This window comes from Prosopis cineraria, unplaced genomic scaffold (genome assembly GCF_029017545.1).
Source record: "Prosopis cineraria cultivar Desert tree isolate PC_DT_omini unplaced genomic scaffold, ASM2901754v1 PC8, whole genome shotgun sequence".
Classification (NCBI taxonomy): domain Eukaryota; kingdom Viridiplantae; phylum Streptophyta; class Magnoliopsida; order Fabales; family Fabaceae; genus Prosopis; species Prosopis cineraria.
Genome location: NW_026555339.1, coordinates 9,068,718 through 9,140,806, shown reverse-complemented (window position 1 = coordinate 9,140,806; position 72,089 = coordinate 9,068,718). Strand labels below are relative to the sequence as shown.

The 72,089-nt window shown below is 30.9% G+C and overlaps 6 protein-coding genes across 9 annotated transcripts; 4 read left to right on the top strand and 2 right to left on the bottom strand.

Annotated features, from left to right (window-relative positions):
- The first annotated feature begins 8,110 nt into the window (after positions 1–8,110).
- Positions 8,111–15,907, top strand: LOC129317195 (transcription factor JUNGBRUNNEN 1-like). Of its 2 annotated transcripts, none has more exons than XM_054961563.1 (3): positions 8,111–8,392; positions 10,127–10,434; positions 14,746–15,907. In XM_054961563.1, exons 1-3 carry the CDS (start codon positions 8,146–8,148, stop codon positions 15,235–15,237), a joined length of 1,047 nt encoding a protein of 348 aa, XP_054817538.1. In that variant the 5' UTR covers positions 8,111–8,145; the 3' UTR covers positions 15,238–15,907. The 2 variants fall into 2 exon arrangements, with proteins under 2 accessions (XP_054817538.1, XP_054817537.1); XM_054961562.1 differs by having other exon boundaries at positions 10,124–10,434.
- A 565-nt stretch (positions 15,908–16,472) lies between these two features.
- On the bottom strand, positions 16,473–21,519 carry LOC129317008 (uncharacterized). 2 transcript variants are annotated; one of them, XM_054961309.1, is made up of 10 exons: positions 21,392–21,519; positions 21,195–21,302; positions 20,561–20,622; positions 20,385–20,468; positions 20,234–20,265; positions 20,042–20,123; positions 18,630–18,858; positions 18,224–18,451; positions 17,777–18,069; positions 16,473–17,135 (listed from the first exon to the last, which is right to left on the bottom strand). In XM_054961309.1, exons 1-10 carry the CDS (start codon positions 21,413–21,415, stop codon positions 16,880–16,882), a joined length of 1,398 nt encoding a protein of 465 aa, XP_054817284.1. In that variant the 5' UTR covers positions 21,416–21,519; the 3' UTR covers positions 16,473–16,879. The 2 variants fall into 2 exon arrangements, with proteins under 2 accessions (XP_054817284.1, XP_054817285.1); XM_054961310.1 differs by lacking the exon at positions 21,392–21,519 and having other exon boundaries at positions 21,160–21,231.
- A 6,353-nt stretch (positions 21,520–27,872) lies between these two features.
- Positions 27,873–39,682, top strand: LOC129318789 (anaphase-promoting complex subunit 5). The gene is made up of 20 exons (XM_054963740.1): positions 27,873–28,252; positions 28,703–28,862; positions 29,013–29,134; positions 29,330–29,579; positions 30,225–30,408; positions 30,513–30,591; positions 30,678–30,763; positions 33,115–33,241; positions 33,355–33,387; positions 34,391–34,639; positions 34,805–34,882; positions 34,982–35,244; positions 35,391–35,450; positions 35,580–35,647; positions 35,974–36,079; positions 36,171–36,312; positions 36,618–36,716; positions 36,969–37,233; positions 37,944–38,011; positions 39,202–39,682. The coding sequence occupies exons 1-20, from the start codon at positions 28,082–28,084 to the stop codon at positions 39,355–39,357; spliced, it is 2,766 nt and encodes a 921-aa protein (XP_054819715.1). The 5' UTR covers positions 27,873–28,081; the 3' UTR covers positions 39,358–39,682.
- Positions 39,683–49,779: 10,097 nt separating this feature from the next.
- LOC129318513 (aspartyl protease family protein 2-like) lies at positions 49,780–51,977 on the top strand. The gene has a single exon (XM_054963335.1). The coding sequence runs from the start codon at positions 50,166–50,168 to the stop codon at positions 51,807–51,809; it is 1,644 nt and encodes a 547-aa protein (XP_054819310.1). The 5' UTR covers positions 49,780–50,165; the 3' UTR covers positions 51,810–51,977.
- Positions 51,978–63,832: 11,855 nt separating this feature from the next.
- On the top strand, positions 63,833–66,603 carry LOC129318675 (cytochrome b561 domain-containing protein At2g30890-like). Of its 2 annotated transcripts, none has more exons than XM_054963573.1 (4): positions 63,833–64,601; positions 64,800–64,961; positions 65,685–65,836; positions 66,095–66,603. In XM_054963573.1, exons 1-4 carry the CDS (start codon positions 64,464–64,466, stop codon positions 66,405–66,407), a joined length of 765 nt encoding a protein of 254 aa, XP_054819548.1. In that variant the 5' UTR covers positions 63,833–64,463; the 3' UTR covers positions 66,408–66,603. The 2 variants fall into 2 exon arrangements, with proteins under 2 accessions (XP_054819548.1, XP_054819550.1); XM_054963575.1 differs by having other exon boundaries at positions 63,835–64,601; positions 65,688–65,836.
- Positions 66,604–68,305: 1,702 nt separating this feature from the next.
- On the bottom strand, positions 68,306–70,563 carry LOC129318805 (uncharacterized). The gene is made up of 3 exons (XM_054963765.1): positions 70,262–70,563; positions 69,650–69,721; positions 68,306–68,651 (listed from the first exon to the last, which is right to left on the bottom strand). The coding sequence occupies exons 1-3, from the start codon at positions 70,440–70,442 to the stop codon at positions 68,356–68,358; spliced, it is 549 nt and encodes a 182-aa protein (XP_054819740.1). The 5' UTR covers positions 70,443–70,563; the 3' UTR covers positions 68,306–68,355.
- Positions 70,564–72,089: the final 1,526 nt, after the last annotated feature.

Below are 72,089 nucleotides of genomic sequence, written 5' to 3'. Positions count from 1 at the left end.
TTAAAAAAATTATGTATTAAAATTTTAATTATTATTATCAAGGCTCCTATATAGAGTATATAATGAGGGTATGATTAGAAAGATGTAAATTTTTTAAGAAATCAAGGTTTCAACTATTATTTTTGGAGAACTAAGAATTAGTTATTAATACTTTTTATTTTACTTAAATTAATGATCGTAATAATATTATCCCTAAAATAATTAAAACAAAAAAATTTTACTCATTGACATTATAAACATTAACCCTTAAATATGATGTGAGTGAAGATAATTTGACTTTTAGTTGCAAACGTGGCATGCCATGTGGATCTCTCTCTCTCTCTCTCTCTCTCTCTCTCTCTCTCTCTCTCTCTCTCTCTCTCTCTCACATCATGGGGAGTGAGTGTCTCCATTTTCCTCAATTTTACTGTTAGATCAAAATTTTAACCGTTTAGATAGAAGTTTAGATAAGTTATTATTTTATTTTATACAAAGATATATAAATAAATTTAATTATTAAAGTTTAATCTAAATCATTTAAAACTATAATATTTTATTTATATATTTTACATAAAATTAAAATAATAATTTTATTAAAAATTAAATATAAATTATTAAAAAGTTTTAATTTAAGGATGATGAAAAAGAAATGGAGGAAAATGGAGAGACTCTCCTCCTCACATTCATATCTCATTTTCATTTGTCCATTCATTTCTTCTCCGCATCCGTTCCCTATTCCCCTCCACCTCACATACTCGCTGGCCACTGGTTCGTCTTCAAGGGTGGACCCACATTGTAGTTGGGAGGGGCCTTAGCCACCCTAATCTCACTCATCCCTTCATATAGTATTAAAGGAGAAATCACAGTAATCAATCAGCATACATGAGAGAGAGAGAGAGAGAGAGAGAGAGAGAGAGACTTTAAGGGAGGAAGAAGATGAAGATGAGATGGAGAGAGAGGGAGGGAGGGGCAGTTATGAAGTTCAGTACTTTACTATTGAGATAAGAGAAAGAAATTGAGATTGATTATTTTATCTGTTATTGAATATGAATCACTATTGCATTAATGGAATTTAGTAGCGTGTATTTTGTAGCAATGAAACATGAAACACCACTAATACTAAAGTTAATATAGAGAAGTGGCATTTTTTATATCAAATGACATAGCTTACTAATTTTGTCCCGTATCCCGTCCCATCCCGGAAGCTGTCCCGTCCCAAAAAGAGTCGGGACGAGACCGGGACGTCTCGAATCAACGAAATTATTACAATCTTTCAACTTATTACTTGACAAGAAAAAGTATCATAATAGATTTAAAACCTCATATTAAATATTCAAATAGATTTAAAAGAGATCAGTCTGACATAGTAAGCACGATAAATCATCAAAACTTTCAACAAATTGGTAGAGAGATATAATCCATTAAATCTCACAGCAAACAAAAAAAAAGTAAGCAATTAATATATTGTTGTAGCACTATTTTCAGCAAGCATAACAAAAGCAAAATTAAAATATCACCTTCCTGGAAAGAAGATGAAATTAAATGATATTAACACATTTCCTAACCAATATTTATTTTTCTTAAACACAAGAATAAATAGAATGGGCATATAAACATATCACCGAGATAACAGATTTACCTCTTTGTAATTTAGAACAATTGTCTTACGAAAGTTTGCTATAGTATTATTTATAAATTATAAATATTATAGTATAGAACTCTGACTTTTATGATTTATAAATTAGAATGTATGGAAGGAGTGAGATTTATTAGTTAGATAGATTCCAAAACTCACGTGGGTTCTTTTTGGTTAGTGTATTTATTATGAAGTAGTGCAAGTCCATTCTAAGCAATAGTATATTTGTTTTAGTAGAACTTGGCAAGAGTACAGTTTGGATCTATTTCTTTACAAATTGAGAAATGAAGGGTGGGCACATGGGTGAGTTAGCCAACATGAAATTGAGAATTTGTCAAATCTAAATGACCATGTGCGCTAGACGGTGTGTGCCCCATGAAACAACTTTGATTCAATCGTCCATAAGCAAACCTCAAGGGATTAAATTAAAATCACTCATCATTCTGTGATGCTTTAATATTAAATTTTATTTAATCAAAGGTTAACTTTTTGTGATTGGGTAACAGTATATCTAAAAGGCCTTTCTCAACTAAAATGCACCAACATGAAATCTTTTCCTAATCGGGTAACAATATTGAACCGTTCTTTAAACATGATTGTAAAGACATATCTAAATAATTAAAAGGATTTTTTTTAATATGCCTATTTACTTAGATTAAATTTAAGCATTGTCAGGCTTACCTAAGGGTAACTCTTTCACATATGTTTTGTATATTTATACTGATTCAAGCATGAAATCTCATGTCCTTTTCATTGAGATTAACCTTTGTTAATTAAAAAAAATATTTTAAAAACTGAAAAGTCATACAAGTAACTATTTAAACCACTAAGAGGTACTATTTTCATACTGCTCAAACATATCAATCTCAACCATAAAGGAAGCCCAATTTCCTTTACCCTCTTTAAACATCCAACTGCATAATAGAAGTGAAATTTCCTCCCCTCACCCACGACATTACGGTGTTCCAAGAACAATAAGGAACAAATGAGTCTCACAATCAGATGCAATGCCATATCTAGAAGAGAATTACGAATCCTTACCTCTAACCAATCACGATTAAGCAAGTAGAAAAATTTGAAACTCCCTCAAACAGAATAGCATCGAAGAGCAGGGGAAGGAGACAATGGCAAAGTGTAGCATCAAAGGAATGAGTTGGGTGTTTGATGGAGACTCCTACGTCTTTGAAAGACGGCAACTCATTTCATGGGAGGAAGAGATTACTAGCGCACCCTTGTAGCTGCTCAAACGGAGGAGAAAGATGAAACTTCAGCCATGTGAGGCAGGGGAGGACCAAAACCACAAACTTGATGGTGCAGCCGATAGAAATATGAGGCAATGTTGGGAGCCTGGGATGGAGATTTGGGTTGAGGCAACAAATACCTTGCACTATAGCTCGAGACTGAGGCGTGGAGGTGGAGATAGAGGTGTGGTCCAGGTCGCGAAGGCAGAGGCGTCAGCTTTAGTCTTTGTGTGTCAAAACTCGAGTAGAAAGATGTAACTGAAGGATCGAAGGTATGCTACTCTGCTTTGTCTCTGTGGCTGGGCGACTGATCTGCGGCGGAGGGATCTTTGGAGTTGGAGTTGGAGGCTTGGAGCTTTGGAATGGAAGGAAAGATGGAAACTGAACTGAGCTTTGGAATGGCGGAGGCGGAGGGATCTGGATCTGGAAACTGGAAAGGGAAAAGGAACTTCAAAAATCAAAATGGTCTCTCTGCTGCCGTGCCGCGTGTCTGTCTCAGAAAAGCTAAAAATAACATTAAAAATCAAATAATCAATTTAATTAAAATAAATAAATATAGTTAAATTTAAAATATATATATATATATACACTAAATAAACGGGACGGGACGTCCCGATGGATGGCCCGTGTCCCGTCCCGTCCTATCCTTATTTTTTCCCTATCCTGAAAAAGTCTCGTCCTAAATTTTTTCAGGCTGGGACAGACTCGTCCTAATATGATCGGGACGAGCACGAGCCGGTACGGGTCAGTCGGACCGGGTACATCTTGAACACTCCTACTGTCAACTTTGATTGTGATCCGATGGTTGGTGCCAACAAGGACCAAACTACTAGTAATGACGAGGACTGGACCTTTGGTGATGTCTAAGACTGGACTGCCAACTTTAATCAAGACAAGTCAGCCAATGCTGACAAGGACCAAACCACCTTGGATGATCAAGACAAGACAACCAGCACGTACTAGGATTAAATGACTGGTTTTGATTAAGACTAGATTACCAGTGATGATTGAGATTGGACCGTCGATGATAATTGGGATCGAATCATCTACAACAATTGGAATTGAGAACATTCTTGTGTTGTCATCTAATTCTAATTTGCAACCCTTAGACTATTGTAATTGTCCCGTGCTAATCCTCAGGTGTTGTCTAGGTTTAGACAACCAATGTTGACTAGGACCAAATTGTCAATGTTGATCGAGATTGAACCACTGACATCATGTAGGTTTGGATGGTTGGAGTTGATTGAGATTGGGTTGCCACCCCTAATCAAGACTGGACAATCAATATTGTTTGAATTGCCTTTAAATTCAAACATAAAATTTAAATTTTAAAAATTTATTTAAAATCCAAATGAAGTATTTTAATATTATAATTTAAAATTTTTTATTCATCCAAATAAAGAATTTAAAATTTATGAATGTTAAATGTGAGATTTTAAATCTAAATTCTCAATCTAAATTCATCTATCCAAGTGCAATGTAAGTGTAAAAATGCATATTAAGAGCCCATATAAAATTATACATATTTCTCGCATATTACATGAAATTTGAACAATAGATTTTTCTATTTATGGTTTACATATTCGCTTCTTACATTTTGTGTAAATCATAGGACTTATTCTAGTTTTGAATTTGATTATGAAAAACTAAACTGAGATAAATTACCTAGAAGACATCAAATTAAAATTACACTTACATAATTGAGAGGGGCCCAAAAAAATTTACTCAAAAAAAGGGATAATTATATGTATCATTTTTCCACAAATATTACACATGGTGGAGAACTTATCTTTTTTTATGAAAAAAGTCACCATATAGTTTGGTGACTGGTGAGGACCTCTGAGAGAGGAAAAAAAAATTATTTGCGAAAATCTCTCCAAAGTTCCCACAACAATTGAAGTTACCCTAAAGTCCCACGAATTGCCCAAATGCCTGGGGAATGACCAAAAAGCCGTGAAGAACAAGACGGAGAAATGATGCAGTAGGAGATCTCTCCGGCACCTGATGATGATGATGATGACGACTGCCATCCACGAAGATAGAACCATAGAACTGGCTGTAAACCATCGCAATGTCGGCTGCTAGTGAAGGAGGAGTTTGATCGATGGACTTGTCCTTGAGAAAACCATCATGGAGAAGCTCGGAGGGGATGGAAGGCTAGCGGCGGTGATCAAAGATGGGAGCGTTCAGGGAAACATTAGAGGGAAAGAGTGGAGGATCAGAGTAATGTTTACAGTAATGGAAGCCTTTCCAAAGTGAAATGATCTCCTTCTTCATGGCCGTCGGAAATGTGCTTTTGCGAGGATCAGATTCTTCTCGTTCTTCATGGCTTTTCGGTCATTTTACAGAATAATTAATTACACCTAAGTGCCCCAGGGATCTATAAGCATTTGTACAATTGGTTGGACTTTAGGATAATTAAAATTGTTGTGAGGGCCTTTGGAGAGCTTTTCCCTAATTTTTTTTGTTTTTTGGTTTTTATGATAAACCGTCAGGGGTTTGAAATTTGTGTGGGCATAACTCATAGCAGAAGCATTGAAATAAAAAGATAATGAGGGAAGAAAGAAGTTAACGTGAGAAGTGTATAACGTAACGTTTTAGATTCGTAATTCACATCAGATATATAAATATTCTCACTTAAATAAGAAGTGTATAGAACCACGGTGATGAGGATGACGATGATTTGTCATTATGATTTCTCAATTCTTTATTATAAATTTTATTAACAGATAATAAAAAGTTTTTTTTATCCTATCACTCGATATCTTAAGAAACCTGAAAATATCATGTGAATGTTTTTTTTATATTTATTTAATGAGAGTGCATATTTTGAAATTTAAATTTAAAATACTAAAATAATTAAATTGATTCAACCCTGCACTATTTGCAAGTAATCAACATAATGTGTGTTTGGTTTCTAATTTATTAAAAGTTTATTTGTTCAAAGTTTCTTGATAAAAGTCAATTGTTGTAATGAAATTTATATTTGAATATATTTTTTTAAGAGTCAATTTAATAAACTAAAAATTATTTAGATTAATAATTATTTGTGCTTTTAAAATATACTTTTAAATATATAATGATAAAAAATGATATTAATTTATAATAATTTATAATTTGTTATACAAATATAATATATTAAAAATGTTTAAAAAATTTAAAATAATTAAAATAATATAAAATTTAATATGTTAAATAATAAGAATAAAAAATATAAAGTAATAATTCAACATTCATTAATATTGAATAATCACATGATTGATGATTTAATCTACAATGTACAATCTAATTTCTAATAGAATCATGAATCCTATTTATATCTCTATTAGAAGTTATACTTGAAATTGTATTTAGAATTGATAATGGAAATGCATGCTTGCTAATATCATTATGAGTGTTAATCATATTCTCATATTCAAAGCACTTAAAGTGAGAATCAATTACAGATTTTCTTCTAATAAAATTATGTACAACCATTATTGCCCCAACTATATAAACTTGCATCACAAATGGAAAACTAGTAGAGCACCATAAGATTGTGAACTTGTTTTTTAAAACCTTGAAAGTCCTTTCCATTTGTCATCCTTAAACTTAAATGATAATAATTAAAAATTTTATTATTGTTTGCAAATTAGAATGAACGTTTGAAATCTGGGATAGCAAGGGCAGCATGGTCAATTAAAAAAAGTAGGTACAAATTTTATTCTCCTCATAAATGCTCCCAACTCCCATTTATAATTTGAAATTCACTTAAAAATAAAGTTGGCAAATTCACTTTTAAACTTCATCTCAACTCACATTTAAAAAGTTATTTTACTCACTTAAAAATCACTCAAATAACATTTGACATCTGAAAAGTTCTTGTTGTTTACCCAAACGTAGCCTACCATTTTATTTCTTATAAACGGGACACGCGGATATATGCTAGTTATCATATAATTCAATATATATTAATAAAATGGTATGGTGTAAAATTGGAAGCACGACAATTGGGTTCAAATTAACCAGTCAGTCAATGACACACACAGAGGTCTTTGATAATTTTTTTTATAAAAATTAGTTACAAATTAACTATTAATCTAAACAACTATAAATTTGAAAGTCTAAACTATAAATAAGATATTTAAATTTTAAATGCAACTCTCAATTTATAAAATTCCTCTCTGCAACTTTCCATTTGATTTTTGCAACTATTTCTTAAGAAAAATTTATTTCTTAAGAAAAATTTATTAGAAATATGATTAGCTTTTTTAAGATTTAACTTTAATTTCATTCTTTGTATAAAATCATAATGAACAAAAGATTAGGCCAACAAATCGCTCAACTAAAGATGTGACAATCAACCTACTCAAAATAGTATGAATAGCACAATCTCTTGTATTCGGATTGGAGTTTGATTTCTTTGTTTCTTTCTTTCATTCTTTTTAAATAGAGCAAGTTTAGTTAGAATCAATGTTTTTAAATGTAGATCAACCTAAACAATCAAACTGTTGCCTAAAGAAGAAAGGAGTTTGGTTCAACCATTTATCTTGTTTTGGCAACTGACTCGAATTGGCCTGCTTTGACTTAAATGATTTTTGAAGCCGAAAAAAAAAACTCAAGACTTGAAACAATTAGACTGTTTTAACATATTTTTTTATTTAAATACTCTTACGGTCCTCTTTATAAGTTATTTTTATCAATTTTATTAATACTAATATAAAAAAATGCAAGGAATAAAAGTATATAGAATTCTAAATATACTTTTATATAACAAATTTAAAATGTGATGTCATGTTATTTTTTCTCTTTCATGAAGGATAATTTTAAAAATATTTTTTAAATATTGCTTAAAAACTTATATCATGACTTATAGATTAGACCACATAAATCTTTTAAAATATGACTTATAAATGAAATAAAAAAATATTATTTATATTTAATTATTATGCTATCCATTTAATCACTCTTCTAGTTTGTTAAATTAAAAAAACCTATAACCCACTGTTTTTCAGTTCATTGTCTGGTACAGCTTTTAAAACAGTGGTTGGGAGTACTCTGCCGGTACTCCTGGTCCCTGAGGGATAAATTCGTCTTTGCGGTCATCGCAAGCAATGTGGGTCCCAGCAAAACGAAAATGTCACAATGGAAATGTTTGACTTGACTGAAGGTGAAGAAGGAGCTGCCAGAAGTCAAGGAGTGACGCGCAGATATATTTTAAATTTCAATTTATATATAAAGTTTTCGAGTGAAGTGGGCTTTAAAGAGGAGAGAACATATGAGAATCAGACCGATCACAGAGAAAAAAAAATGGAGGAGGAAAGTAACAACAACAAGAGTATTATTGATAAGGCAACAACAATGAATGAAAACAAGAGTTCATCATCACCAGAAGATGACGACGGCGAGGGAGGGATGCTTCCAGGTTTCAGATTCCATCCAACAGACGAAGAACTGGTAGGGTTTTATCTCAGAAGGAAAGTGGAGAAGAAGACTCTTCGAATCCAAGTCATCAAACACATTGATATCTACAAATACGATCCCTGGGATCTTCCAAGTAATTAACTTCTTCTTCTTCGTCTTCTTCTTCTTTCTGTTTCTGTGTGTGAATCTGCAGAAACCTTATATTTAAATCTTCTCTCAACTGTCTCTCTATCTCCCTCTAATCTTGGAAATAATTATATCTCCACCATAAATCCATACAACTACTCCAATTTTTTTAAGTTCTGCGTGCGTGTTCATGTGTGTACGTGTGTGTGTGTGTGTGTGTGTGTAGAGAGAGGGAGAGAGAGAGAGAGAGAGAGATCTGCATGAAATCCTTAGAAAGTTAGAACTTGAAACTCTTTAGTTTCTGATAATTACAAATACGAGATCCCTGGGATCTTCCTGGTAACATCTCTTTCTTCGATTATTTTGTATTTGTGTGTGTGTGTGTGTGTGAATTTTCAGAAGTGAACAGATTAATACAGAAGTACAGAACCTTTGATCAAATTCTTATAATAGAGAACTCCGAACTTTTTGAAGATCTGTCACCACCATCAAGTTTTCTCACATGCATGAAATTCTAATTTAGTTTTTCCCAATCGTTTACTTTACCTCTACACTAAAGTAATATTTTTTCCTATAAGATCAATTCTCATATAATTTTTTTGGGAGAATCATATTTAAGGACTTACTGAAAGAGTTATTTGCAAAAAGGACTAATAACAAGTCCCCACGAAAAAAACCAAGTCTATCTTTCCGTTTTAACAATAATATATTTTATACTAATCTTGCTAGATCCTTAAATGTAATTCTCCCTAATTTTTTTTAAAAGGTATACATATAAACTGATTAATTAGAAGCCCTAGGTAACTCAATATCATCGCCTGATTCATAGTGTTTGAGTGTTTTCCAGTATATTGAGTTAATAATAATTACGTCTCTAACAAAATTTTATGAAAAGTGAGGTGAAAATGTTAGTTTAAATGATTATAAATTCAAAAATTTTAATTGTAGAGATAAAATATCAAATCTAACCCTCATATTATATCAGTGATTTTATATTTATAATTATGAACTGATATTTATAACTTATTTTTTAAAATATTTTATATTTAACTATGTCATTATTAATTTAATGCTTTGAAACGAATCATTCTCCCTTTCCCTTAAACATAGACGGTGGTGTGTGTATTCTCCCTTCCTTTATTACAAAGCATTTATTTTGAAATATCATTTAAAAAATATATATAAGACACTTTGAATCTTTCATGAACAATAAATTTTTTAAAAAAATGAACTTAATTAGAAGTATAATTAATAAGATACACTATACTAAATAGGGATAGACATTAAAAGACTGCACCTTCTATTTAAAAATATAAAATATTTTTTGAGGAATTAGATGTTCAAAAATGTAAAGTATTTTTAGTCTTTCGAGATATAATCATTACTTTTTTTTTAAGTGTCTCTATTGATAATGAATTTATATTTATTGTAAGGTGTTTAATAGGGGTAAATATGAAAAGATAAGATTAGTTAGAAAGTATGTAACTACTTTATTGAGAAGTGAAATTCAATTAAAAATACCTTATATTTTTTAACAGAGAGAGTATATAATAACTTTAAAGAAAATTAATTAATTTATTAAAAGATATAATTCAATTAAAAATATTTTATAATATTAAATATATTGGAGACATATATATAAAACTGAGAATTGATATGAGAAGTTTGAAAAGTAGTAACTAATGTGATGTTAATTAATGGGCTTGTTTGGGTGGTTGGATACGGTGTGACGGAAAAGAAGAAGCGAGCGGGAGCCTGGGAGAGAAGGAATGGTATTTCTTCTGCAAGAGGGGAAGGAAGTACAGGAACAGCATCAGGCCAAACAGGGTTACGGGGTCAGGATTCTGGAAGGCCACTGGAATTGACAAATCCATTTACAATAATGCCCTCACCCACTGCATTGGCCTCAAGAAGTCCCTCGTCTACTACAGGGGCAGTGCTGGCAAAGGCACCAAGACTGATTGGATGATGCACGAGTTTCGTCTCCCTCCTACTACTAACCCTTCCACCACCACCACCACCAATCAAAACAATCGTCTTCAAGAAGCTGTAAGTTTTCCCCTATCCTCTCTTCTGTCAGGAATTAATAATTGGCTTACTATTTTGTGTCTATCTCTGATCTCCTCTTTAATTTTCTCTTAAAATAACTTTGATGATATAGATTGTCATCTATTTTGCCTTGCTTATATATATATATATATATATATACATAATCATATTCAAGAAATTAAATGCCCCATACGTTCATCACATAGCCAGATGTAATTTAAGACTTCCGTTCAATGCATGGCAGCCAAGATTTAGTTATGCTTTGAGTTATAATCCTTTTAATGAGTGAGAGAGGGAGAGAACCAAGAGGAGTTGCGTCTAACGGTAAGAGTTAGTCTCTCATAACATGACAAATCAATATTTGAATCACTCGAGGAATATGTCTATTTTTAATATTTAATTGTACTTTAAATAAGATTGCTTTTAATAGGAGGATACCTACAAACAATAAAAAAAAAAAAGAAAAGAACAAGGATTATATACTTCATCCTTGTGAGATGCACTAGCATCCTAGTGTGTGTGTTTTTTCAGACATAAATTTTCTCTATAAGTAGATCTAGAAAGAAAGGAGAAATGTATATGATTTCTACCTTTTTTCCTCTTTTACTAAGTAATAACCAACACTTTCATGCACCCAAAGCCTTGTTTGGTATATGGAGATGTTCTATTGATATAATTGAAATAAGAATTGAAATCGGAATCATATTTAGAATGGAATTGGGATATAAATTAAAATATGTTTTGGTATGACATGAAATCCTATATTTTTTTTAATTTTGTAAATGCATTTATAATATAAATAGACTAAAATATCCCCAACGAATTTTAAGAATAGCAACTTTGTCAGTCGGTGGGGAGGACAATTCCCTAGAATCAACTCAATTCTATTATGAGAATGATGGAATTGGATTTTAGGTATTTTGATTGAATTGGATATTCCATGAGAAATTCAAATTAATGGTTACCAAACTATTCAAAACTTGATTCCAATTCCATTTTTATTTCTTTGGGTTCAAATTAAAGTCCAATATACCAAATAGGGTCAATCTAAGGAAAATTCTCTCCAATCTATCTCCCCTTCCTTCATCTTTGATTCTCTTAAAATGTATTCAAAGTTTAGGACCTTTCAGAAGAAAAGAAATATGAGAGGTTTGGTGGCTTCATCAAACCAAAACCTCTTTATCTATCTCTCTCCATCTAGAGAGACAAATGGAAGTCTTCATTTAAAGTACCAGAGACAATTTTTGTTTTTTTGTTTTTACTAGCATTTCTCTAGTTTTCCTTCTTACTCACAATAGTAAGAAACTCTAGGTCAATCTATCTGGTTGAACTAATAAATTATTAAAATAATATCCTAACTAGTTTATTAAAATATTTTATTTATGATTGATTTGATCATGATTTGATTATAATTTTGACTATTAATTCTAAAATCAGTAACTGGTACAGCTTTCATTACCTTGCTCATTCAACCTTTTAGCATTTGTATCATTAAGCTTAAAATTAATTAAAACCGTGTGTGTGTGTGTGTGTAAGTAAAAGGGGAGAGAGAGGAGGAAATAAATTGTGATGGGAGTGAGAGTCAACTCTCTTTTCACTTCAGCTAAAATAGCACTGTAGTGAATCATGAATAATTTATATATATATATATATATATATACACGGCTACATTAGAAAATTAATATTAAATATGTGTGTTTGCCTGCAATGTATGACCTGTTAGAGTGGTTTGAATTGAGTAATTTATACATGCGTGTTTCGACACATATCAGTACTTTCAGGTGAAATCCCTTGAATAATTTATATTTATATTCATGCATTCTTATATTAAAAGAAAGATGAAAAAATATAGTTGTGTGTAAAAAAAGCTATATATCATTCTTGATCTATTTTTTTTAATAGCAAGTAAACAAACAAATGAAAAAAAAAAAAAAACTAACTAACCAGAAGCCTTCTAAATAGGCAAGTCTCTATTTAAACACAAACGTATTTTCTTTCTATATCATATATTTCATCAATTTGTTTTGTATTGGAATATATATTCGTATGACTGTAGAAAAGCCGATGTCAAGAATGCCTTGTCACTGAGTTTTGAAGAAAATTAAATTCCTTATTTGAACGATATTTGTGTGTTTGAAAATCTATATAAAATAACTGAAAGTAAGCCCATCTAGAACCATTTATATGGCAAAAATAAAAGTCACGACAATTGGTAAGATTCTGGGTAAGAAACACGTTATATTCAAGTGACTTTACTGTAGGAACTAGGAAGTATTGTGTGTGTGTATTCTCTCTTTTATTGAAATATATGTGTGTGTGTATATATATATATATTCTCCTCAATCTTTAATATATTGCAAATTTTAAAAACATTTTTTATCTTTAATACAATAAAAGGTAAAGTTAACATAACTAATTTTTTATTCCAATTTTATTACTTATTTTTTTTACTTATTATGGTTTGAGATTCCAGAAAGAAATTTATTATTATAGTTTAACAAAATTAGAAAATTATATATTTTTTAACAATAATTAGGATATATCTATCATTTCTCTCTCTCTCTTTTTATAAACATTTAACTATATTTTTTAATATACGTGAAATTAGATAAATTTGTCTTACATTTACAAGCAGAGGGAGTGTGTGTGTGTTTTGAAGTGCACATAACAATATGTATGTGACACAGTCTTCATTAGAATTTTGAATTTGATTTTTTTTTTTCATAGCTTCTAGAGATATCGAATTGAATAGTCTTCAATTTCCTTGTCGGTGCTTACCTACCAGTTTTGATTTTATAGTTTAAAACGCAATAAATTTCGCCGAGATAATGATGATTTTTGGGGCTTATAATTTATTGCAGTTCAAATTAATTGAAGTCACTAGTGTTTGTTTTTCAGTACTGTCCCACCCACTTTGAGCATTTCTGGCTTTGTGTCACCAAGTCAACTCTGTTGAATGCTCACATTGACCCATTCTAAGCGGATTTTGGTGTGGATGTAACTTTCAAGCACACATAGAGTCATCACCCTTTTATTTCTTTGAATGGTCCAATCCCTTAAATATATACTTTATAAAGGCATATTAAAAAATTTTATTTCTTCAGTCTTATGAAAAATGGAATTATTTGTTCAGCTTCGTTTTCATCCACAACTAACACTTGTAATTTTCATATATAATTCCCAAGAGCATATTAACTAACATACAGGTAAAAATGAAAATATGTTTTTTTCTTAAATTACAAAATGTCTTACATTTTGGATGAAGAATAGCCTATAAAAAATGTTTTATATTATGAACCAGAGAGCATATGTTGATGATCTCATTTATTGTATGGAATTCAAAGAAGGGCAAAAGAAATTAACTGGGATTGTATATTAGCCTTTGATTCTTCCCCCCCCTCTATTTCTAATTAATATTAACTTAATTATTTTTAAGAGTGTGGTTAAGGCTATGTATTGTTTACAAGCTGAGAAATTCATCTATGGATCAACATATCATGTTATTTGAATGCTTTTCAATAAAATTGCATTAGTTTAATCAAATAAAATTTTATGTGTCATTATTTTTAATAACTTTATTTTTAAAATAGAGTGTCTCTTTAATTTCTTTTTTTCTCTTTCTCTACCATCACCAATGACAATCAATTTATATTTACAATTATATGATGTGGCATGTTTTTTATTGGATAATATACAAATAACATGGTATATCAGGTCCATGAAAGAATTTTTCTTATAAGCTTGAATATTGTAGATGCAGAGAGCCTACTTTTGTTTATAGTGGTTTTTCCATCAAGTTTTGTGAAAATTATGGTAATCTCGTCATTTTTTAAATTTACACAATTTATTTAATTAATCATATAAAACTAAAACTATTACGTAGGATTTTGTTACTGTTTTCCAAATCTATACAAACGTTTTTTCTAAATAAAGAATAATATGATCAAGTGTGAGTGTTAAATTCTTTACATTAAGTATGTTTTAGGATAATCTGTTTTACTAAAATAGTTTAAGCCATTTAATTAGATACATCCCAATCTTTATATATTTATGAATTATTTTTTTTAATTTTTAGATGTGACATTTCTTTTATTTCTAGTAGTGAGTGAACTTGAACTGATATAGCAAATCCCACATTGAATAAGTCAAGTTTAACAACTAATACAATAAAAATGAAGTATCCATAAATTTAAGCTTTAAGGTTTTGAACTGAGTTGTGGTGTCTTCCCCTTATTTTTGTCCACTCGTTTACTCTATAAACAAATAATCATTTTAGAGTATGAACATTTATTTTTGGTTATTGTTTTGCAGGAAGTGTGGACACTTTGTAGAATATTCAAACGAATCCCATCGTACAGAAAATACACACCAACTTCCAAAGATACAGCCACAGCAGGATCCGCCACTAGAAAAAATTATCACCACTCAACAGATACAGATTCAAGCAATTCTAAAACATTAGAATTTGACAAATACAACATCACCAAGCCATATAGCTCCACTTGTTTCAGGTCACCATCATCATCATCAGACTCTATCATTATTCCTCATCATCATCGTGAAACAAAATTACCATCATCAGTTCTTGATGAAGAAAGAAGCCACTTTTTTCTGGGTCAGTTTGCTGGCCATCATCATCATCATCAAGCTCCATCATCATCAATGGTGAATAATAGTTATAATTATAATCACAGCTTTTTGAATCATCAGAATGTGGAAGATGTGCTTGCCAATGGTAACTGGGATGAACTCAGATCTGTTGTTCAGTTTGCTGCTGATCATAATCATTCCACTGTTTTATGATTGTACAAGATCTGATGTGGATTTAGTGTAGTCTCTATGGTCTGGTTTTTAGTTCAATCCTGTTGAGAAAATCTTGATCTTTTATTTGTTTTGATAATGTCACATGTTATATGTTATGTCATCTGATTTAAGGCTTCAGAATTATGAGATGGCATGACATATGACAATCGGCAGCGAATCAAAATAATGAATAGTCAAAAATCTTTTTTCCAACAAGACTCTACTGAAAACCTATAGATTGCACTAAATTCATACCTAGACACAAAAGATCTGTGTTACAATCTTTTGAGTAAATTACTGTTTTTGCTCTTGAAATATTATTAGTTTTTCACTCTGATCCTCTGAAGTCTGGAGTGTAACCCTTTTAAGAAGATAATATATACCTTAGAGGATCATTTGGAAAGGTTAATCGGGATCATGGTAATTTAGTCAACACACACACACACATTAGCAGAACTTACCTTTGACATATTTATCTCTTTTAGTACGTAACTTGATCTGTTCATTTTTTTTAACATTTAAACCATTACACCAGATATAGAAATATGCATGCCTGTATCTCCTACCCTACTTTTCTAGGGTTGAAGTGAGAAACTCTGACAGAATGTATTGTAGTAATTATTCTCAGGCTTATTGTTTTGGCATTATTACTTATTATTTGTGTCTTTCACTATCTGACTGTTCTTTTTCATATATGTTTAATGCATGTCTTCGGTTTTTTTTTTTTTTCCCTTTTAATTCCTCTTCGTTGATACTCAATTTAGGGAGGTTGTACATGACCATAAACAGGAACTGCGGGAAACACGAATCCACATCCACGTATACGTTCAGATGCAAGTTATGATTTTAAGTAATATAATGACAGTTTTTAAAGCTTCTATAACTTTTAAATTTCAATGTTAATCTCCAAAAATATTTATTTTTTTAATCTTTTTATTTAAAATTTACCCTATAAAGGGATTGAACACTCACAACACAGTAAACTAAAATTTGAATTCTCACTAAAAAAAAAATACTCACATTTAATGTCTAATTATGTCTCTTGAACAATATTGATTATTTCTAATATGAGGACACCAGCAGTCAAAAAAAGTGATAAAAACTCATTTTCAATAGGTTTCCAAACATAACCCGTGTTTTCAAAACAAAATCCACATGTAATGCTGCAATTCCCAATAATCCTGCATACACAAACCCTAGCGCACAAAACAAATGCTTTTATATTTGAGTCACCCTTACAATGACCAAGTTTTTTCTTCCTTTTATTGCCACTAATCAAACATTACATCCAATCACACATCATGATAATTGATTATTTAGTTCCCCGCAAGCCTCTAGAAATGAACTTGCTCTGAGTTGGATCAAACTTTACACATCTCTAGTTTACAACTGGCCAGCTCATTGTATAGCAGAAAAGATACCCTTCATCAGGGCAGGCCATAACACAGATTTGATTAAGGAACAAGTAAAATGAAATCAAATTAGCTTACATTCATAAAAAAAAATGGTATAATTACATTCCCCGCTGGAGAAAAATTCTACATGGCTAAGACTCGTGATCAGGGCTGACGGAAAGAGTTTGACCCTTGATCATGATGATCAGAGCGGGGTTGGCTAACCACCGGAATATCCAGGCTGTTTCCTATGGCTTCAGATGATACTTCCCTACATCGGCTACCCTCGCCTCGGTTGCCTGAATATCACTCCATTCATTGCCTCCGACTGGTCGGACATTCACCTGATCTGTTGCCATGTGGACTACACTCTCTGCAGGGCCAGGAACTGCTCTTGAAACGCTTAAGCATGCTTTATCCACATTCTCCTGTGTCTGGTCAACATGCTTCATATCCGAGCAAGACTCTGTCTTCTCAAAAACTTGAGTCGTATCAATGTGTTGTCTGTTAACAACAAAAATTATCTGCTAAATTAGCATTAGGCACAACAACCAGAATTCTCCCTATTTTCAAGACAATTCTGCATTTCTCAGCTGATATGCATAGATTAGATACCCTAACTCAATGAATCTACAGATGACAGTATGACAAAATAAATAAAAATTCTATCTAGGGTCCCAGTTTTACTCAGGCCATTTGGTATGTTGCAGGAAAATGAATCTTCATATTCATTATATTCTCATGATAATTATCTGACAATGTTTATCCATTTGGTCAATAATATACCAAATGGTTTGGTTGTTAATAAATCACAATAACATTGTGTAATCCATGTAGCTGACCCTCAACTAGGGAAATAAGACTTCTTGTTGTTTATCCTCTTTTTTTTTTTAACAACTTTTCATAAACAAAGATATTTGTTTTCTATCCTTAATATTATTTTTTCATTTCATTACTTATTTATTCTTGTTTTTATGTACCAAATGGGCTCTCATTGTAAGCTTGACATACAGTTTCCACTTCAAGTTTGGATAATTAACTCACCTCAGAAAGGGTAGTAGTAGCCCATAGCTGTAATTCACGAGCCAAACTAAACCTAGCTAAGGAAAGTACAAGCAAGTGCCAAAGACTATAAGATATCGAACCTTTGAAGTTGTGCTTTTAACATGTTCACATATGCAAGAAGCTCCTGCTTTTCTTTTAAGGCTTCTGATTCTCTCTGCACAGCCTCCTTTATCCTAGCTTCGGCATTTGACTCTGCAACCCGAACCTTCTCTTCTGCCCTTACAACAGAAGCTTCTAAGATCACATCATGCTCTCGAGCTTTCGCCAGCTCAGAGCGCCACATGTTGGCTTCCTGAATAGCAGCATCTCTCTGTTTGATTAATTGCTCTTTTTCTTTACTTAAGCTCATAATCTTTTCTTCAGACTCTTTCAGCTACAAAAAGAATTGAAGACAAAATGAACACATAAGACTATGTCACTGCAAGTTATACCCAAAGCTACAGCTTGGATTTCATGGTTCATCTTTCAAACTTTTTTTTTTTTTTGGCCAATATTCATCCTTCAATCGCTTCAGAATAGTGACATACCTTCTGTGCAGACAACTCCTGCTGCTTCTCTGAATCCTTTTTCAAGCGCTCAATTTCAGCATATGTAATTCTCCGTTGTTCATCCATAGTATAAGCAGCTGATGCTGCTGCCTCGGCAGCTTCAGCAGTCTCAGACAGTTTCTCCGCTATATCATTAATTGTTGAATCACGAGCACGAAGGTCTCGAGCCAAATTCTGTAGCTCCTCATCCTTAACTCTCAGTGTTTCCTGGATAAAAGGTTCCACTATCAGAACCAAATCCGGTATGATAGACAACCATAAAAGGCAAGAGAAGTGCAGAGGCTAGAAATCGGGGCATGAGTGGGAATATAGTTTGAGAAAGCATCCTGAATGCTAAACGATCCATCAGAACACAGAGATAGAAGATAACAGGACTAGATTGTACCTTCATAATTGTTATATCATCCAAAGGACCATCAGGAGTCTTGTTTGCTATCATTCCCAGAGCATTTCGCAGGGAAACCTGCATTGCTGCTTCAATTTCTTTAGAACTCTCCACGGCTGTTGAATTGGCTGCAGCAACAACTGTTGCAACAGTTCCTAATTTTGCAGAACCATTGCCACTTAAGGAATTCACAGCCTCCTTATGGGCTTTTAGAACCAACTGAGTTGCACTAGTTGTCCAATGGTGAAATATATAAGAGTTAGATCAATGTATAATTACAGCAAGTTATACAACAAAACCTAGGACAGGTGTAAACCTTAAGATAATACAAGTCAATCCATTATATCAAAATGCTAGATCACCGAATAGAAAAAGAAGAACAATGAAACAAACATTGCAGATTAATTATCGCTTTTACCAGAAAAAAGAGACAAAAAACATCACATTGCTTTAGCTCCCCCCTCCCCTAAAAAAAGAAAAGAAAAAAGGAGGAGGAGGAGGAAAACAAACCATTGACAAGATTTCTACTACATAAACTCAGAGGCTGAGAGGGAAGGATGACCCAAGACATCCTCCCCAAAGCAAAAACTCCCAGTCCACTCAAGCTTAGCTCCCAATGGACATTTCTAAACATTTCAATGTCAGTTTAACATTACTACCCCTTCATGCGGTCTGTGCCACTTTCATGACCACTTAAATCTCTTCAAATTTACAATTAAGGACTGTCGTCTAAAAACTTGTTAGATGCCTGAATCTATCACCAATATCATTGCCAAAAGAGACTTCATTAAACCATTATTTTCTTAATTTCAATGCAATTTAGATAAGAGGAGAGCAAAATGCCTTCAGATAAGTACATGATAACAACAACAAAAAGTAGGCGCGGCAAAGATGAGTGTTAAGATGGATGCATGGTAATATAAGAAATGAAAAGACCCAAAATGATTATAAAAAAAACAACAAGCCTTCATCCCACTACGTGGGACCCAAAATGATTATATAAGAGGAAAAATTGGCATAACACTTGTTGAAAAGAAAATAGTAGAAAATTGATAAAGGTTGTGTAGACGTGTAAAAAAAGTTGCTAGAGGCACCAACGAGGAGTTGAGCAAATGGACTTTAGTCTCATGAAAAAATGTAGAGAGAGACTAACAAGAACACTTCAGGAAGTTATAGAACAAGGTCTCATGATAAATGATATTTCTGAACAATTAATTCTTGATAGAACCCAATGACATCACACAATCTATGTCGCTAATTTTACTTAGTGAGATAATGCTTGTTGTTGTTTAAAACAACTAAACATTAGACTCAATTATTATTATATTCAATAGATGTTAATATTGGTTTGCGGCCCAAAAAGCAATATGAGAAAAAGGGAAAACAAAAGCAAGTGGAGCTAGCAAACTTACTGTAAAGTTGAAACCCAAGCTCTGGCCGCACCAGGGGTCTCCGCACAAAGGAAGTAATCATTTTTCTGCGGTGTCCCAATATCTAAAGAAGAAAGTTAAGATAAATGCAAGCAGAATAGTCTTCAATAGAACCTACAAATTAATGAATCAAAAGTGCTAAAAATAAGGGGGGAAATAGACAAGCTAGGATACAAATACAGCATCCATCATACTTTGGCAGTCCACTGAAATACATAGAAAGATGGCAATTCAATTATAATGAACATAACGATCAGCTTCATTTATTGGAAATTTGTAAAAGGAAATTAATCATAACAGGCTTTCTTGGCAACACCATTCTTACTGGAAATTAACAGGAGATACAGTAATTGTGCTATTTGCATCAAATATTATTGTCCCCTTTATAGTTGCTTCATTCCTCCTTGTTCTACATGAAGAAAAATAACAGAAGATTATCAGCCAAAGTGTCTCCCCAACAAAATGAGAACTCAAAAGGAATAACCGATATAGATAGCATACTTATACTCCATCCTCCCTGTTGTTGGGTCCAAGATTATCCAACGCTCATTCCATTTTCTCAGCTGTAAACACAAATAATTTTTATGAAATAACAGAAAAGAATTTAAATAAAGAGGAAAAAGCTTGCCATTATATAATAGCCTCTAACATATTAAGGGTTTAAGATATGCTATCCAAAATATAATCAACCCCTTGCCAGGTGATAAAAGAATTTGTCTGGGTGGGGGGCAGAAATGGGATACTAATAAAATTGGAGAAATTGCATAAACTTGTAATAAAGCAAGTCTTGATCTTTTGCCTTGAATGAAAAGATGAAATTGTGTTAAAAGTAGCACCAAGAGGCTGCTTCCTTTATCCAAAATCCTTTCAGGTCAACGCCTAATTGGGATGGAAATGCAGATAAATTTAACAGATAGTTTTTTTAGAAAAATTTTAGTTCCGAATTTCATGACGTTCCTTCATATCTTAACGACTCATTGAATGTACTGATTTTATAATTTGAATAGTGAGGGGGAGATTTCCCCCAGAAAATCAAATAAATCTCAAGTCAAAAATTAATAACTCGATCAGCCAATTAATAAAACTCAAATAAAAGATACCCATAAACGCAAAGTCAACATGAGAATCAAATTACTGTTTCAGATCGCTTGAGAAGTGGCCCCTGCAGCAAAGTTCTCCCAGAACCGGAAGCTAGCTGCCTCTTGATCTTCTCCAAGCTCTTCTCTGTATCCGCGGCCACTCTCTAAAACATTGCAATTCAGCAGAAATATTAAAACATGCCAAGCAAACACGCACGCTCGCTCGCAAAGAGATGAGAAATGGATGACTAACCTGAGAAGCACCATTGGAAGCCATGTGAGTGGATCCAGAGCTGTTGTAAACTGAAGCAAAAGGGTTTTGGGTGATATTTGTGAAGGCATGTTCTTTTGTCCTTCTTCTCTCTATTTCTTTTTTTTTTTTTTTTTTTTTGGCCAACTGTCCTTCTTTTCTCTATTGATATTGAAGAAGAATCAAATTAAAATAAATTAATTGATAAATAAGCAAACGGGACCAGTAGGTACGCTGGACTTTCAGTTATATCAACATGTGAACAAAAATAAACCTTTTTGGCGCTAAAACAAGATCCTTTTTTTTTTAAGGAAAATTGCTAGAAAAAACCTCACAACCAAATTAATTGCTAAAAAAAAGCTGGGGACTTTTTGAATAATGAGGTTCTTTGCTAGCATTAATTGATAAAAGATAAATGACATAAATGTCCTTCTTATAAAAAAAGACAAAAGCAAAATAAGATTTTTCATTGTCAATATTTTACATAAAATCATATGTTGTTAATATATCACAAGATCTTTTACTGTCAATGATTTTATATCAACACTTAATACAAGATCCTTTAGTATCAATATGTTGAAGAAAGTCATGCAATGGTTTTCTGTCATATACAGTGATCCTTTCACTATTTGTATTTGAACTTTCATTATGTGCAACAAAACCTCCATTTATTTGAATAATATCTTTTGATATTTTGAAAATTTTAACTTAAAAGTATTTTAGAATACTAGAAGCAGAGGTCTTTCAGTTATATACAGCAATTCTTCCACCACATACATTTGAATTTCAATTATATACAAGAAAACTTTCATTTATTCAAGTAACATTTTTACATATTCAAATTTCACTCGTTAATATCCCTTATGAATAGTTTTGGAAATTTATGCAATATTTTTTTCTTTATATGAGGTCAATCTTTAATGAAATACAAATTTTTTTCACATATTCAAATAACACTTTATGAATATTTTAAAAACATATGCAATATTTGTTTCTCAATAAGCGATTGGTCTTCAATGAAATACAAATTTCTCCCACAAATTTGAATAATACTTTTGCATATTCAAATATCACTCATTAATTTTCCTTATAAATATTTTTAAAAGTATATGCAATCTTTCTTCCTTAACATGCGACTGATCTTTAATGAAATGTAAATTTCTTCCACTTATTTAAATAACATTTTTACATATTTGAATATCAATCATTAGTTTTTCTTATGGATATTTTAGAAGCACATGCAATTTTTCTTCCCTGGTAAGCAACCAATCTTTAATTAAATGTCAATTTTTTCACATATTCAAATAATAATTTTGTATATTAGAATAAATGGAAGCCTATTTACAATTCCTTGAAGTGATATTTGAATTTTCAAAATGGTTATTCAAACAAATGAAAAAAATTACATTTTCAGAATATCCAAAATGCGTATTCAAATATGGTTTAGAACTTTGGCTTTGTTTGGTACGTGGGACTGTAAGCTTGGACTTGGGATTTTGATTGAGTAATCCTAATGCCAATGCCACTTGGATGGAATTTTTCAATACTACCACCTTCGGTGGTATTGAAAAATTAGTCTTGGGATTAAATATTTTGACCTAATTACCCTTCATTCCTCTCTCGCGTCTCTCCCAACACCGACAATGGTAAAGAAGGCTTCCAGTAGTGATGATGCAATCCTAGCCGAAACTGTTGTCGTTACCATCTCTAGACAAAGCATCAACAAATTAATAATAGATCAAGAAATCAAGGAGCCCATGAAATCCAAATCAAGGGTTTTTTCTTTTAGGTGAGAAGCAACAATGAGGACATGACAATGCTTCAATCTATTATTGTTTGATTTTTGGAGTGCATTTCTAGGCTTCAGGCAACCACCAGCGTTCCTTTATTTTAGGGCAAGGGAGAGAAGGAGGAAAGGGGGAGATACTTTGCTGATACAACTTCTTGAAATTATATGAGGAGGAGGAACATGATGAAGATAGCAGGAAAAAGGAAGAAGATCAAATCTAGTTTTTTGTGGAGTCGCCAGACAATCACAAGGATGAGAAAAAGATGAGGATAATTATGTCTTTTGGTCTTCTTTTTGTTTGATTAGAGCTTAATTTTTTTATTCCCATTTGTGCACCAAACATAATTTTAAAAAGCTATTCCCACTTCCAATCTCATTACCATTCCTTTAAAATTCCATGCCTCATACCAAATAGCACCTGTGGGTTTAAATATTGCATCAATATTATGTTTTCAAAATATCACAAATGCATATTTTAAAAATATAAATAGATATTCTAAAAACATATATTGATATTCTGAAAATGTAAATGAATATTTTGAAAACATATATAGATATTTTGAAAACATAAATGAATATTTTGAAAATTAGTTCATTTTTCATAAAAAACACTAAAGGATATTCTTAATTGTCACTATTGTCATATGTAAAGTTCAATCACATCAACTTAAAATATAAAAAACAACAATTAAACACTAACAAATTACATTTATCATTAAATAATAATGCGTTTTTACATCCCTTGATAGCATAAACTACATTACATTGCGGTAAGATAATACAAGAATTTGGATATTGTTTTCCAAACACCTTTAAGTGCAAGTGCAACATTCTCATGAAAACACATTCATTTATCATATTATGTAATTCATACAATAAGACTCACAAAAAGTAGACTTCTATATCCTAAAATATGTATATATCTAATCACGTGTGCTTTATAAATGGAAATAATTTCATAGACATAATATTTACAAATAACTCATTCTAGCGATATTCATAATATATTCATTCTAGCCTCCTTCTGCATTGAATTAGTACAAACTTTTACATCTCATATGGATTTTGCAGCAATTACATTTTATCAGTCCCAATCTCAAAGCAGCAAAGCAAAATATAAGTTGCCCTCGAAGTTTGGATTATAGATACATAATAAAAGTAAGGAGGTCTAATGGAGCTATTCTACTCTCTTTTTACATTACATTACAACAAGCCTCTCTATTACTTTTTATAGCTACTTTACTTTCTTTTTTTCTTTCCTTACAATCAAGCAATCCTTATGTTGATGCCATCTTCTTTGAATTGTTGTGATTATCTGATGGTGATTTGAGGTTTTTCAATGATTTTGCCAAGATAAGAAAGCACGCATGCAAAAGTTTGGCACTGCTTATACGTACCACTTAGAATTATCAAAAGCCTTTTGACCATTACATTTCCCTAATTTTATGAGCTATCTCAAAACTTGTGGGTGTTAACATCTTAGGCATGCCAAGATTGCCCTTAGGCCCCTTGCCCCTAATCACAGCCACTTTCACCTGAAAAGATAATATATCACAAGAAAAAATGAGATATTGTATAGGGCAGTTAGAAGATATCAACTTGAAAAAAATGCAGAATAGATATAACTCCCTAAAGTAATTATCAAGACTACTGCAAGTACAAGATTTTACAATGCATAAGGTGACAGCTATAATAGTTAAAATTCTGTAAGTACTTGACATGACTAGATGAAAGTCAAAGTGATTAAACCTCGTTAATTTAATAAAATGGATTCTAAAGTTGGATTCATTATAAGGTAATAATTATAAAACTTTAATTTCAAGACTTGCACACAAAGCATAGAATTCAGATAGCTCAGCAAATTGTTTAGAGGATTTGACATATGCTTTGAAGGGAATGGCACATGCCTTATATGGTAGCTAAAAGAAGCTACCTAAGATCATAGAAAGCCCATCATAAATGTCCCTGTACAGATCAAGCTATCTAAGATCACCAAAAATTTAGAAAGATTAACTTTATTTTTTTAGTTAGTCCCAAAAAAATCCAGTTTCAGTAAATGCTACTTACCTTACATAACTTCATTTTCTTCAATCTCCATAACTCACTCAACTATCACCATTTCTTTTATCGATACAAACCAGACCACATATAGCAAGATTAACTTAAACTCAAACATTTAGTAAGATTTGAAGCACATAATACGGGATTTCCAATATTTAAGGAGAGACGAAAAACAAATGTAAACTTACTATTGCATAATTGTAATAGCAACCAAATGGTATCGTGACAAATTCAAACCATATGAATTAGTTATACTGCTAAATCGCAGAATCAAATAATTGAAATAAAATGGGAGAATTTCCTTAGACAATCCATATTTAAGCAATGAGCCCCTTTAGTTCCATCACTTAGCAGCAAGCTAAAATCATATGGTGCTAAATATTATCGTTTGTGATTCAAATATTTTGGTGAAGAATCAAAATCATGTCTATCATTATGCCAATATTGTACTCAATACCAAACTAAAAGAATGATTAAAGTTCATAGTCAAGTGGTAAAATAGCAAACTCAAAAGCCAACTTTGATAGGAAGCATTCCACCACCAAATTTGGTACCACCATTGTTGTGAAACTCCATCCAGGCCCTATTCTTAGAGAAGCACGAGACGTTCATCTTCTCAACACTGGTACGACACGCAAGAGGGTTTGTCCAAAAATTAGAGAAAATGTGGCCATGCAAACATGAATCCTGTCATCAATTGAAGAGAGTAAGGACAAAGGAGTAAGGACAAACAGGAGGAGGAAGGACAAAGAAATAAGGAGAATTTGGGAGTCGCTTGATATGGCAATGGGTGTTAGAATCTGGAGGGGAGATGAGAGACGATTTGATGGGGTATTTTGGTCAATTTAAAGTTATGAATTAATGCCACCTAAGGATCTCAATTTGTAATATATTGCAAGTCCTTCTTAGCAAAATAAATTTGGTCAGGTTTTTATGAGCAATTTTTCCCTTTTCCCCCCATTTTGTTTTCTTCTATGTAGTGAAACTTAAATAAGGTGCACATAAGGCATAATGGGCTGAATCGGGTTTGAACGCGCTCTGATGTTCGATATGCTTTTAGATTTAGTTGGAAGACCCGTAGGCAAATCAATTCACTTGCCTTGAGAAACCATTAAGCAGTAGTGGATATTCTAAGCTTACCTCATATCAAGTTACGAAGACCTAATGAGGGCAAAATTAAATTTGGATCGAGCTGGATAAATTCTTTTAGGTGGCAAATTCTACCACAGAATTTCAATATTGTTACATTTCCAAGGCTCAAACTTAAATCCTACACATAAGTTGAAACAATCCTTTAGTAGTTGATCCAAACTGTGGATGATTAAAAAAACTAGACTTTAGGACTCGTTTCATGGTGCATGAGGAACTTTGATCTCTTTATATAAGATTAGAAATCTTCTTTGAATTTTTAGACTGAAAAAACTTACACTGAAATATAAATCATTTTGTTTGTGACTTAAATAATACAAGTTGTCCTAGATTTTTATCTCACACACACACATATTAAACTATTCATGATCATTTTTGTGTTAAAAAAAGTTTTAATAAATTAGGTTTCAAAACTCAACAAGTGAGTGCATGCTTTCGAACTCTAAGAGAGAGCTGCACTTAATCCCTCACTAGCAAGGTCTCATGTATTAATGATAATATTAATTTACTTGAGATTTTAAATTTTTTTAATTTGTAATACTTGAAAATATTTATTGATAAATACTTATCAAATTGAAAATGAAAATTTTAAAAAAAATTAATTATTTAGTCCTTGTAGTTTTAACCTAATCATAACTCAGTTTTTAAAGTTTTAACTTGATTGTAAATTAGTCCCTAAACTTTATTTCTTACAATTTAGTCTTTAAAGTTTTAGCCTCTTAAATATTGATTCCTATATTTTAAAAAATAAAATTATAAAGATTAAAAATATTTTAAAATTTATTACTAATATCTTAAATTACTAAACCCTTTTAATATTTATAAATATTAAAAGTTTAAAATATTTTTAATTTTTTAATTTTATTTTTTAAAATATAGGAATCAATATTTAAGATATTGAAACTTCAAGAACTAAATTGTAAGAGAAAAAATTTAAGGACTGATTTACAAGTCAAAACTTTAGAAATTGAATTAGAACAAGTCAAAGTTCAAAAATTGAGTTACAATTAGATTAAAACTATAGGGACCGAATGATTAACTTTTTCTTAAAAAAATCTCAATATCCTATAATATATTAGAAATTTTTTATACTATTTAATCATTTATTATTATAAATACACAGGTTATATTTACTCATTTATTCACGGTAGAATTCTCTTGGTACGATTTTTTCATTTATTAACTAAATCTAATGAAAAATAACCATACTATTTGCAACTCAAAATTGATAATGATATAACTTTGTGCTCTTTGTGTAATATTTATTGATAGGCATTACTGCATGGGGGTAATTCTGAATTTTCAATTCTAATTATAATTAATGCATATAAAAATAAAATAAAAATGTGACACTTGATTTATTTATTTTTTAATTGAGCCCAATTAAATTGAAATAACAAGGAAATGATAATAAACTACTCTGAGCAAAAATAAGAAATTAAGAAACTTTAAACCAAAAACAAAAGCCCGGCATCTGGGCAAATAGCTCATTTTACTTCGCTACCAATTTCAAAAGAGAAAACCTCACTGCTCAGTTCCGGTCATGCCGGAGCCGGATGAACTTAGCCAACCAGAGCACTAGAAAGAACGCCGGACGAAGTTGTATTGGTCGAAGTCCAATCGACTAAACATTTTTGCATACAGATAGCGAGCACGAGATATATGGTAATAGATAGTAGAAGTTTTAACTGATAATGGCTGGCATTTTCAAACAGCCGGGTGCGTTTGCAATCACACCGCACAAAGTTTCAGTTTGCATAATCCTCAAGATATACGCTCCACCAGGGCAAATATCGGTCCCCTTTCCTTTCTCTTCCGTTGCTCAGCACAACCGGCTTGGGTTGTTCTTGTTGGCCCTCACCAAGGTACGTCGTACATTAAAAAAAAATCATTTTTCTTCAGTTCGAGTTATTGGAAAGTGTTGAAAGGGGTAATGCTGTTGAATTTGGACATATTGAGCTGCAGTTTTAATAGGGGTTAAAGGGTGGTTTCAGTGTAACAAAAGAAATTCCCGAAATTCTCATGCTCTGGGGGGAGAAGTATAGGTTTTGGTTGGTAAAAATGTTAGTTTTGGCTTCTTATGGCCCTGCATCCCCCCCTCCGTTGGTTACCCTGAAATATCCAAGGTGGGATACTGAAGATAGGATTGTTATTAATGGTTTAAACAGTTTGTTAAACATTATGAGCTATCTTGGGAGACAGTGAAATGAAATGGGTGTCTAATAAAAAGCTTTGTTGGATTGTAAATTGCCTTAATTTTTACCAGTCAAATATTTTATCTATGCTTGTTGCTTCAAAGTATTGTTACAATGCAGTCCTGCGATGATATCTTGGAGCCGAAACTGGATGAACTCATTAATCAATTGAGGGTGGTTGGTGGCTTCTCAAATCATTGGTTTATTGATCATTTGACGAGCAGACTATCATCTTTGTTATCACCTGATGATTTGTTTAACTTCTTTACAGAAATGCGAGGTTTGTTGATTTGCATAATTGTTGCCAGTCTTCACCTTCTTCACACTTTTTTATTCTGCTCGCTCCTTTGATGTTGTTATTTTACTTGTGTACCTGTAATTATTGCTCATTTGATAGCTTGGCTTTTTAATTTAATTTATCTCTGTTCAGGAATACTTGCAGGTCCTGATTCAGGTGTTGTGGAGGATGATCAGGTGATGTTGGACCTAAACAGTAATCTGGGGATATTTCTTCGACGTTGTGTACTGGCATTCAATTTGCTATCATTTGAGGTTTGATATTTTCATACTTCCTGTGGGTTGAAGCAATAGTGGTTGGTTGGTTTGAATGTTCACTTCAAGTTGCCTTGAAGAAAGTTTTAATCTTCCATAATTTGTGCCTCCTTAACCTTGATGTCCCTAAATAAAACTTTCTTACAAATGACTTCTCTTCTTTTGTGCTTGTTTATTTTGGTTTTGAATATGCAGGGTGTATGTCATCTTTTAACAAGCATAGAAATATATCGTAAAGAAGCACCCTCAAGTTCTCCTTATGAGCAACCTTGTTTGGATGACTCTAGTAGCAATCTTGAGACATGTTCAGAATATGAGAACATGGACCTGGAGAACTTTGTGTATGAAAAGGTTTCAGAAGAAATTGAGGCAAGAAAGGAGGAGGCTAGTGAAAAAATTCCATTTCATCTTCATGCACCAAAAACACTTTTGGGTTTAGTTGATGGTACAGGCATCTGACTTCATTCTCCTGTTGATGTTTTATATTATTGCCCTTTTGTTTAAGAAATATGACAGCTCTAAGACTTGTAGGATGAGATTGTGAATATCTCAGAAAATTAAATTGGGAATCCCTTGGGACTTTGAACCTAGAAGAAAGCAATCTATGATTGAGTTTAATAATTAATAAAGATAATTAATTACTCTGTTCATTCTCTGATCTATGTTCATGGTGCTAATTTAGAAGCTAACCCATTCAAATTGCTTCAAATGTTATTTCTGCAAAATCAATTTCTTGATTCTGTAACCTTTGACCATGCTACTGACTTAGATACTTAATATAAGGTCAAAATTGTGTCAAATCCTTAGGCTCATGCTAAATAAAGGTTTGACTTGGCAGTTGGCAACTTGATGTTGTCAACATCTGTAAGACTCTGGTGGTCAATGAAACCTTCTATGGTTCCTCCTTTGGTATAGGATACTAGAATTTTATCATCTAAGGAAATTCAGTCTGACTTCTCTTTTGGGTTGCTTGCCTTGTGCCTTCACTTTCAGATCCCTATTTAACACATCAGTGTAACTGGAATTGTATTAATGTCTGGTGCTTTTCTGCTCCATAAAATTGATAATGATGTTTTGAGCTCACATGCAGATATTGATGTCCCTGCTGATATGGTGTCCAAACATAGTGAGAAAGGAAGAGAAGCTGGTTCTTATGGAGATCCTACAACTACAAGTAACATGCTACCAGATATTGATCTCAGCAGCGGGATATTTCTGCGAACAAACTGGCAAGTACAAGGATACTTACAAGAGCAAGCTGATACCATTGAAAAGTATGCATCTTACAGATCTGGAACTTTACTTCATCTATTGGTTCATAAGCTTATCTTAGAGCACATGTCTATTAACTGCGGGTTATATTATTGTCCTGTTGCAGGGATGGTAGCTCTGTCTCTTTGAATGGGTTCGAAATTATCCTCCTGCAGCTACAGAAGATGGCACCTGAACTACATAGGGCATGTTCAATTGATTAACTATATTCATTCTACAAGTCTTTTTTTCCTTTCCCTAAATTATCTTTTGTTTCAATCATTCAATACAGGTTCACTTCTTGCGCTATTTGAACAGTCTTTCCCATGATGATTATATTGCTGCTTTGGAGAATCTTCATTGCTATTTTGATTATAGGTAATTTAAAAGTTAGTTTGTTTATCCCATCTTTTGAGGTATTTGACTGTGTCTGGTTGTTATTTAATCATTAGATGATTGATCACATACAAGACAAGTGGAAAGAAAGCATCAATATTTTGCATATTCCCATCTCTTACAGTTGAGCACCACTTCTTAGGGAACTTGCTTAATCCTATTGCAACTTGTCCTGGGAGTGGTGGAGGACTTGATGCAATGCTTCCACCTTCCCAAGTATAAATGAACTATTTTCACTTTTACAAGAAGAAGCTTTGCTTTGTCCCAAATGTTGCAACATGTAATTCTTAAAGGAAACTTTAATGTGAAGATAGAATACAACTTAAGGTTGGATATGACTCAATTTTCAATGTGTTGGGGAACACTTTGTATGCAATAAATTTTTCACATGTTTAATTGTAGAAACCAAATTGCAGTGGATGAAAAAAAATAGGTGAAGTGTTGACTTGCCCCTGGAAGAAATTGACTGATGTTTTATAGCTTGGTCATTTCATGATTATTGTGTTGTTATATGCTGTTTGCCAAAAAAAAAAAATTGTTATGTTTTGCCTCATCTTCATCGGTAATAAATTGCTACATCAATCACAGCAGCTGGCTAATAACATTGTGAGCATGATCCCAACACTTTTCTGTTGCAATTGCCTTTGGCTGTTTCCATCCTGCCTGCATTCTACCTTATTTATCAACGCTTCATTTCCAATAAAGCCATATTCTCCAACTCCTCAAAAGTTTTTCAAAAAATGAAAAAAGTTATTCAATATATTTCCAATAAAGCCATACAAGATATGTATGAGGGGGTAAAAACTAGTATAAGAACGCCTAGTTGTCAAACAAAGGATTTTCTTATAAAGATTGGACTACATCAGGGATCATCTCTGAGTCCTTATTTGTTCAACTTGATTTTAAATGTTTTGACGGAACATATTCAAGAGGAAATCCCGAAATGTATGCTCTTCGCGGATGATATAGTTCTTATAGCAGAGACAAGAGAAGAGGTTAATTGCAAACTTGAGTTATGGAGGAGGACATTGGAGTCGAAAGGTTTTCGTCTGAGTAGAAGTAAGACGGAATATTTATATTGTAAATTTGATAAAGGAATATTCGACAATAATTTGGAAGTGAAATTTGGAGATCAAATTATACCTCAAGTGGAAAAGTTTAGATATTTGGGAGCCATTATTCAAAATGATGGCGAAATCAGTGGAGATATTTCACATAGAATTCAAGCTGGGTGGTTTAATTGGAGAAAAGCTAAAGGAGTTATTTGCGACCGTAAGGTGCCTAATAAACTTAAAGGAAAGTTTTATCGCACTGCTATCAGACCGGCAATGTTATATAGTAGTGAATGCTGGGCTCTAACGGGACAACAAGAGCATAAAGTTGGAGTAGCAGAGATGAGAATGTTACGATGGATGTGCGGACATACACGTAAAGATAAAATTCGAAATGAGCACGTACGCGAAAAAGTGAGGGTGGCACCTATTGAGGAAAAAATGGTAGAAAATCGGTTGAGATGGTTTGGGCATGTACAAAGAAGACCAAGGGAGGCACCAGTGAGAAGTGTGGAACATATAACTTTGAGTCCGATTAAGAGAGGTAGAGGAAGGCCTAAGAGAACATTCTTGGAAGTTGTTGAACGCGATCTCTTAATTAATAATATTCCTAAAAGCTTAATAAATGATAGAGCACAATGGCGTCTTGCAATCCATGTAGCCGATCCCACCTAGTGGGATAAAGGCTTGTTGTTGTTGTTGTAATATATTTTGTGTGAATTATAAAATAATTTCCCTACTAAACATCCTTTGCTGAATGTGTTTATTCAATGAAATATAGCCCAAAATTCAACTAGTCAAGCATGTTCCTGCTAAACAGCTTATGATGCCTAATAATTTACTGTAAACACATGAATAAATACATGGTCACTGAGTTTTTCATCACAAGTTGCTGAAGAGAAAGTCAAATAAAGTATCTATTGAATGAAAGATATTGACCTTGCTGAAAAAAGTTGAGTTTCTTAGGGTGGTCTACCACATTTTTGCCATATACCAGGAGTGCACTATGGGTTTTTATTTGCTTAAATGTTCATGCTTAGACTTATTAAGCTCCAAACTCATATTCATTGATATCTGATAATTTCCAAATCTTAGAATCTTTACAATTGAAATTGTAAAGATTTTGTTTATCTTGGTTTGCCTTGAATTTTACATCTTGTTGAAATCAGACTACTCTGGCTCCATTTACCCCCAATTCTATTGAGAGAATTAATAACAATGAAAAATTGGTGAAAGATGATATGTACATGTTGAACTTATTTGTGATCTGTGGGACAAAAGTGCAGGGACTGAAGGATTTGATTTTGTTCCTCCGGCTAGTAGTAATACCTTTGGAAGATATGAAATTGCTTTATTATGTTTGGGGATGATGCATTTCCATTTTGGGCATCCAAAACTAGCTTTGGAGGTAAAATGTTCAAATATACTCCTTACAGGCTAAATTTTAAGCCAGATCCTTTTAGTTGTACTGTTATTACTTCTTTATGCAATACTGATTTTTCTTGATTATGTTGTGCTTAGGTTCTGACTGAAGCAGTTCGTGTTTCTCAGCAGGTAATTATAAGAAACATGTTTTTCCCGTTTAACATTTTCAACTTGTAATTTTCAGCACTTGACCCCAACTATGAGATGACAGCTAATGCTTGCCTTATAGGACTTGATAGCATCCTTGTCCTTTATTCAAGGTTCTTTTACTTTGGTTACATGGGTCCTTTTGTAAATAATTAGACAGGATGGTTAGAATTGATTTTGGTTATGTCTCAACATAAATACAGAGTTATGACAAGGGTGATTTTAATATATTTATTATACTTGTTAATTGCTAATGTCCTTCCTGCTTGTATTGTCTCTAGGCCCCTAATTATCTATCGTTATATTCGATTGAAACCTGCCTAGTAAAAAATGAATCAAACAACAGGCAACCAATTTCGTTTTGAATCTTGACCTGGTCTTTGAAGCAAGATACTGGGTAATTTGTAACTTTGTAGATAGAACGAGAGAGATGGAACATACTTATTAGATTGTTTTCTCGGCATCCAGGGGATGCATGTTCAGAAACTCGGCTCTTTCATGATAATTTGATTCCCTGCTTTAGTTGCTGGTGTTTACGTCACATCTTGTTTTCATAGCATTGATTAGTATTAATTTAAAATTTTAAATACTTTTTGACTGATTCCTTGACTTTTAGCTATATATAGACATATAGAATATTCATTGAAGTATTTGTTGGCTGATTCCTTGGCTATTAGTTATTATATATTTAATCAGTATTTTCAGTGCATGCTAGTTGGGAGATTTAACCTATGGGCTCTGGAAAATTACTTAAGCCCATCACCTTTAGATTACACATGATATTATATATATATATATATATATAAACAATTCCTTGATGTTATTGAATTTAAAATTTGAAAAACAGTCTGATTTTTTTTCTTTTACCTTTAAAAAATTAAATTTAATTCTAATTTTCATTTTCCTTCTTTTTGGGTTATCACAATATATATATTAATTATAACTATATTTTTTGCAGAAAAAACTAACACTTCTTGTTATGCAGCAAAGTAATGATACCTGTCTTGCATACACCTTAGCAGCTATCTCAAACTTGCTGTTTGAAAATGGCATCTCAAGTACATCTAAGATGCTAGGATTGTCCTACTCACCTTTGACAAGTATAGGCACTACACTCTCGGTTCAACAACAATTGTTCGTGCTCTTGAGAGGTTCTTTGAAGAGAGCAGAAAGTTTGAAGTTAAAACGCTTGGTGGCTTCCAATCATCTAGCAATGGCCAAGTTTGATTTAACAGTAATGAAATTTTCTTTACATAAAATACTTTTTATTCCTGTTGCTATATCTACCTGAAAATTGTAAAAAACAATAACCAATTTAAATTTCTTTGCATCTTGAATCATGTAAGTGGAAATTGAAACTCCAATTGTTTCTGATGCTTCTTTATATTTCGCACTGCAGCATGTACAGAGGCCCTTATTGTCATTTGGTCCAAAAGCTTTCATGAAGCTTAGAACATCCCCGGTAAATGTATGCAAGGTAGGAGCATTCTTTCTGATTGTGTTTTGGTCAGTGGCTATTTTGGCACATGCATCATGAAGTCTTAGTTAATTCATTTTGTTGTCTCGTGGTTGGCAGGAAATCAGATTAAGTTCTCACCTGATTAGTGACTTTAGCTCAGAGAGTTCTTCAATGACAGTTGATGGTGCTTTTAGTACAGCATGGCTAAAAAATTTACAAAAGCCAATGGGTTCTCCTGTTTTGTCAAAGGAGAATGGATCTGGTGATAGTTCTAACATTTTTCAGTTCTGTGCACAACCCACATCTGTTCCTGGATCTGTATTGCAATTGTTGGGTTCATCTTATCTTCTTCGTGCAACTGCGTGGGAATTATATGGCAGGTAAAAGTGTTATGCATTGTAGGGGTAATTAAATTACTTAAGGCTGATTTAATTATTTTTGAAGGAAATTACATTTTGATAGAACATAATTCTTGAAAAACTTTCTGTTATGGCTTTCTCATAATCTGATTGTTTTTTATCATTAGCGCTCCACTCTCGCACATGAACACGCTGGTGCATGCAACTTGCTTTGCTGATGCATCAAGGTAGTTTTGATGCCAAAGTATCTCAGTTATGCCATTTTAATTTTGCCAAATCTGTACTACCTTTGTTCTGTTGTTTTTTTTCCCCCTTGTTCCTCCATTTTTCACGTGACTGGTTCTTGCTTGTTCCAGCTCATCAGATGCAGCATTAGCATATGTAAAGCTCATTCAACATTTGGCAGTCTTTAAAGGATACAGAGGTTTGGCCGGCTGCTTAAAATTGATTACACTCCTCATTATATATATTTTTTTCTGGCTGTACTTTTTTTCCCAATGTTCCACCTTTCTAATTAGATTGTTAGTCACCATGGTAGTTGTATAGCTTTTAGATGAGTTATAACAATATAGGAAATTGAACATGATGATGATTAAAGATCTTCAAATTGGCTTTCTTAATTGTAGATAGAATAAATGGTCTCTGCTCTCTTCTGCATGGATGTAGAAATCAAAAGAGAAGTCCCCTCCCTCCAATCATACACATCCTCCATTTTATCCTTGTTAATTTTTTCCCTCTTCTCTTTTCTAGAGGCCTTTTCTGCCCTTAAAATAGCGGAAGAGAAGTTTCTATCTGTCTCAAAATCACAAATCTTATTGCTCAAGTTGCAGTTACTTCATGACCGTGCTTTACATCGGTAAGTGGCCAGTGACATTTGCTTTCAGTATCTTGATCTCTGCTGGCAGCTGTCATGTCGTCAGATTAATGACTTATTGAACATCATGTAGAGGACAGTTAAAGCTAGCTCAACAAGCATGTGATGAGCTTGGAGTTCTGGCATCACCAGTAACTGGAGTAGACATGAAGCTGAAGACAGAAGCAGGCCTCCGCCATGCTCTCACATTGCTTGCAGCAAATCGATTTAGAGAGGTTTATTTTTCTCACATTCTAATAATCATCTTTACACACACATACACAGACAATTGCTGATTTTTTATTCAAAGCTTTGGTTCATGCATGTATAGTTCATATTTAATTGTTACTCCCTCTCAAGAGTTATGGAAAGTTAAAGCACCATAATTTTTATCTCACTGAATTCTAGTAAATGTCAAATTTTGACTTTCCACCTTTGAATGTTCTATGATGATCTTTACAGCATAGCCAGCTATTTACGCTTAATTTATACATGAAGACTTGCTTATATCTTCATGTTTGTGTGTGTGTTTTTTTTCCAGGCAGCCACTGTAGCACACTCCCTCTTTTGCATGTGCTACAAGTACAATCTGCAAGTTGAGAATGCTTCTGTTCTCCTTTTGCTTGCTGAAATTCATAAGGTAACATGCATTGTCTGACATGCTTGGCAGTTCATCTTAGTTTGGATACTTTATCAAGCTATTTTCATGTTATTTACATGCAAGTTGTTTGAGTTTTAACTTGTGATGACAATCCCTCTCCAATTCGTCTGTCCATTTCCACATGTGTAGAAAAGGGAAGTTGTCTGTAATCAGCAACCAACTACGCCTGTAAACTTGAATTTAATTTTTTAATCAAAGTAAATGAAAACTATCATTTATTTGTCTTGCCAGAAATCAGGGAATGCAGTTCTAGGCCTTCCATATGCGTTGGCAAGCCTCTCATTCTGCCAGTCATTTAATTTGGATCTGCTCAAAGCCTCAACCACTCTTACTCTTGCTGAGTTGTGGCTTTCTCTGGGATCAAGCCATGCAACAAGGGCTCTGAACCTTATCCATGGGGCCTTCCCTATGATTCTGGGTCATGGTGGTCTGGAGCTCCGTTCTCGTGCATATATTGTTGAAGCAAAATGCTATCTCTCTGACCCAAACTTCAAGGGTATGTTAAAGATATAAACTCTGTATTTTGTAATTTTCATGTCAAGTATGCTGTCTGCTGGTTCACACCTATGTTTATACGTGTTTTACAAACTTCCTTTTTGACATGAACATTTGTGTTGTTTTTGAAATTCTATAAACGAGATTATCCTAATTGAAAGGTGGGTGGTGGAAGAAAACAATGTTAAGTGGTTTACAAGATAGGTTTCATGCTGAAACTGATATGGGCCAGTCTCCATAAACGTTGTTATGGTTCAATCTTTGTGGCTTTTGGTCAATGGATGCTTAGGCAGCAAAAAAGTACTGACAATTTAAGGATGATGATTGTGTTTGAAGAACTTGTGTAGGACTGAGCTTTTTACATTTGAAATCTTTGGGAAGGGAAATAGGCTACAGATCTGTTACTTTTATCTATGGCATGCAATGTTATCACTGACGTAATTTTTTTTTTCCTTGGGTAATGGCACGTCATACATTTGCTGAGAAATGCTACATCGTGGCATTACCTTGGGTTTGAGTCCTTCTTTTCTGGCCTGAACATCATGATGGCATAATGTGATCATGAATTGTTTTTCCTGTTTGGTTTTCATCCATCCACCACCTTTCTTTTTCAAGGAGTTGTAACTTGGATGTTTGGATTAAGACCTCGCCTCATCATACTGGAGCTTTATGTAAATCACTAAATCTCACTTGCTGCTTTATCTTTTTCAGTCTCTGAAAATTATGAAGTTGTAATAGACTCTTTAAGACAAGCATCAGATGAGCTCCAACTTTTAGAGGTAAGCAAACTTTTCCTTTTTTAAATTATGTTAAACTGTTAAATTTTTCCATTTCAATTAAAGTCAGTCTCTTTTGTCGTCAAAGGTGACTCTTGCATGCAATGATAGGCGGTATATCCCACCTTGCATATGATGCTAAGTTTTTATATAGATGGAATCCAAAGCTACTTGTTGTATGTTGAGCAAAATAGACTGTTATGATGAAATTGTAACAAAAGTTAAATAAAAAGTATGCATTACATTCACGATGAATTGACTATTGATGGATAAACACAGAGAGACCAGGCCGTTTTAATGTCTCACACGCACTAGATGTAAACTGGTGTGATATTGAATGTTCCTCAGTCCTTGTTAAATTCCGTAATAAGTAAACTTGATACATTCAACGTACATTTTGTCCAAGCACCTCTCATCTTAACTATTCAAGCACTTGTTGGAATCCAAAGGTTAAAATGCATAGAATCCTTTTTTTTTAGGCGGGTGCAAATAACCCGCTTTGATTCAGGGAGATGTGCAATTTGTCTCAACTTGAAAAGTATTGGCAGTCTTTTTAGACTTATAGCTTTGTGCGATATAATCTCTCCAGTTATTTTTTCATTCAAAACACTATCATCTGTTCATGTAAGTTGAAAGAGGCTAAATTAGTGAGAAACATACCCAACTTGTCATCCGAAGTATTCAAACAAGGGTTTTTCGTCATGTCCATGTATGAAAAAGGTGGAAAGGAATGACATAAAATCCCTTGTTTAACACTTGGGATTGCTGGCTTAACTGTCATTTTATAGTCTCTACTGTAATAATTGCTCCTTAGTGAGATGGTGCTTCCTTGAAAATTTAGGTTTGTACTGTGAGGTTCTTCTGCATAAGCGTGATATGTATGTGGAGGAACAGTTGTTATATATGTATTAGGAGTGTGTACAATTTGTATAGGCTGGGACTAGGCCAAGGATTGACTTGGCCTGGAATGAATTGTTTCAGCCCAAAACCCGAATCAACCTAGTATTTAAATCCAATTTTTGACTTTTTTTTTTCTTGCCTTTTTGTTGGCCCAACACGACCAAACCCAATATGGTCAAGCTGGGTCAGTTTTACTAGGCCTATAGGGTCTATGCATGGCCCATAGATTATCTTGCTTGTTGTTCTTGAATTAACTGTCAAAATAATAATAACATCTTGTGTGGTCTATACAGTATCATGAAATGGCAGCTGAAGCCTTCTATTTGATGGCCATGGTGTATGACAAGCTGGGACAGTTGGAAAAAAGGGAAGAAGCTGCAACTTCATTCAAGAAGCATATTTTGGCTCTCAACAATCCTCAGGATAAGGACGATGATCCTCTTGTTTAGCATATTTTTTCTTAATATACCACTTATCCGAGGCTGTTCTATGAAGTTTCTTGGCTTGGAAGCAACCTAGCTAAATTGTTGTAACTTATGTTTTTATGTTTATTAAGCCATGGATGAATCAGTGTAAATCCTGGACTGGAGGTGTCTCTGAGATCTGGTGGTGTGACTGACTTGTGACTTGTGAGGAGCACAGAAAGTTACGAGAGAGGACTTGGCTTCTTCAAACCTTGACTTCTATGGTGTACTGAGAAAAGTCCTATATGCATTTGGCAACCTTGTGCGTGTTTGGTTGAAAGTGCTAATATTATTTGTGTATCATATTTTTCATTCTAATTTTTACTTGTTAGAAGAGGTCTTTGTCAGATTACGATTTATTGTTGTTGATGATAACTTTGATAAGAAGTTTTCTTACTAAGAAAGTGAAAGGGGAGAAAGAAGAAATGATAGGTTTCAACTTTGACTTATCGTTTGGTTGGAGGGAAGGATATAGTCTGGTGAATTTAATTTCTAAAAAATAGATAAGTGAGATTATAAAATTTTAATAAAGAAAATATGCGAATTAAAGAGTGGAGAAAATAAATTAAAATCTTTTAACTCCATTTTTATATGTTTATAAAACTGAACTTGTTAAAATCTCTCATTTCCTCCATTCCCCTCCAACCAAAAGGCTAGCACTAATTAACTTATCAAGTAACCAAAACCCATCAATACATTTCAATTATTAACATCAATATAAAATAAAATAATTAATAAATACTACTGTTTTTAAGTCATAAATAATATCATTTAATTTCAAGACTATAAGCAATATAATGAGTTTTTCCTAATTTTTCCATTAATATTATAAATTTAATATTTTTCTGTAACAAAATAAATTTAATAAATGTGTTACATGCAAATCTTGGATAATGGAAGTCATTACATTTGCGGTGGAGTTAATAACTAATTTGACAAGTAATTGAAGTTTAAACCCCCCCCCCCAAAATGACGTCTATTTATTTCCCCAAAAAAATTTTAATGTATATTTTCTGTTATGCCATCTCTATTTTCAATTTATGCAATGCTCTATTTGTCTCATCAATAATTGTTTTAGATTTTGGCATAAGGATTAAGAAACATATATAATAACTAACTTCATGTGGGATAAATTTTTTTAAAATTTTCCATATATTGTTTCTTAATTTATAACAACCATATATAAATTATTTGTTGAGACTAGACTTTGAAAAAAAGTATTTAATTGTGCATCCGAACTATAAAATGGGACAATTTTTTCTTTCTTTGTTTTTTTTTGGGGGGCTAAAACGACACTTAACATATATGGGATAGACACAGAGGAAGTTTGTTTTTATGGTTAAAAAAGAAAGCAAGTATTATGGGGTACTTCTTTTTATTCCAAAAATATTAGAACAATAATCTAATTCAAAGGGTCTGGAATTAAAGGAAAGAGAATTCAAATCAGGAGGCTAGTGTAGCTTTTTTCTAGGAAGAAAAGGAATTAAAGGATGTATGAGTAAAAATAAAAATTTATAAATTTTAGAAGATGTGTAATTATAACCAAATAAACTATCAAAAAATTTTTATTTTTAATTTACAAATATTTTCTTGAAACAATATGTTAGTATCATATACTATAGTTTAAATGCCAAAAAAAATTTATTTAATTTTTATAGTTTAAAAATATGTATTTAGATTAATAAACCAATTTTTTTAAAAAATAAATTAAGGTAAAATATATAATTCATCAAGAACATAATCTTTATCATTTTTTATAAATTTCATAACTAGATGCACTACCGTGCATTATATGAAGTCTAAAAAATGAGATTGTATTTTTATTCAAAACTTGTAAAAAGTATAATTTATTATAAATTTGATATTTTTTTGGTAAAATGCAAATTTTATATTTTATATTGATACTGATCGATTACAAAAGATAATGGACTAGTCAACATTAGTGGCTACTAAGATCATATTTAGCGTTTGAATGAGGCTAGTTCTCTTTGTCAATATTGACATGTGTTAAGAGCTTTAAGTCCAATTTAAAACTTTGCTTTTGAATTGTATGAAGAGAGAATGGAAAAAAAATTCATAAAATATGCAAATGATTAAAAAAATGCTGTAAAATATAATAATTACTGTATTAATAAACTTGATAAAATGAAATATATAGAAAACCATGACTACATAAGAATACAAAATACAAATTACAGGTACTTTTTTTCATAAGTAAAATGTAACATGTGGATGATAATTACTGCTTAAGAATTAGTAGGTGTCAACTTTTCTTCAATAAATAACTAAAACTTAATATCAAATTATAAGTGAATTTTTTTTTCCATTTCACGGTACTATGCAATAATTACCACCTTTTGGAGTACTTAGTTATCATTTACATATTTTCGGAGTTTTTTTTTTAATCTCCCTTGAATGAATCTAATCCGGCCAAAAAGAGAAGAGAAAATTTAAAATTGTGTTGATATTCCAAGTCGTAAAGAAAATTGATATTTCATTTATATTGTCAATTTTTCTATCAAGTATTTGTGCAATTTAACCAAACATATAATATTAATATTGAATATAAAAGTTATAGTAAAATGTGACACTAATCACAAGTCATAAAATGCGACTCATAATTCTTATTTTGGGTGGATGAATACTCACCTATTTAAATTATGATGCTTTTTATTGTTATAAATATTATTCCACAAGTACTTCGAATTCCTGGTCAAAGTTTTTCTAGGAAAATTAAATTGGAGTCACATTCAGAAACTTTCTCACTTACTTTCTTTTTTATTTTTATTTTTCTTCGGGTGAGTTTCGAGGGTGAAAGTGATACATGAGAACGCAAACGCAATTAACTAGGGATGAAAGTGACTGCTGCAACCCACATACACAGCTTTATATATCAATATTTGTAAGCTTGATATATTTAAAAGCTTGATATATCACCTATTTAAGAAATAATAGTTACTCCACGTGTTTAAAAAATATAAAACATTTTTATTTATTAATATGTAATTAATAATTTTTTAAAAATTTTTTAATAAATAAATCACTTAACCCTTCACTTTTTAATCAAATATTTTATTAAATAAGGATAAATATAAAAATTATAATTTAAAAATAATTAACTAATTTATTGATGGTATAATTCAGTTAAAAATATTTTATATTTTTTTAATGGAGGGAGCATATCCTTAAAATTATGAAAAAAATTATAAATTATAAATTATTCCTTTATTTACAATTAATAACTATAATAAATTATTATAAAAAATTTAAACAACGTTAAATAAATAAGAGATAAAATTAAAAAATTAATTAGTTACTTTAACTTTGTTTTATATAAAATATAAAAAAAGATCTTAAAATTTGCCTTATAGTAGTTATTTAAGGGAGTATATTTGAACAAACAATTTCCACTCAAGTGGTGGACATGGTTACTATTGAATTTTTATACAGAATAGAGTTTTATAAAAATACCGATAAAAAAGGTTTATTAAAATAGTTTTTAACAAAATAAAAAATTGTCTGCCAATATATCATAAAAAAAAAAAACAAGATCACTATACTAATTTAGTATTAATATTTTTTTGGTTACTCATGATATCTTAACAGTTGGTAGTCATAAAATTAATCACTCAAGAAATTTAAATGTCATTTAAGTGGTTGGCATCTTCTCTGTAATACTTTTTCATACACATCTTCAAGAACTAACTTCTGGAATTATGCTTAAATGGCCCAAATTGCTAGAATCTTTACCATACTCACTTAGTGTTGCCAATATATCAAAATTCAATTTTTTTTTTTTAAAATGTGTCTTATGCATTATCTGGGACTGGGAGGCGCATATTATGTGAGCCTCATTCATCTACTTTTTCTTTAGGGAGAATTTCTTTATAGGATCAAAGAGGTGACTTTATTTCAAATCAATTCCAAATGATTTTAAAATTACACTGCAAATTCAAATGATCAAATTAAAATTATGTTTCATAGAGAAATGATTAAAATGTCCTCTAATTAATTTTTTATAATACCTAAAGTCTCAAACAAGTAATATTATTAAAACAGCAAGTCAACTTATGATTATAACAAGTCTGCTTTATGTTGTTCCAAAATAATATTGAATATACAAAATGTGTATTGTAACAAATTTCTTTATTGAATTAATAAGTAACATGATCAAAATAACAAGTTAAATTATGATTTAAACAAGTGTACTTTATGTTATAACAAGTTAGTAAGATTGAATATGCAACGTATGTTGTTAATAGGTTCTTTTATTGAATTTACAAGTAACATTAATAATAAATCAAGTTAATGTTTTAACGAGCCTGCTTCATATAGAATCACATCTTTGGTCCTTTAATGGAGTTATCCCTTCTTTTTAAAACCTTCTTGAAATTAAGTATGCAAGATTAGGTAAAAAAATTAACATTAATTAATATAATTCAATTTAATTTATTACGTTCTTATATAAATGAAGTGAAAAAAACCAAAATTATTCCAGTTAGTAATTACCTGTTTTATATTTTATAAAAATGTGAGTTCAAGTCCCTTATTGTTAGTGTGAAGAAATTTTTAATAAAAAATCTCTTTTAAGTCTACAAGTACGACTCCATCCTAAAGTTAACCAATTTTATGTTTATTAAAGAATGGTAATTATATTCTTAAAATTATTAAAAAATAATTTTTAATTTTATCCTTTTTGTAATTGATAACTATAATAAGTTGTTTTTAAGAATTCAAATAATAATAAATAAGCAACGGGATAAAATTAAAAAAAAGCAGTAATTACTCTCACTTTATTTTATATAAAGGATAAAACAAGCTTTCAAATTTTGTCTTACATTAAAGATCAGCGTGAGTATTTTTTAACTCGTAAGATTCATTTAGACACTAGTAAATATCCCTTTAACCCAATTTTATTTGTACAATTATCTGAAATATGATATAATTATAGAGGTAGCTCATCTAACATTAATTTTGTTCATTAAGTTGAACAAAATAAGACTAGAAAAGTGGGGTGCGAAATTTAAGAATAGAGAGAAATATAGATAAATATAAAGGGAAGTTTTATCCCAATTGTCTCTGGTGAAAATATATATGTGCATAATAACAAAAAATAGGATTAATGATTAATTTTACCTTTGAAATGTATGTAAAAATTCATAAATAACTTTAAATTCAATTTAAAATTAATTTTGTCTTTTAATTTTAAAAATTTATTTTACTGTGCCCTTAACGTTATTTTCTCATCATGTGGGGCCCTACATTTAAAATTTTTAAAATATTTTTTGAATATAAAAGAACTATCTCCCCCCATCTTTCTCCTTCTCTCTCTCTACCCCACCTTTTCTATCTCCTCCCCATTGTCTCTCCTCTCTCTCTCTCTCTCTCTCTCCCTCCCTCCGTGACTCTCTCTTCATCTCCAAGCAGCCCACATAGTAGTGACACCTTACCCTCTAGCCTTCTCTCTATCTCCGTCAACATGGTGCGGCTCCCTCCATCATTATATCATAATGGCACCACTATCAGGCCTTTCTTTCCCAGTTCAATAAAGGCAACGCCACGAGTGGTGAAGCATTTGCCTAACATCGACATCGTGCTTGGTGAAGTAATAGCTTTAGATTGAAATGATGATGCTTGACTTTGGGTCCTGTTCTCCCCTATTTTTTATGTTAGAAACAGAGATGGTGCTTCCCACCGTCATGAAATCTAGCGACTGCTCCAACGTCCTCTTGTGTATACTCTTGAGAACTCACCTGCATGCATATCAAGAACCCACTTGCATGCATGCATGCTCTGGATTCTGTTAAAGTAAGAGAACAAGTGTGTATGAATGGAATCGCATCTTTGCGTCACATGGGGAGAAGCAGAGGTTGTTACCATGAGGTTGAGGATGGAGGCGCATGAGGAAGGGGGAGGAGATCCAAGTTCAACAATGGTGAGAGATGATGATGAATCATAAATATTGGTAGAAGAGAGAGAACGTGTTGCCTCGCAATGGTGGGAGTATGCGGAGGAGAGAGAAAACATTGTTAAATTATTTAAAAAATATAAAAACTATCAGTGGGACCCAAACTATAATATTTTGTAATAAATAAATATTAAAAAATTCATATGTGGCTCAATTAATAAAAAAATAGCCAAGAGATAGGGTGATAGATTTAAAAATTTTAGTGTTCAAGGGATATAAATAAATTATAATTGAGTTTAGAATCATTTATATATTTTCATGATTAGTTTGAAAGTAAAATTGACCTTTAATCCTAAAAAATAATATTTCCTTCAAGTTCATACAACATCTTCAAATAAAATTATGTATATCAATAAAATTCACTAAATACATTTTATAACTTTATTTTTTAAAAATAAAAATATTTTTTAAGACCACAATATAAAAGTCATTGTTAATTAATTTATATTTCTTAAAAATTTTGGTTAAAATCTTGATTTTTTAAAAAAATTTACATCTTTCTAATTGTATCCTTAAGTACAATAAATATAACATTTGATTTATTTAAAATATCCATGTTAATTACTTAAGTGGAGTATAATAAAATAAGCATATGATTAGAATATATATTTTCTAATTATATATATATATATAACCGACCAAATGTTCTATATTATATTCCATATTTTAAATCAAGCAAAACTCATAAAAATATCTTATATTATAGTTTGGAGTGAGTGTAAATTTTTAAAAATACATTTAATTTAATATAGAACCTTATTGGTGAAACATTAAATAAAGAGAAAATATAATAAAAATGGAAGTATGAGAACAAGTATAATCAATAAAACTTTATTTTTTAAAAAATATTTTATATTTTGAGACACCAAATCACTCCTAAAATAATATTATAAACTACTTCCTCTATTTTCAAATATAAGCAAAATTATCATGTGTCTTTTTATTTTTATTTATAAGAAAAACTCCAAATTTCAAGATTTTTTTATCACATTTTTCTCAAATTATCTCTTATAAAATTAATTATACTTTCATTAAAATAATTTAATTCATTTTTTTAAATTTCAGGTAGTATTATTATTATTAGTATAATTAAAAATCTATTTTAAATTATGGGAGGAGTCCAAAAGGAATACGGAGGAAGGTGATTATCGAAGGGAAAGGGGGTTTTCGATGAATAGAGATAGTCAAACACATGAAGTTTGACCAGCGACTAGGGCCCCACCACACCTCCTACTGGCCGAGAACCAAACTGCATGCTAAGTGCAAACCCAACCTTTTTGACTTCTTATTTCTTCTTTCTCCTCTTCTTGACTTTCTACTTTTCCGCGTCATATCTTCACAACACATCAGGTAGATTGTGATTGATAAGGATTTAATTCTTGTTTTATTAGGACACTAAGTTCAAATTTTGTTTTTCCCCATTAATGCATTAAACGCCCTCCCTCTAGCATTTATTATTCTCTCATTACCATTTTATAAAATATTTTTAAAAATAATTTGACATCTTAAAATATAAAATACTTCAAAAGAAAAATAAAGTTTCACCTATCTATCATTATTTCATCACTTAAATAAATTTTCATCCCCTTCTCTTATATATTAATAAAGGGTATTTTTAAAATTTTATTTAAAAATTAAAATTATAAATTATATTTAATAAACTTTATTGATGTATGTAATTTTGTCAAAAAATACCTTTTGATGGAGGAGTACAAAGCATATTCTAAAAGAAATTAAATGAGTGATCCTTATTGTAATTCAATTTGATAAGGTATTAATTAAGTTTTTTAATATTTCTCTTATTTAAAATCATTACCCTAGAATATGTAAGGTGCTCATAAATTTAAGAAAATTTGATTTAAATATGAATAAAGGTTGAAACTTATACTATTTTTAATCAAAATTAATTATTTAACCAGCTCTTCTTAGTTCCAGTGAGACAGTTAAAATTTTTTTTTCTTACAGTTTGTTTTTTTTTTACATATTTTGGTCTTTATGCGACTATTTTAATTTTTCAAATTTTTTTATCATAATTATTAATATATAATAAAATATTTATTGAAAAGATAAATAAACTATTTAAAAATGGGAGGACAACTTATTAGATTGGCCGGAAAAAAAAATAATTGGACAATTATTTTTTTAAATGGTGTGTAATAATATTCGGGGCTTCCGTTTAATTGGTGGCACGACGGCACCATGCTAGTGGACACATTTTGGTGCTCATTTATGTGTATTGTTTAAATAAAAATTCCAATTTCCATTGATGCAATAAAATTCTCCAAATATTTGATGCGGGTATTGCTACGGGAGAGATTAATTTGATTCGTATAATTTTTGTATGTTTTAAAACTATGTATTTTTTAAAAACATGGAGTCAGATAATCAAAGTATATATAAGTATATATATATATATATATATATATCTTTGAATGATTATGACTTTTTTATATAACTATTTAATGTCCACATATTAATGAGTTGGATTTGAGTATCAAGTCCAATTGCATCTAGTTAACCTAATTAGAGATAACTTTTTCAAAGACAGTCATAACCTAGTGCTCTAAAACAATATGTTAGTGGAGTCAAAAATAAGAATTAAGGCCATGTTTGATAGACTGGAATTATAGAGATAAAATAGAATTAGAAAAAGAATCTGAATAAAGTGATGTTTGGTAGGTATGAATTATAATTCCCAAGAATCTCAATTCCATGAAAATAGGTTGAATTGGATTCTTTGTTTAAAGTTATGGAATTAAGGGCAATTCCATAGAATTGTGACTTTTAAGACAATTTTACCCTCATAAAAATTATAGAAAGACAATTTTACCCTAAAAACATATAACCCTAACCATACCCAAAAATGACCACACCTAATTATAACATATGTGTGTATGTGTAAAATATAATACGATATATGTATTTATAATATTTCTTCTATGAAATATTTTATTTATATATAATATTTATCATCTATCTAATATTTTATTTATATACTAAACATGTGAGGAAATTAAAATATTTTTTGTAAAATATTTTACTTATATATAATATCTATCGTCTATATAATATTTCATTAACATATAAAATACATAAGAAAATTGAAACACAATTAAGCTTTTATTATGTTTTATTTTAATTTTTATATAGAGGTATTTTTGTCTTTTAAGTATAATTCCATTTCTATGTCTTACGTACCAAACAAAAATAATGTAAGTATTTCATCTAATTTTTCTGACATACCAAACATATTTTTGTAATCCAATTCTATTCCAATTCTGATTCCAATTCTAATTCCGATTTCGATTCTAATTTCATCAAAAATTATTCAATCATACCAAACGAGGCCTTTAAGTCTGACAAACTATCTACTTCGACATGTTTTTATAAAAGTTTGTACCAAAAAAATAATATTTTTTAAGAAAATTAAGCTTTGAAACCTTGTCTTAATAAGTTCTAAAAAAGAGTTAGGGTGATCCGTTTAAACCCTCTTTTTTATTTTACTGCTGAAAAATAATTTTTTTTAATTGACTTTAAATTTTACAATATATATTATTTTTTAAAATTTCTATTAAAATATTTAAACTTTAAAATATTTTCATAGGCCCTAATGGCTAGGGCTAGTTAGAATTTTTATTATTTATTTTAAATTTTTAAACATTATAATTTATATTTTTAAAACATATGATATATTATAATTAAAAATTTTAATTTTAAAAAAATATAAAAATAAAGAAAAAAGGAGCTTAAGGGCCCAGCTTGAGCCCTTGAGTAGTGGCGAAGATTCAGAAAATAATTAATTTTGGAATAACTAGATTTATGGACTTAATTTCATACGGGTTTGATTCACTCATTCTCAACTTTATGTGCCAATACTCCCTTCAATTTTAATTATAATGAAAAATTCTAAAATCCTATTTGTTCTTTAATGTAAGGTCTTTAATGTAAGGTAAAGATGAAGTTGTTAATTTTTACAAGTTTAAAAATATTAATAATCATTCTTTAAGACCATGAAAATGATTAACTTTGTCCTACAATTAGGATATAATAAGTAAATGAGTATTATTTATTTCAAAAAAAATGAGTATTATTTAAAATCCAAAGAATAAATAATTCAAAGCTTCCGTTTTCACTACCTTTTGCATGTTGTTTATTATTATTGTTATTATTATTATTATTCTTATTATAAAGCGTGTATGAATATTGATGAACTGGAGGGTAATATCAAGATTCAAGAGGGAGACCAAAGCATTGATTATGATATCCACATTTATTAATTATATTTTGGGCATTAAAAAATTAAAAAAAAAAGAGAGATTAAAACTGTATTTATTTATTATCCTTAAACCGCGTTTCTGGGCTCTGCCTTTGACAGACTGACTTTTTCAGCTTCACAAAATGTCATTCAACTTCTTCGACTTCAACGCTTAATTTTATTTATTTGTTCTTCGACGATCTTCTTCTTCCCCTTTTCATACGCCTCAACCTCTCAGAATCCCCTCTTTCCTTCCTTCTTCCTTCCTTTCTTCTTTCTCTTTCTTTCATTTTCTCAGCTTATATACTTCTCATCTTTCCCACCACAAATATTTCCCTCCTCAAATCTCTCACTCTATTCATTATTTTCCCCAGATTTTAATTCTGGTTCATTTTCTTTGTGGGCTTCCAAACAATCCCTCTCTGGGACTTCTGGAGCTGTAACTTTCATTTGCGAGCAAGTTCTCGCTCTCCTCCTCCTCCTCCTCCTCCTCCTCTTTCTGGGATTTTTTGCTGCTTTTCTGGTTTGATTTTCCTTGGCCCCAAACAGGGGCAGATCATTATCATTGCAATGGTTTTCAAGGCTTCTTTCATTCTTGTTATTCTCATATTATATTCTTTCTCTGTGGAAGTCGTTTCTGGAAATCTCAATAACAATGGCTCTTCACTAGCCGCCATTAAATTACCTGACCACCCAAGCTTCGATTCGATTTCATCTTCAAATTCTGGGTGTGCCTTCTCGAATGAAGAAAATTTTGGTCGTTCAGAAGATGATGAAGAAGAAGATGGGAGGAAGGCTTTTCAGTCACTGAATCCAAACATGGAATCAGTGAAACTCCATTTGAAGCACCAATCTACGAGCAAACACACAGAGTCCAAAAAGTCTCTGGTTGATTCTACAGTGAAGGACTTGACCAGAATTCAGACCCTTCACGAAAGAGTCATGGAGAAGAAGAACCAGAACACCCTCTCACGGCTGCAGAAAGCTAAGAACCGCCCAAAACAACCACAAAATTCGGCGGCGGCTTCACCGCCGGAGTATATTTCAAGTGGGTATTCCAGCCAGATGGTGGCAACACTGGAATCAGGAGTAACACTTGGCTCTGGAGAATACTTCATTGATGTTTTTGTTGGTACACCTCCTAAACACTTCTCTCTCATACTTGACACTGGCAGTGATCTTAATTGGATCCAGTGTGAACCTTGTTATGCATGTTTTGATCAAAATGGACCTCACTATAACCCTAAACATTCAACTTCTTTCAAGAACATAAATTGCCATGATCCTAGGTGTGAACTAGTGTCATCCCCAGATCCTCCTCAGACATGCAAAGATGAAAACCAGACGTGTCCATATTTTTACTGGTATGGAGATAGTTCAAACACAACTGGTGATTTTGCATTAGAGACTTTCACTGTTAATCTCACAAACCCTACTGGCAAATCAGAACTGAAGCTTGTGGAGAATGTCATGTTTGGTTGTGGACATTGGAATAGAGGCTTATTTCATGGTGCTGCTGGGTTATTAGGACTGGGAAGAGGACCATTGTCTTTTGCTTCTCAGCTTCAATCTCTGTATGGCCAATCATTTTCCTACTGTCTTGTGGACAGAAACAGTGATACAAATGTCACAAGCAAGTTGATTTTTGGGGAGGATAAGGATCTTCTGGGACATCCAGGTTTGAATTTCACATCTTTTGTGGGTGGGAAAGAGAACCCAGTTGACACATTTTATTACCTTCAGATAAAATCTGTGATGGTTGGTGGTGAGATTCTGAAGGAGATACCAGAAGAGACATGGGCTTTGTCTCCAGAAGGTTCTGGAGGGACAATCATTGATTCTGGAACAACTCTGACATATTTTGCAGAGCCCGCATATCAGATCATCAAGGAGGCTTTTGAGAAGAATATTAAAGGGTACCCTAGGGTTGAAGGTTATCCTCCATTGGGGCCATGTTATAATGTTTCTGGGTTGGAGAAAATGGAGCTTCCTGATTTTGGGATACTGTTTGCTGATGGGGCTGTGTGGAATTTCCCAGTGGAGAATTACTTCATCCAGATTGAACCAGAAAATGTTGTGTGTTTGGCAATTTTGGGGACTCCTAGGAATGGTCTTTCCATAATTGGAAACTATCAGCAGCAGAATTTTCACATTCTGTATGATACCAAGAAATCCAGACTTGGGTATGCACCAATGAACTGTGCTGATGTATAGCAGAAACACTGAATTCCAAAGGGTAGTTTTTTCCCCCCTTTTTCTTTTAATTAAATTTGTTTAAATAGGTATACTTATAGAAGGTTCAAGGATTTTCTAAAGTGATTGATTGTAAAATTTTTGTATAGTTCAAGGAGATAGTAATACCAAAGGTTCCAACTTTTTATATATCTTCTGTCAATCTTCTTATTCTTCTTTCCCTGAAGTTTCCCCAAAAAAAAAAAAAAAATACAACAAAAAATTCTAAAGAAATTCACAATCTTGTAGAAATATAAAGGCTTCAAGAGTTGAGAAAATGTCATCCAATTGACAAGGATTTAATTTATAACTTACCTAATCTTAGGTTTAAATCCATTGTCGTTATAAAGACTTCCTATTTGATAGACAACTCGTAAATATTTTACAAACATTTATAAGGAAGCGCTTCTCCAGAAACATGCCCCGACAAAACTTTTGAAAATGTCATAGCTAACAGGAAAGAATCGTTACCTTTTTTATATTAATAAAATTGGTTTGTTTTGCTAAAAAAAAAAAAACCAGGAAAGAATCGTTATTTTGTTATAACTTACTTCCTCCATATAATTTGCTTTTTAGAAGCACCTCTTGCTTAAAATATAAGGCAGTAAATATTTTTTATTTTTTTTACCATTTATACCATTACTTTTTATATTTTTTATCTTCAAATGTTCCATATTTAAAGATTATGTATGTATTACTGGGAAAAATCAAGTGCATAAAAAAGATGGGCACATTTTTAAGAAAATAAGATTTCAACAAATATTTTTTTATAAAATATAAATTAGTTATCAATGACATTTTGATTCAAACGGAGTAAGAGATTTCAAGTTTGAGTTGGTATAAATATAAAAAATATTTTTAAAAGAATTATTTAAAATTGAGCCTGCACGAATCTAACTTGATTGGATAGTCATATGAAAAAGATTTGACTATGTCTTTTATATATATATATATTTTCAAATATTATTTGTATACGTGCTCAAATGTACATAGTTGATTCCCATGTGTCCAGCATATCACATTCCAAATATTTAAGAGAACCCACCTGTTAGGTGTGTCAACGTTTTTTAAAGGGGAAGAAAAAAAATTCTATGAGCCAGCTACAAGTAAAAACAAAAAAGAACAGGTCAACTTCATTTGGTGGGTGTGTGTCTCTCAATATAATATATTTTTCATCGCCATCAATTCGGTTTGGTAATCTGAAAGCCGACGAAAACAATACAAATAAGATATACTATACACTAAATTTTTACTTGAAGTAATCTTCTGGTTTTATTGTGATATCGCAATTGTCTCCTTAAAAAATCAGCCTAGATTTTAGAATAAAAATAAATATATTTTTTATAAATTTATATAATTTTCTAGAAAATATTAATATTTTGGTCCCATAGTTTGCCTCATGCTTCAATTTTACCCCTATAATTTAATATATATATATATATATATATATTGTAAATCACTTCCTATGAAAAAGGAATAATTTTCAAAGGAAGGACTCAACTCAATGCTTACATTTAGTACCTGATAATATTTTAAATAAAATTATTTTCAATAAAAAAATCTTTCCGTCTTAAATTATGGGACACTTTTAAAAAAATATTTTCATCTTAAAATATAAGATACTTTGAATATATTAAAATTTCATTAATTACAGCAATTTTAATTTTATTTTTTTCTATAATTAATTTTCATCCCTTCTCTTTTTAATATATTAAATGATGGGTATTTTAAAAATTATATATTTTTATTTTAAAAATCTAAGATTGTTAAGTATATTTAATGATATTTATTGATATTTGAGATTTTATTTAAAAATATTTTATAATTTAGGATGGAGAGAGTACTTATGAAAAGCCAAAAATATATATTATTTGATGATTGATTTAAACGCAGCAAAGATACAAAGATAGGTTTGTAAATAAGTGCGAGCTATTGAGACTAAATTTTATTTTTTTTCCTAATTTTTTTTATATAATATGATCAATTTTTTCCGAATCAACATAACATGATTAGGCTACAGATCAAATTGTTATCACCCATTTGTTTATAGAAGTTTTTTATCCAAGTCAATCAAATTAAAACAATATAATTTTCAATCTTTGATGCTGTTTTGGCCCAAAAAAGTACTTGATGTTGTTAAAACATGTCTAATTTATATGATAATTTAACAAGAGAAGTGGAAGTTATATGGCTGCGGTGGCTTTGGGTAGGTATATATCTAAACATCACAGATTAACGAAGCAGCCTCCTTCTTTCATTTTATGTTTATTTTGTATTTTATTTATTAATTTTTTGTATCTTATTAATTAATATTGTCATCATCTTCCTCGTAAGAAAAATATTCTTCCTTTTGACTCTCCCATTTGCCTTTTCTCTTTTTTATTCTAATTGTTGGTCAAACACTGCAAGCTACCATCTTTTGAGATATTTTTTTTTAAATGAAATAATCTTGAATAAATATTGTCCCTCAATTCTGATTGTGAACGTGGAAAGCATTTCTTCAATTTAAAAAACTAGAAAAATATTTGTAATGATACCCTCGTTGAATGTTCAATGTAAATGTCATAATAATAATAATAATAATAATAATAATTGACCATTTGTTTAAATATAATAGATTAAAAATTTTTAATCCTTTAAATTTATATAAGATTTTATTTTATTCTATTAATTTTATAAAGTATATTTTTAATCCTTTAATCATAATACCCTTTGTTTTCATAATACCCTCTGTTTTAAATGATTATTTTTTGTAACAATTATTGTTATTTTTTAAAAAATAAATTTAATAAGTTAACATTTGATAATATGTTGTCAATATTTAAAAGTTCAATGTATAATTTTTTTGTGTGATGGAACTAATGGTATTAGGGTTAAAAAATTAAAAATATACTTTTTAAAATAAAATAAAATCTTATGTAAGGTTAAAAGATTAAAAGTATACTTTAATCAAGGTAATAATGAAAAAGTATAATTTAGACAAGATAATAATAATAAAACAAAAAAATAGGAGTATGGTTAAAAAAATTATAAAAATAATATGATACTTTCTATTTTAAACCAAACTGAATTTCTAGAAAATGTGGTATATAATGATTGGCAGGAAGTATACATTTCATATGCACCATCTAGACCTCTCTATACATAGATTATCCAAATTTTATTAGCTTTTTATTTTTTAAAAATTGTAAAGTGACATCGTTTAATTTGGATAAAACTTGTTGTTAGTATTTAAAAATTTTGAACTACATGAATTTGATCTGTATAATACAATTTTATATCATATAAATGATCTAAAGTTTGTTAACCCCTTTAAATGATCTAAAGTTTGTTAACCCCTTTAAAATTATTGTAGAGTATTGCTAATTTAACCAATAAAGATTGATTTTGTTGAAAGAATTAGTTCCTCACAATTTAACAAATTAATATTTAAATTTTTGTTTAAAAAAGTATTCACATGTAGCATTCGATTGTGTTTAGTTGAAAAAATTATCACTAATTTAAAAAATAAATGAATTTTTATAGAAGAAAAATTAATTAGGAAGTACTTTGTAGATTTATTGTAATTTTTTTTTGGGACAAATTACTGTAAAAATTTTAAATCATAAATTTAGGTCAGTGTTTTTTTTGGGCCAAAAATTGCTCATTTAGTTCAGGGAGGTACAAACGCATAAGGGTCAGAGAGGCCTTTCAATGTGGAATTCAAAATGAGCTTTAAAAACCCTATTGTTTTTTTGTTTAAGCCCAATTATACACGACCTGCCCAATTATGCAAAAATAGGGCTTCATGGAAACAAAATTTTGTTTGGTTCTTGTTTTTTTTTAATTATAATCTTTATCCTCTTAATATGTCAGGAGATTTTTCAGAACAAGTTTAAATACTAAAAATTAATAATAATATGAATGAATAGTTGTTTTTAGGAACACTTGTGAAAATTTGTTTGAAACCACAAGCAATAAAGGTTAAAGTACTTATGTAAGTTGTGAGTAGATAGATTCAGAGTTCAAACTTTCATAATATATCTAGAAAAATTATTTCATTCAAAAAAAATTAGAAAAATTATTTGAATAATTTTATTTGAAAAAAAATAATTGAAATATGAAAGAAAAATATTTAGTTAACTCAATTATCTATTGCTATTAATGACCATAGACATAATAAGAGAATTTCTTAAAATACTTTAAAGAGAAATTGGAAAGAGATAAGGAGAGAGAAGTGGATCATTTTCATGAAACTCACATGTATTCCAAGTGAAACTCTTTTTAATCGATATAATCATTTGACACCCTATGCGATCGTATTAGATATTAGTTTTAAGTATTATTGAGTCTAATAAAAGTAATTCTTCAGATTATATCTAGCTTTATTTTTGGAAAAATTTCAAGAGAGCCCCAAAGTCTAAAAATTTTACTGCAAACTATGGTAATGAAATAAAATTAAAATGCAAACTACCTGATTGTCGGCAGTGACTGAAGTCTGTTAAAAGATAATTGCAATTTTTTTATACTAAAATTATTCATTTCTTATATTGAAATAATTAATTTTTCTACTGTAGTTATTTGTGTAAATAGCTTCACTGGATTTAATTTTTAGTGCCGTTATATGATAAAAAGAATTGCAAATTTTTCTCATTTTAGTTTTTTATTATCCATATTAAAGTGATTATTTTTTTTGGGAGAATAACAAATAAGGACTTTCTAAGGACATTAATGTCAAGTTGAAAATTTTAGTATTGAAATATGATAGAAGGAGTATTGAAATTTGAGAATGCTAGTATTAAAAAATTTTAATTTGATATTGATATTTTTATAAGGTCTTTATTTTCATTTCCTCTTTTTTTATCCTATAAAAGTTGTTTGTATGTATAGTTTTACTTGATTTTACTTATGATGTTGTTATCATGCTAAAAATAATTACAAATTCGCTATACTAAGTGATTAATTTTTTTTATTAGAGTTATTAGTACACATAACTTGTTTTTATTCAAATTTCTGTTATGATAATAAATGAAATTGCAAATTCCCTGTAATGAACATTTATTGAGGGTAATTACACACACTAATATATGTAATAAATAAAATGTTGGGAAACACTTTTTGCAGATGGGATGGACGGAGAAAACGTCAGATTTGATGAAGAGATGACATCAAAGGCGTTTAAGAAATGGCGCAATGCTGTGAAAGAGGAAGTAGGGAGCAATTCATCATGGAACCAAACTACGTCGTTTTATGATGACTGGTCACTATGAGGATCAGCAAGACGACTCTGATATTGAAGCTCATGACTCTCTCTCTTCTTCGCCTATTTCATATCCCATCTCAAGTTGTTCATTTCTCCTGCAGCAGCCAAGAAATTGACAATGGCACCTGGCGATAGTTGTAGCAAGAAACTGGAGAAGTTTAAAAAAAAATTAAAAAGGATAATTTTGTGATTTTCCTCAACTTTTAAATTTTATTTCACTACCATTAGTTTGCATTGAAATTTCGGACTTTAAAAAGATTTTTTTTTTAATTATGTTTGGTTAAGGGTGTAGACTGAAATTTCCCTTTATTTTTTGTTAGTGAAAAGAAAAAAATTTAATCTTTTACTCAATAGGATCCTATTTATATTTATAAGATAGTATGAATGATTTTTTTATTCTATTTATAAGGCATGTCATTAACTTTTTATTATTTCCTCCAGTTTTGAAAGGTTAAATATTAAAAAATATAAGATATTTTTAATATTTTAAAGGGTAATCATTGTATTTTTTTAAAGTATCACCAATGAATAAATCATTTTATATTTATTTTAGAGTAAAATATCCTAGTAAATAGAGATAAATATAAAAAATAATATTAATTTAAAGACAAATATGTAATTATTTTATTGAAAGTGAAATTCAGTTAAAAATGACTTACATTTTTTAACGGAGGGAATAACATTTTTCATTTTTTATCTCCTATTAAATGTATGGGAGAGAAAATGCATTATTAGAATATGTATATTTAATATAAGAACTAAACTGAAAACTTATTAAACTATTAAAAAGAATTGAGTTTTTAAAAAGTTGGGAGAATATTACTTAAAAAATTTAATATCTTACAAGGATTTTGGACAGATTGAATACTTATTAAAATAATAATTTTACTTGTTAATTTTTTAATGTTTGTTTGTTACAAATCTTTTAAAAAATCTTTTAGAATTTTTTATTGATATTCTCCCTTTAAAATGTTCCATTAATTTTTAATAAAATATGTTCAAAATGACTTATTAATAACACAAAAAGATATAGGCATCAATAATGGGTCACGGATGGCTGGCAACAAAGAAACAAAACCCCATTAACCAAACAATGAATTAAAAGAAACGGAGAAGAAGAAAGAAAAAATGGAACATAATTGAAGGTTGAGTAAGAAGTTTCTTTCAAAGTAATTTTCTGGCCACAAATTATCAGTACTGTGACTTCAATTTCTGGGAAGTTTCTTCTGGTCCTCATCTTTAATGTTTTCTATATAAAGGCTGGAAAAATGATAAGACATAAAGACAACTTATAATAATCATGTTTTTGAAACATATGGTTTGTTGTAGGGTTTCAATCAATTAATTTTATCTTATATATCATGCTCCTTCATGTTGGCACATCAATTTGTCAAATTGTAAACAAAATTTGTCTCCTTAATGATTTTTTATTCATCTTTTATTACCTCATAATATTGAAGAATGACATCATTATTTTCTTTACTTAAATTACCCTTCATAACATATCCATGCTTATGATATAAGTTTTTTTTTTGGTAATTTGATAGAAGTCTTTTTACTCATAAATAACATAGTTTCCTTTGAATTTTATATTACATATAAATATATTGATATTGATGATTTTATATTATTCTATCCAATGACTTACAACATAATCTAACATGTTTGCTATCAGGTCAAGTCTAATGTGACAAAGTCAAAAATTTTCGAGGTTAAAATATTTTAAAAGCTTTCGAAACTATGCAAAAGAGACTGGAGAAATTCAAAACAACTAAGAAGGCACTGAAGACTTTTGAAATACACCAGTATAATTCCGTAAGACTCATATATCTCTAAAAAAATATAGAGTGTTTAAAGTATTTAAATTATTCTAAGGATATCTTCTTCTTGTACATTCTAAAAATCTCCTTATAAATATTAAGATATATTTTTTATATATTTTTATATAACATTTTAGAGATTGAATGTATAACATTGAATTGAATTAATCCCAACTGTCTATTAAGGATGTGAAAACTTTTTGAAAGAAGAAAGAGGCTTATAAATACTCTCTCACTACTCATTTTTAATCACAAAAAAAAATAAAGCTTTTAAATTTATTTACTTAAGCTCTCTACTCTCTACTTCTGTATTAAGTTCTTTAAGTCACTTTGTTTACATTGCAGGGTTCAACTGATTTAGCTGAAATCAAGATTTTGATCAAATTAAAGTAGGCACAATTCAAAAAAAAGAAAGTTTCAAAGCCCTGACACTAAGGCCAGCACACAGTTTTTGTCTAACCTAACATATTTTTACTCCAATGATTCAATTAAGACATCAAATTTTGTCAATGAAATATTGCGTTAAAAAAAAAGTCTTGCAAGACTTAAATTTTGGATAACTATTTTTTAGGTTAAAAAGCATTTTAATTAAAGTTAATGTTAAAAATGATTTTATTCTAAATTTTATAAAAAGATCAAAATCTACTAAAAACTAACATAAATAGCACTATTATAATACACTGCGTTCTTCCTATAACAAAGAATCATGACTGGCACAGTAATGTTAATGATGAATACGATTGAAAAGTACATGAAAGCAACTAAGTTAATTTCTCATAGTTGATTCAATTTCCATTAAAATTTAATACTTATACTTCAAAGTGAGCTAAACCAAATAATTTTCAGTACATAAAGTAAGATATGATTTTCCTTTTGAAAAAAACAACATTAAAAAGCTTTTATATATATATATATATATATAATGATAAAATAAATATGGTGGATGAAATGTCTGTCGAGGGAATGATGGTGAAATTCATTTGTTTATAGTAAAACCTTTGACATCTCAACCACCTTTTCAGAAATTATGGTAGGATCATGTGTGTGTATGCTTGTGTTCTGTCTAAGGCTATAATTCGTGTTGTTGACAAAAATGTTCTACTTTTTGTTTAACTTTTTTTGACTTACACACAAATTAATTAAATATTATAGTAATGTGTAATCACGGACTTATCAATCAAGTCTAGAGCTGTAGTCTGTTAACAAAATTGAGTGTAATATGGAATTTGGATCCTCCTATGTTGAAAATTTGACATCTTCTTGAAATATGTATGGTTTGTTAGTTTTATTATTTTCTTGTTCCGTAAGGAAAAATTCTTGAATTTTAAGCACGACTTAGTTTTGTTTGATTTGAAGGGAATGAACTAAAATTTTTAGTGAATTTAATTTAAAAAATAGAGAAGTGGGGTTGAAATGTTTTAATTAATTTTTCTTATTATTTTAATTTAGATCTTCACTTTATTTTTACAACCCTACTTATGTATTTTTTTTAAAAAAAAATTGAGTTTATTAGACTTTTTCCTTCGTTTCACTTCTCTGCAGCCAAGGTGGGGTAAAAGTTATACCTTCTTATATATTTGTCAGCGAAGCTAACTATATGCAAGTTTGGTAGTATTTTTGTATTGCTTATAGTTGTCCTTTAATTAGGTAATTTTATTTGAGACATATTTAACATTAAATATGAGCACATTTTTTGACAAAAATTTAAATCTTAATTTATCATATTATAAAAGACTAGCTTTTTCTTTGAGACCCAACCTCCATTAATAACTCTAGAGCATGGGCGGAACATATGCACCCCTCAACCAGAAAAAAATAACATGCATAGAATATGAGTTCTGATATTTTGTACCTTGTACCTTTTTTTTTTTTATACTTTGCATTCTTTTATTTTAATATTTTAAAATTTCAACCCATTTTAATCTTATTTTTTATAGCCTAGGTCTAAAATTTAATTTTTTAACTCAAAGCTTAGTAAATATTAATCTATAATTTCAATATACCTCAATATCAATATTATTTATTAATTATTTAAAAAATAGAAAAAAATCTAATTTGATCAAACTAGAGTCAAGTAAAATTCACCCCAAATGTTAGTTAGAGACTAGTAAAAAAAAAAAAACAATCAAAAATGAAGATTCAGACTCAAAAATAAATTAGTTGAATGTCTTTTTTGTCAGTTCATTGTACTTGTAAGGTTAAATTAAAAAATAAAAGAAAAAAAAAGAAATAGTATATTTGGGGGAGATAAAATTTTTTTTATTATGTCAAAAATCCTGGATCTACTACTGCCCCATAAACTTAGGACTTGGTTTTGTCATTGCTCTAGAAGTATTATCTTTACTAAAAAAATATAGTGCACTAAGGTTAGTCCCTTTCTAAACCATTAGAGCAAATCAAACGATGAGATTGAAGAAGCAAAAAACTATTTTTAATAGGCAAGAATCTGTTTTTTTAATTTTTTTCCCTCCCTTATCATGTGTGTCATTGCTCACAATCGGATGCGTAGAATCTCCACGCTACCAAGGGATTAATTCCTAGCTAGTTATAAAATATTAAGAGTATAGTAAGTAAAGTTACAAAATTTACATATTTTATTTTTAATTTTTTTCAAAATGAGAGGACGCGGCCCTATTACTAGTCAAACTCAAGTATTGCTTAATCTAACGGATGGTAATTTTTTCAAAAACTTTTTTCCGCATTCATATAGATTTAAACCCATATGAATAGTAAGTTTTATTAGAAATTATAATTTTTAGATCTCATATCCGATAGTGATATTTCTTAATGTTGATTGAATATATTTAATATTTTTGGCCAAAGATTGATTATATTTAGTCTGTTCCCGCAACATTATCGTGAAGGCAGCAATTATCCTGATTAGTGATTAGTAAAACTTATTAGTTAAAAACAAATAATATATATATATATATATATATATATATAAGTTGTAGAAGAAGGATGGGAAAGAAAAGTGTAAAGATATTTGATAATAGTAATAGGGAAGCCCGATGTACACATGGGGAAGGGAATCACGTGGAAAAGAGAATTGAATGTCATTCTCACCAAAAGGACATAACTATAAGATGCCCCTAGTGGGTAAAATAGACTTCCAATTCAGAAACAAACAAACTTCTTTCCTCAAAATTCAAACTTGAATTGGTTATTCCCTTTCCTTTCCTTTTTTTTACCATGACGTAGAGCACCCGGTATTTTAGGCTTGTCGCATGTCAAGTTAAAGGAATTTTAACATGGACCAAACTAATTTATATTGAACTAGGATAGGATTTTTTTAAAATGAAAGCTCTATCACCAATAATATTATATTTTCAAAGTTCAAATTTAAAAACTTGATTAAGCTAGTATAACCTTTTATTAGTTGAATCAAACTTCTGGTGTTCTTTTTCCTTTTCTTTTATTTTATGACTCTCCTACGTACATTCCCCAAACACAAATTCTATTTCTCAATGTTCTCACATCACTTACCATTATTTCATAACTAAAAAATAAATAAGGATGAATTAAGTATTTCCCCTAGAGGAGCTCACTTCTTTACCTTTTCAATCCGTAGTCAGTTGCTTTTACTTTCCTCGGTTATAAAAAAATAATTAAGTATTTCCACTCAAATAATGCAAATTAGATGTCCAAGTGACATATAAAGGAGAGACTTCAAACCCCAAAAAAAGGGACATATAAAGGAGTGACTTGAAAAGCTTGGTCTATGAAAATAGGTGGTAAAGTTCATAAAAGGTTTGCCCACAAAATGATTGTTATGATGTGCGTGTTATGCGCGTATATTAGTGGTATTGACTAGTTCAATTGGTCCATGATCAAATTTCTTTTAAGGTGTTTTTCCATTTTGTTTAGATTGAACCTGTTATTAGTTATTGATTTTCTAGTCCAATTGGTTAATCCACTCTTCTTCTTTATTTAATCATTAATGTATATGATAAAAACATTTAAGTCAATTAGATAATTTTGAGGGATAATATAACACTGTTAGTCCTCAAATTTTCTCTTAATTATCAATTTAATTTATGAATTTTGACTCGGTATTATTCAATCATATAATTTTTTGAATTAAGGTATTATAAGAAATGAGTTATAGTAAGTCAAAAAATTATAAAAGATTAAGTTGTTCTGAGTCAATGACCTACAAAGATCAAGTTATTCCAAATCAAAGTTTATAATTTGAATCATTGAAAAACATTTAGGGACTAAAAAGTTACACTTACCCATAATTTTAAATTTCAACATTTAGTTTTGAAAAAAAATAATACACAGTAAATTGCTAGATCTAAATTTAAAATCCAGAAATACATGAACACCACCACATAGGCACACAGATTAGTATGGCGGTTTTCTCTGTGGTTTTGGCAGGACGCCTGTGCAGGTGCGGACTTTTATTCATTCTTTTTGAATTGGTGAAGATGGGAATGCGAAAAATGTTTTTTTAAAAAATTAATTCAAGAGAGTTCTTTCCTTCTAATTAACCATTTCTATTTGCATTCTGTAATAAATCTAACTCACAAAAAAAAAAAAATCTAAGTTGAGAAAATTATGAAAAGACACTGTACATATGAAAGAGTATTAGACATGATTGATTTGATCTACATCATTTTTATGATTCAGTGTGTCTCAGAATTGACAATTATAGTTTCCTTCAAGGTGTTGTTAGTTTATAGTTTAACCAAAATGCGTCAATGTGTCGTTAAGGCATAAAGTAGAAACCAACAAAACAGGAAACTCCATGTTATATCTGAAGCAATCATGTTGTATCAGAACCTGATTTTAATTACTGAACCCTAGATTTCAATCACAGAAATTATAATTATTTTTTTAAAAAAAGGAGTTTGAATTATTTGGTTGGTGGGACTGGAACAAGCATGTTGATGATCATATATAGCGTGTATTCAATAGTGGGTATCAGAAGATAACGTTTTTCTAGGGACATCTACAAACACGATCCACTTTTTCTCTTTGGTTCTGTACATAACATTTCATTCTCTTTGGAATTCTATGGCATATCCACACTTGTCTTTTCTCTGAAACTTAATAAATTTTCCTCCACAACCTCAAAAAAGCCTGCAAAAGTAGTTAACCCCACTAGTTTGAAATCTTTCCCGATCTTCATCTCATCAACTTTACCAATCTTCTGCACTACTTATAACAGTAAGAGTGAAATTATGAGTCGTTAATCTCATGTACAGCTGTATGTTTTCTATATCATTCCCTTTTCACATGCATGACTATAGCGAATCCACTTTAGTTTCCAAAGGTCTTATATGGTAAAGAAGTTGACATTGTGGCATGATAACATGACTCTATCTTTTAAAGATCGATGCTTCATGGTATATCTTTGTATCAGTTAAGCAAAAAAGATAAAGCGCTTAGAATCCTCACCCACACAATCACAGAACGAGAGAGAGAGAGAGAGAGAGAGAGAGAATAAGTACCTGGGCCAGCCAATGGAGAAACACATTCAGCTATGAAAATTCCAGTTTTTGCTTCCTTCAAGCTTCACTTCCATTGAAGATTGAGTCTGCAAGTGGCCATAGAAGAAGGAACCTAAGCATGGAAGTTCAGAGATATCTTCTTGTTTTCATCTTTCATGCAAGTCTTGCTTCCCTCATTTTCCCCTTTGTTTCCTCATCCCAAGAACACCAACAAATTATAAGCAGCCATTCAAGAAACAAAGACAACAGCTTCAAGGTACTCCATTCTTGTTCTTGATACGAACTATTACAGAACTGCAGAATTTGCAGTCATGTCATGTCTGATTCATAGTATAGTAGGACTCAATTCTTGAAGTATGAGTGTTTCACTGATTTTTTTAATTATTCCTGAAGAGATTCTTTATAATTATCTTTTTCTTTTAATCTAACTTCTGTTGGTAATTGTTTTGTGAAGATGAATCCCAGGTTGCTGTATGAAATCAAAGTACACGGTTTTCTGCTGTGGGCGTCAATGGGGTTCTTGATGCCTGTTGGCATAATTGCCATCAGACTTTCAATCAGAGAGAAGAATCAAAGAAGGAAAAAAATTATATTCTATGTTCATGCAGTTTTGCAGGCAAGTATATTATCTCATTCTGTGTTAGTGGAAAAGAACAAACTAAAAGAATCTTCTACGGCTTCATGTTTGTTAAATAGATTCAATTGTTTCAGCAATTAACTTCTAATGATGGTGAAAGAAAGAGTGTCAAAGATTCCAGTCCCCCCCCCTTTCCCCCTTATTTTCCAAATTGGTCTGAAGTTTTTAAGTTCCCAATTAATTGTTGACTTGAAGAATTTTAAGAAGGACAATATGAGTGCTTTGAGGATAAGAGAAGACCTCTAAGAAACTATGTTGTAATAAATTATTATTTGTTCTTACTGATTTTTATAGCCCTCAATAATTTAAATTTTATGTTTCATTTTATTTAAATTTAATTAGATTAATTTTTAGTCTATCTGTCAAAAGTAAAACAGAACAATCCAGCCTTAATGATAAAGGTTTGGTTAAATTGGATTAATGTAATGAAAAACAATGGATTCATTTTGACACCTTTAATCTCAGCTCAAAGGATGAGAGGTAAGTATTCTGACGTGGCAATGAGCATTATATTCATTCCTTTTAGATCGTCTAAATATGACTTACATGGTTTAGATTTTAAATTTTTATTTATTGATAAATCATTATTATCTTTTAAGTGACAGTAAAAAGAATTACGTCTGCATTCTACTTATTTTAAAATAAAAACATATCAAATTTTGTTTGAATTCTTATTTAAAAATCTAAACTTTTTATATTCAGCAGCACATTGCAGTTCTTGTTGCCACAGCAGGAGCAATAATGTCCATAAAAAGTTTCAACAACTTATTCAACAATTCTCATCAGAGAATAGGAGTAGCATTATATGGTATTATCTGGCTGCAGCTTCTTCTTGGTATTTTTAGACCTCCAAGGTATGTCCTGCAATTTTCTTGTTATCCATTATGTTATCACTTAATCATCATTATTCTACCAACAAGCATGCAGCTCAACTGATAAGAGGTTATTCTAACTAATGATTTGGGCTTGTTTTCTTCCCGAGCTCGACCCAAATTAATAGGAATCTGATGTTATTTTAGATGTCAGATGGTTTGATACCTAAGATTATCATTATTCTTTGCTAATCATCCTTATTGCTTCTGGACAGTTCCAACTTTCTGTTAATGTTACAGGGGATCCAAAAGAAGAATTGTATGGTTCTTTTCGCATTGGATAGCAGGAACTGCAGTTTCCTTTCTGGGTGTGTTGAGCGTATACTTAGGACTACAAGCCTATGAAGAAAAAACATCAAAAAGTGTGACAGCTTGGAAGATACTTTTCACAGCTCAAATGTGTTTGATAGTGTTCTCGTACCTCTTTCAAGACAAATGGGTCTCTTTACATATTCAAGGACCAGTTTTGGATGGTGAACTGCAAACCCCTACTGCTCCTGAAATCTGTTCTGATGAAAATAAGCAGAAGGAATTGAAGCCTGAATCTTGTTGAAGAAGATAAAGCAATTTTAATTGTCACAACATTTTGTGATTCCACACATGCTGGACATGAAAACAGACCTTCCACAAAGTTTTGGCACTTCATAGTATGTTTAGTTACTTTGGCTTCTTCTATATTGGAAAAATGAGTATAAAACATGTAGAGTAATTATTGAGAGATTATTTAGAACTTCTATAGTTTTACCTTCTTCTTCTTCTTCTTCTTCTTCTTCTTCTTCTTCTTCTTCTTCTTTTTCTTTTTTCAAATTATGAAGCTCACTTGTAGTCAGTTCAGGTAGTACGTTGCAAGGGAATTAAAGTAACAACCAAAGCCAAGTTAAAATATGGATGCTCTTCAATGTGAGTTGATTCAGTCTTCAAAGCAAGAAAAAAAAAAATCAATTTAATAGCACTATTTGTAAGGCTCACTTTTGACATAACACGTTTATCTATGACTAATTCAGTCCAACCCATTATTTGTAGGTAGACTCAACATGAAATTCTCTCTTTCGTTGCAAGATGAAGGCTCTGAAGGCATTTGTAAAAGTGAATCACGATTTTCTCTGCAATTACGAATTGCTTACATTACTTTTAACCAGCCATTCTATAAAAATATTGCATCTGGATCTTCTAAAATGCAAATGTATATAATGCATTCCAAGAAAGATCACGAGGAAATTTTGAGCGTAAACATGTAATGTGAGTCTCAGACCATGTTACATTCTTTTGTGCTACTCTCTCTGTCCCACTACTAATATATGATTGATTGATTGCATAAATATAAGGAATCTATTTTTTTAAAAAAAATATATATATTTGAGGTCAGAGAAACTGTGATGTTAGGTTTCTATTGCTGTAGTTCGACCTTGCAAGTCTAAATACTCTGCTTCTTTTGGCACTTGGAAATCGAAAGAACATCTATTTCGCATGTGAACAAGAAGCCACTTGTTCTCCCGTCAGTCTAAAGAAGCTTCCTTCCAAGTTAAATTCAAAAACAAGCCAATGAATAATTGACACGCAAGCATGTAAGCGTACAAACATCACTTACATGCTTCCATGTTGATTTATTACTGGTTCACTCATACTTAATAGATCAAGTCTATTTAAGAATCTACGAAACTAGTGTTGTATTTTCTCTTATGCTCACTTGCTTAGTAAAAGGTGGTGTTGGTTTATTTTCGAGATTCAGGTTCGGAGCATCATGCCTCTGAAGGATTTGCCAGGCGTGCTAGAAGAATAGATCTTCAAGATGAGAGTTAAATCAAACGATTGTGAGTTTTGAAAGTCCTTTGTCACAATTTCCTTAAAGTGCCAAAGCTGAATAAGAAACCACGAGTATGCCAATTGATGCATGAGGTTTTATTGCATCATTGATAAGTAAGTACAAGTGCTTCATTAGGCAAAGAGAAAGATAAAGAAAATGGCCTAGAGAGTCTAAGCTATAGTGACAAAGAATTGTCAGGGGAAATTGGACTGACACTTGGTCAATTGTCTGAGTATTATGCTAGGCAAGTTGATTTGATTGAGTTGAATTTGCAGAGTGTTGAAGGAAAACTTATTTATAGAGAATGACAACATGCTCTTTCGAATTTGAACTTTGGTGCTAAAAGGAGTAGATGATTGGTCACTCTATTAAAACGTCAAGGGTGATTTGCATTGTGGGGAACGGTGAGGGTGAGCGTGCCGTGTTATTAGGACAATGGGGAGAGTGGGTGAGATTGGGTCGTTAAGCTCCTTAAATGCAGCATTACACTTAACTTCCCCAGGAATGGCCGGCTACTGGGCCTCCATTGTTTTTAAGTTCGAAATGGGCCTTGCTGCTTGTCTCTTTAGGCGCAGAGGGCCAAATTCAGTCCAAACATAAGGGAATTTACAATCACCATAACTATAAGACTAGAGGGAGAAAACAAGTGATAATCAAAGATATTCTATTATGTGGCCATTATATTATACAACATACATCATGGAAAAAGCTGTACATATCCAGTTAACACAGCAATTCCTAGTATTATAATAGGTGGAAGAATCACAAAAGCTCCTATGGTGGCAAAGAATACCGAATCATTCCTTTGAGAAACTTCATTTAAGTAAGCTTGTCTCCTTATATTTCTCTTTTGTGAAATGGTCAAGAACTTGGCACTCACTTTCTTCAAGTTTTTACCCAAAGGAATGCTGAAATCGTCGTCTCTGTCTCCTATCAACTGTGCAAGCTGCTCGCGGATCGTAAGTTTGCGAGAGCTGCCATCACTTTCATAACCTACAACCAGAAATGGCTCCAATATCATTATTCTTTTACCAAAACATTAAACAAAGAGAAACCAAATTTGAGTAAGTGGACAAGAGTGAGAATTTCAACCATTTCTCTTGCTTTTGTAAGGAAATTTGATTTTATCTCAAAAGCCATTGACTTTTGACATATTAAGTTCCCTTGGTGTCACTTAATTTTTAACCGTTCTAAATAGTTATTGTTCTACTATATCACTAAACATGCTATCAAAACTACAAAAGTTATACTATTATAACCTTAGTATGGAAATCCAGGTCAACCCGTTTGATTGAACATGTAAACCGTCAAATCAATATCTTAACCGACTTAATAAAATGTTTTGTTTATCATCGGTTTGATCAAGGTTCGACTATGATTTTAACCATTAGCCCTTGAGCATGTGTCTTCACTTGTTCAATGACTAGCCCGATTTTTTATACCTTAACTATAACCATATATTATTTCAGAGTTTGGTCTATGCATGACAAATGACTGAAATTTGAAACACAATTGACACGAGGTTGTTAGTTTAGGCAGTAAAAGAAGAAAGTATCTCTCCTTATCGACATAGGTTCAGCTCCAATGGAGCGTAAAATCTTGAATTTGCAAAGAAAAATGACATAGGAGTAACTTTAGTTTTAGGCACTATCCAAAGACGTCTCAGATCCTAGTACCTAAAAACAAAAAAATGGGGAAAATGTTCAAGATGACTTCAAAGTAAAGCTCCCTTCATTTTGCATTTTACTTAAATGGCAGAAACTTGATCTTTACAGCTCTTGGCCTCTGAAATTTTTTCCCTTTCAAGTTTTAATATTGGTAAGTATCTTCTTAAGGCATGTGTGTATTTTTGCACCTCTCATTGATTTAAGATGACAGTTCAGAAAAGGATCGTTTCAACATGAATAATATGACATTACAAAACCAGAGGACAATCAATCTGTTTTCCCCTATACGTATCATTCATATAAAGGAGATAGTAATTTACATACCACTGACTGATGAGCTAGTTGATGTAAGTTGCTCCAAGAGACCAAGCTGTGTGCGGGCCGAGGACAAAGATCCTAACGATATAAGTCATAAAAGAATATGAGGGACTTCTGTGAGATGGCATGAATAAATCCACTCAATAGGATTCAGGACATGAACTAACTGATTCGTATGACCAGCCAAAAACATTAAGAAGCTCTGAAGCTTGATGATGCAAAAAAGAATAGCATGAAATTTCCAGTAAAAGATATATTTTTCTTTGATTAGAACTTCAGAAACAATCCTTGTAAATACATCTAGCATATGACTCGCTGAAATTCAATCAAACAAATTCCAACATCAATTGCTCCCTCTTTTTCCGCCGTAGAGGTGTTTGTGTAAAGCTCAGTCACAGAATCCAAATCAACAAGTACTTTAGTAGAAACTCAGAAACATGGATAGATGAAGCCACGAGACTAACCAATGAAAAAGAAAAGAACAGAGAAGGATACTCAAAAGAAGAACATAAAGCTGATAGATATTCTGCAACTTAGCAGCTCACTTGAAAGTTCACGCCCAATCCATAAAACCAAGATTTTGAATTCAACCCGAAAGCAAACAAATCAATGGCATACCAGTAGGGGAATCTTCCTCTGCAACTCCAGCCTCAGTCCCTTGTGACTGAGCCTGAGTTCTGGTTGAAGAAGAAGAAGGGTAGAATTTGAGGACGGAATTACGTTTCCTGGCAAGAAAGGAAGGTTTTGGGTGAAGAGAAGCGGTGGTACTGAGATTGACGGCCATGGGGCTATGCTTCATGCGAGGTATGAAGTTGTGATTCCCATAGATTCTGATTTCGCTTTGAGGTTACGAATCGAATTCCCATATTTTAAATTGGCCTGTAAGTATTATTTCTTACTGGTCTCAGAATAATTGAGAAAAATCAGCGACTCACGCCACAAATATTGATAGGTTTACATTATATTCGCTGTTTCCAGGTGATTCGCGACGATTAGTCCATTCTCAACATGTCGTTAAGTATGCACGGCTAAGAAGATGATCATGTCTAATATCTAATCTAATTTATTACCATGATTCGTGTTTTCAAGAATATAATATTTGTTTAGTTATAAATATGACATATTTTCTAAAAATTTCTTTTCTAAAAAAGAATTGTATTTAATTATAAAACTTTAATCCTTTAATTTGGTACCAAATTTCATTTTAATCACTTAATTTTATGAAATATATTTTTAATCATTTAATCTCAATACTTTTAGTTTCATAATAAAAAAATTTATAATAAACTTATAAATATTAATAAAATATTCTCAAATATTAACATATTTAATTTAATTTGTTTAAATAATAAGATTAGTACAAAAAATAATTATTTAAAATTCACAATATTAGGATTAAAGGATTAAAAAAATATTTTATAAAATTAAGAGATCAAATTAAAATTTTATATAAAGTTAGTAGATTAAAAGTACATGTTAACCTTAATTAAATCATATTTTAAAGGACAATTTATTTATCATTAACAGTTTAAAGAATAATTGGTTTTTATCAAAGTTTTCAAAGAATATAAGAATAAATCTCATGTCTAGTTAGAAATATTTGTTGGTAAAAAAAAAAGTCAATTAATTACCAATAGGAGTTGAATATAATGAAAGGAGTTAATCTCTTACAACATAACGAACAAAGATTTGAATATCTATTGAAAGAGGTATTCATATTTAGTACCCGATTATACCTTTAATATGATTGCCTCTTATAGAGAATATACATGAGTAACTAACAAAATATTGATGATTAATTATCTTTGAATTAATATATCAATGCAATTATGTATTATAAAATTAACTTAATGAAAAATTAATCATTCAATCCCTATAATTTTAACTCAATTATTATTCAATTTCTAAACTTCAACTTTTTATAACTTGATCCTTTATAGTTTTAATTAGGTTGTGACTGAATTTTTGAACTTTGACTTAATATCATTTTCTATGATTTCAACAATTTAAAATATCAATTCTTATATTTTAAAAATAAATTTATAAGAATTAAAATTATTTTAAAACTTATGTACTAAAATTTTAGATTAGTAAAATTTTTAAATTGATTTACTCAGAAAATATGTTAAATCCTCTTCATGTCTTTTTTAGAATTTGTTTGGGGAAAAAAAAGGGAGAGAAAATTATAATTAAAAAATCAAAGAAACTTGTTCTTTCATTGAATTCGGGAGCCCACTGTTTGTAGACCTATGTGTTTAATTTTATTTTCTATTTCTGGCCCAAACTTTTTGGTTGGGCATTTTTATGTGTTGTAATAATGACTCGTTTTATTCGCTATTCCTTCTATTTTTACTGCATTTTCTTTCCCCGTTTATTTTCTTCCAATTCTAAACCGAGTGTTAGAGTCCAATTGCAACAAAACCCAAATCAGAAACCGCCAGTGTAA

Coding starts and splice junctions, on each gene's coding strand:
- LOC129318805 (XM_054963765.1), bottom strand. CDS start 70,442: ATGAAGCATAGCCCCATGGCCGTCAATCTCAGTACCACCGCTTCTCTT. Junction 69,722..70,261: donor AGAGGAAGATTCCCCTACTG/GTATGCCATTGA, acceptor TTATATCGTTAG/GATCTTTGTCCTCGGCCCGC. Junction 68,652..69,649: donor AACTAGCTCATCAGTCAGTG/GTATGTAAATTA, acceptor TTCTGGTTGTAG/GTTATGAAAGTGATGGCAGC.
- LOC129318513 (XM_054963335.1), top strand. CDS start 50,166: ATGGTTTTCAAGGCTTCTTTCATTCTTGTTATTCTCATATTATATTCT.
- LOC129317008 (XM_054961309.1), bottom strand. CDS start 21,415: ATGGCTTCCAATGGTGCTTCTCAG. Junction 20,266..20,384: donor GTATCTCCTGTTAATTTCCA/GTAAGAATGGTG, acceptor TATGTATTTCAG/TGGACTGCCAAAGTATGATG. Junction 18,452..18,629: donor ATGATATAACAATTATGAAG/GTACAATCTAGT, acceptor CCTTTTATCCAG/GAAACACTGAGAGTTAAGGA.
- LOC129318675 (XM_054963573.1), top strand. CDS start 64,464: ATGGAAGTTCAGAGATATCTTCTTGTTTTCATCTTTCATGCAAGTCTT. Junction 64,602..64,799: donor ACAAAGACAACAGCTTCAAG/GTACTCCATTCT, acceptor TGTTTTGTGAAG/ATGAATCCCAGGTTGCTGTA. Junction 65,837..66,094: donor GGTATTTTTAGACCTCCAAG/GTATGTCCTGCA, acceptor TTAATGTTACAG/GGGATCCAAAAGAAGAATTG.
- LOC129318789 (XM_054963740.1), top strand. CDS start 28,082: ATGGCTGGCATTTTCAAACAGCCGGGTGCGTTTGCAATCACACCGCAC. Junction 29,580..30,224: donor ACTTTTGGGTTTAGTTGATG/GTACAGGCATCT, acceptor GCTCACATGCAG/ATATTGATGTCCCTGCTGAT. Junction 36,313..36,617: donor CAGCAAATCGATTTAGAGAG/GTTTATTTTTCT, acceptor TTTTTTTTCCAG/GCAGCCACTGTAGCACACTC.
- LOC129317195 (XM_054961562.1), top strand. CDS start 8,146: ATGGAGGAGGAAAGTAACAACAACAAGAGTATTATTGATAAGGCAACA. Junction 8,393..10,123: donor CGATCCCTGGGATCTTCCAA/GTAATTAACTTC, acceptor GTGACGGAAAAG/AAGAAGCGAGCGGGAGCCTG. Junction 10,435..14,745: donor ACAATCGTCTTCAAGAAGCT/GTAAGTTTTCCC, acceptor ATTGTTTTGCAG/GAAGTGTGGACACTTTGTAG.